This window comes from Grampus griseus (assembly GCF_964374135.1).
Source record: "Grampus griseus genome assembly, chromosome: 8".
In the NCBI taxonomy this organism is placed as follows: Eukaryota; Metazoa; Chordata; class Mammalia; order Artiodactyla; family Delphinidae; genus Grampus; species Grampus griseus.
The window spans coordinates 106,127,632-106,197,131 of record NC_139002.1 but is presented as its reverse complement, the minus strand read 5'-3'; the positions used below and the strand labels follow the sequence as shown (position 1 = coordinate 106,197,131).

At 60.2% G+C, this 69,500-nt stretch overlaps 1 protein-coding gene and 1 pseudogene across 4 annotated transcripts; one reads left to right on the top strand and one right to left on the bottom strand.

Moving 5' to 3' along the window:
* Positions 1–19,101: 19,101 nt before the first annotated feature.
* Positions 19,102–50,365, bottom strand: TPCN2 (two pore segment channel 2). Of its 3 annotated transcripts, XM_082660531.1 has the most exons (26): positions 50,235–50,365; positions 45,866–45,930; positions 45,066–45,142; positions 44,544–44,721; positions 43,148–43,264; positions 38,639–38,745; positions 38,099–38,171; positions 36,586–36,685; positions 36,167–36,361; positions 35,532–35,597; positions 35,048–35,112; positions 34,444–34,544; positions 33,756–33,837; positions 33,495–33,581; positions 29,752–29,871; positions 29,592–29,651; positions 27,550–27,678; positions 26,787–26,836; positions 25,356–25,455; positions 23,054–23,125; positions 21,774–21,847; positions 21,178–21,259; positions 21,012–21,094; positions 20,610–20,691; positions 20,140–20,234; positions 19,102–19,632 (listed from the first exon to the last, which is right to left on the bottom strand). In XM_082660531.1, the coding sequence occupies exons 1-26, from the start codon at positions 50,344–50,346 to the stop codon at positions 19,554–19,556; spliced, it is 2,451 nt and encodes an 816-aa protein (XP_082516657.1). In that variant the 5' UTR covers positions 50,347–50,365; the 3' UTR covers positions 19,102–19,553. The 3 variants fall into 3 exon arrangements, with proteins under 3 accessions (XP_082516657.1, XP_082516659.1, XP_082516658.1); XM_082660533.1 differs by lacking the exon at positions 36,167–36,361; XM_082660532.1 differs by lacking the exons at positions 45,866–45,930; positions 50,235–50,365 and adding an exon at positions 45,449–45,641.
* A 53-nt stretch (positions 50,366–50,418) lies between these two features.
* On the top strand, positions 50,419–57,963 carry LOC309826176 (serine/threonine-protein kinase TAO2-like; annotated as a pseudogene). The gene is made up of 5 exons: positions 50,419–50,466; positions 53,707–55,390; positions 55,484–55,636; positions 55,963–56,188; positions 56,899–57,963. The product of its transcript is annotated as a serine/threonine-protein kinase TAO2-like (transcript).
* Positions 57,964–69,500: the final 11,537 nt, after the last annotated feature.

Below are 69,500 nucleotides of genomic sequence, written 5' to 3'. Positions count from 1 at the left end.
TGGCGTGCAATGCCACTCAATCGCCTGGTACACAGGCGATTGAGTGATCGAGCTGAGACTCTGAAGGGACTGACGTTCTCCAGAGAAGCCCGGTCAGAGGTTCCTTTAAACATGGCAGAACCCTGTAAACAGAGCTGCCCTGGTCCCAGCACTACCTCTCGGCTCCTGGTCGGTGCGGAGCCTGACCCTGCCTTTAAGCAAACAAGGAAACGGCCACCCCTCCCAGCTTTGGTTTCAGTCGTTTCTGGTGCCTGGTTAAAGGGATTGTCCTGACATCTCAGAGACGTTCTGGAGCCCAGGGTCATGAGCGGCCCCTGTGGACACTCACCTCCAGACTGCCCAGCTCACAGGCAGCGGATGTCCCAGCCGTCAGGGAGGGCATTAAAAATGTGCATCGACCCCCATCCCTCCTCCGCTCGAACGCGGCAGGGGCTCCCTGTCTGCCTTTCCCACAAAGTCCCTGTGTCAGCCCGTGATCCCTCACACCCCAGAGTACCTCTGCCCCCCATGCAGCCTCCTTGGTGAGCCTGGACGCACCAGGCAAGACCCGCTCAGGGCCTTTGCCTATGCTGCTTCCTCCGGCTCTTCCCCCAGATCTCCACCCTGCCTTCCCACAGGCCTCTGCTGAGATGGCCCTGCCCTGACGCACTGAAAACGGCAGCACCCCTGGCCTGGCCTGAGCCCCCAACACTGTCGGACACACCAGACAGTTCCTCTGCTTCTCTCCGCCCACTCCCCCCCTACTAGAACACCCGCAGAGGCAGGTGCTCCTGTCTGTCCCGTTGCCAGCTGTCCCCGCAGCCCTGGTACCCAGTGGGCACTTGGTGGGTGGATGGATGGATAGACAGATGAGGCGTTATTCATTCACTCATTCACTGAATAATAATCGAACTAATAGGAGTGGTCAGTAAGCGACTTCACACGGATCCACCGGTGATAGGGAAGCGCCTGGTCGCGGGTTGGCGTGGGGCTCCTAGGTGGGCGCGCGGAGGGCAGCAGGGTGCCCCTCTCTCCGGAAGTGGGGCGAGGCTGAGACCCAAGAGGTGCACGAGAGGGTGCGTGTCAGCCAGAGGGAGTGTGTGCGTGTCCTGGGGCGGCAGTCACAAGCGACCGCAAAGCGGGGGCTCAGAGCAGCAGAAACCAATTGCCTCCCAGTCTGGAGGCCAGAGTCTGAGGTCAAGGTGTGGGCAGGGCCACGCTCCGCCCCCTAGGGGAGGGTCCTTCCTGCTTCTTCCAGCTTCTGCGGGCTTCTGGAGGCTCCAGGCATCCCTGGGCTGTGGCCGTGTCCCTCCAGCCTCTGCTGCTTCTCCACAGGGCTCCTTTCTCTCTGCATTCTCCCCTCTTCTGTCTCTTCTGAGGACACGTGTGATCCCTTAACTTGGTTACATCTGCAGAGACACTTTTCCAAATAAGGTCACATTCACAGGTTCCTGGGGGGCAGGGGGACTCAGGCACATCTTTCTGGGGTCACTACAAACATCCTGGACAAAAGCCCCAATGAGGGGCTTCCCTGGTGGCACAGTGGTTGAGAGTCCGCCTGCCGATGCAGGGGACACGGGTTCGTGCCCCGGCCCGGGAAGATCCCACATGCCACGGAGCGGCTGGGCCCGTGAGCCATGGCCGCTGAGCCTGCGCGTCCGGAGCCTGTGCTCCACAACGGGAGAGGCCACAACAGTGAGAGGCCCGCGTACCGCAAAAAAAAAAAAAAAAAAGCCCCAATGGGGAAGGTGAGCGTGATCAGGTGTGACCCTCCCACAGGGCTGAGGGGTGGGGACCGCAGGAACCCTGTTCCCTGGATGTGGCCTGATGTGGAAGAGGCCGAGGTGCCCAGAGCAGCATCCGGGCAGGGGCCGCACCTGCCATGTTCACCACAGCATCCCAGGAGGGTGCAGTGCTGTGCGGTGCTTAGCAAACACTTGCGTCAATGGCAGGGGCTTCCTTGAAGTTCCAGCACAAACACAGTGTCCCAGGCCCTGAGGCACCCACTGTGAGGGGCCTGAGGACCCTCCCAAATGAGCTCTTGGCACGGTGCCCGGGGGTCCTCCCCAAGTGCTGTGCCCTGGGCTCCTCCCTGCGTCCCCGGGGTCTTGGCTTCCCCGGTATCGGAGATCTGAGGCAGAGGTCCCCAAAGGCCCTTCCTACGTTAAAGTTCTCCTGTTCCGAGAACGTGCGGGGCTTGCCTGTCCGGAAACCCACTCACTTGAGGCACCACCCACCACCCATCAGCTTCACTGAGCAGACAGCTCATCCCCTGGGCATCAGCACCCAGGCCTCCCTGTACCCCCTCCCCAGCCACACGTCCCCTTCTTCCCCTCCGCCTGGACCCGCCCTTTGAACCATCCACGGGGTCCTCCTTCTGCCGCCCAGGGGCTGCGGTCCTTGAAAATCCCATCGCCGCTGGTTGCCGTCCCCCCGTCTTTCTGTGGCCGGGCCCCCCACGGCCAGATGTTGTCGCTGTCCCATTCGTGAGCAAGGGCTGGCCCGGTAGCTGTGGCCTCCGAGTGGCCCCAGGCAGGATGCTGGTGAGAAGGGGGCCTGTGTCCACGGGCGGGGCCGGCAGGAGGCTCAAACAGGCTCAGAGAACCGCCCAGGGGCACCTTCCCACAGAGGCCTCCCTTGGAGGCCAGGCCAGCAGGCCTCGGGGGAACTGGACAGTTTGGTTTGCTTTGTGGATCTAGACCGACTGGAAATGCACAGGTCCGCACTGGGTGTACCGAGCCGGGCGGCCTGGAAATGCTTCAAAGGGCCGGGAGCTGGGCCGGGCGGCCAGTTCACACGGCCACGGTCACTCATGCCACCTGCCAGCCGGTGGTGCCCCCAGACCCTGCACACAGAGCGGGGCCTCCGAGCGCCAGCTCCTCGGCCGCGGGGCGCTTCCGCCAGCCAAGCGCCGGCCTCTCTCAACGTCAGATATTAATCACACACTTCCTGATAATGACCAAGGGAGGCGGCTGGGCAGACCGGTGCTGGCAGGGCTCCAGGCCCACCTCCAGCCACAGGAAAGTTGAGGATGGCTAAAGGGACCCTTGGCACGGGACGGCACATTGTCCCCGGGCTGTGGGAAAGTGCTCCGTGCGCAAACGTTTCCTTGAAGCCAGCTTACGAGGAAACATTTGCGATGGCCCCTGGTTAACCACTGCCGGCCGGGCTGAACGGGACACAGATAAATAAAGGCCCCATCCGCGGCCCAGGCTCTGAGAGCCCTTAAGTGGCCCGACGGAGCCTCGCTGCCCCGGAGCAGGTGGTGGTACCTCTTTTGGTTTTCACACGCGTTTCCAGGTTGCCGCCGGGGAAGCCCAGCCCCCCCCACCCCAAGTGCACTGAGGCTCCAGAGGGCTGTGGCTGGCGTCGATGGGCAGTGGCTGCACACGGTGGGGGGCCTTGGGGCCGCCACGCAGGAATGTGGGGGCCTGGCGCAGGTTCTGAACCTGCCAGATGGCCCTGCATCCTGGGACCCAGGCTGGTAGCCAAGGAGGAGCCCTGGGGCTGGGTCCACAGCCCTCCAGGCCTCTGCACAAAGCCATTTGTCAAAGGTGTTTCCCAAACGTCTCTCGAAGGAGCTGCCCTTTGAGAGGCTGGCTTGGGCTCGAGCCAGGCAGAGCCGTCTGGGGCTCTTGGCAAGAGTACCAGCCGTCCTGAGATCCAAAGCCCCTCTCTCGCTTGTCCCTGCTTCTCTGGGCCAGGTGAGCGAGCCACAGGGCACCAGGGGCCAGCGAGGCCAGGGTTGTCTGACCCAGATGACCACACGGGGGTGAGGTCCCCCGGACCCACGCAACCCTCCGTCACACAAGTTCCACGGCGGGGCCCGCTCAAGCGGGAGCTTTCCCAGCACCCACCCCGTGTGGGATCATTAGTATTTGGCAGAGAGGCCTGGAGCGAGGGGGTGTGAAGCCAGAGGGAAGGGAGACCCTGCCGGCTGACGTGGTGTCGGCATCGAGAAGGAAAGACGGCCATACAAGCACAAGGGGCTCCCGTAAAACCAACAAAAAGGGAATTCCTCTCCACGGGGCCCCGTTTCTGAACAAGGAGACTAGGTGCAAACAGAGGCGTGCTTTTCGCCCTGCGGCAGGGGCGCTGGCAGCCTGGTGGTCACACGGCCCACATTTGCCTTCTGGTGGTGGACACCGCACGGCCCAGGGTCCTAGCAGCCCAGCATCCAGGGAAAGACTCTGGGATGTCACTGATTCCGAGAAAGCCTGCATTTCCCACTCCCAGCGTCACCTGTGCCTCCCTCCTAGGACAATTCATCTCTAAAGGCGTCTGATAATTATAATAGTTTCCCAGGTTCGTCCTGTTGGCACTCACCATTAATAATGCCAATAAAACCTATGTTGGACCAAAGTATTCGGGAGAGAGACAAGGTACGCAAGACTCTCCTTGACCATCTCTAGGGGCCAAGACCCAAGCCACACACTCAGTGAGGCTGCTCTGTGCTGAGCACTGGCCCTGGGCCAGGCACTGGGGGCCGTGGCGAGGAGGGGGCTTCCTGCTGGTCTCTGGTCCATCCTCACTGCAGGCCGGCCAGGTGGGCACGATCGTTATCCCATCCTGCAGATGAGACAACCGAGGTACGAGGGGTCTGTGCAGCCACCGGGCGGCAGGACGGGACCCGCGGCCATTCCCGAGGACGCTGCTCCTGTGACGATCCCACAGTAACCGTCTCTTCTCTGTCCTCTCCATTTCCTTCAGAGAATCAGGCACTGACGTCAGTGTGGTGGTGACGTCAGCAGACCCATTTTACAGACACAGACACTAAGGCCAAGCAGGGTCAGTAACTCACCAAGACCAAACAGCTACCGAACGGCAAGGCCGGCGTTGGAACCCAAATTGGGCACCAAACTCCAGCCCTGATTCCTGCAGCCCCTCCACGTTGAGTCCCCTTGTGCCCAGCATGCGGCCACTGGAAGTTCTGCTGGGTTCATTCACGTCCCCCCACCCCGGAACCTCAGCACGTGACCTTATTTGAAAACAGGGCCTTGGCGGATGTAACTAAGATGAGGTCACCTGGGTTAGGGTGGGCCCTAAAGCCAATGAGTAGCATCCTTATCAGAGGAGAGAACGCAGACAGAGGGACAGCCCCGTGAAGACAAGGCGGAGGTTGGAGGGATGCGGCCACAAGCCAAGGATTGCCGGTGGGGCCCCCGAAGCTAGAGAGGGCAGGAAGCACCCTCAGCACCTTCAGAGGGAGAGTGGCCACGGCAACGCCTTGATCTGGGACTCCTGGCCTCCAGGCTGTGAGAGGAGAGACCTCTGTTGTTTAAAGCCACCCAGTTGTGGTGCTTTGCTCCAGCCTCCCAGGAAGGTAGTACTTCACCCCAGCGCCCTGTGTTCTGGGAGGAGGAGTCATGCAGGTCAGCTTCCGCGCTGCCATGTGACCTTTCTCTTCCTGCCACGTTACCAGTTGACTGGGGATGTGGGTGAGCTTGGTTCTGGAAAAAGAGAAACAGGTGCCAGGACTCTCCCCCAAGGAGCACGGGTCCCAGGCCACGAAGGACGGCCGATCCTCCCGCCAGGACCCAGGAGGGGCCCTTCTCCAGCCTGGATGGCCTCACCCCCACCCGCAGCCCCCCTCCCCCACTGCGGTCCACCCGACAGGCAGGGGCAGAGCTCCGTCCTGCACACCTTCGCGGCCACGTGGTCAAGCAGTCACTGCCCTTTAGTTATGCGGCAGAATTACATACCCGGCGGAAAGCGAGACCATCCGGTCCCAAGCGCCCCCAAACACGTTCCTTGTGTCTCAAAACAGTGCTAAAGCCATCTGATCAGGGTGAGAGCGTTCCCAGAGCGGGGTCCCCCAGCCCTGCGAAACCCTCCTCGAGGCCCCAGTCCGGCCGGTCTCCTGCCCCTGCCAGCGCGGGTCGGGCTCTGGAAAGGACTCGGCCCGTTTCCCTCAAGCCCCTCACCCCACGACACCTCTGGACACCTCTGACAATAACAATATCCCCCTTCTTCTGAGCTAAAACCGGTCTCACTGGGGTGACCTCTAACCCTGGACAATCCCCAACATAAGCGGCCAACACTTCGGTTTCCGGAAGCAGCCAGACAGGCACGCACAGGGGCTGGGGTGTTGATGCTGGGGGGAGGTGTTCTGGAATGTTCTCAGCCCCAGTTCCCTCCTCTATAAGACAGAAATGAGAACGCATGAGCCTCTGGGGGCAAAGAGAGACGCCCTTGGCAGGCACTGTCTGCCCTGATGCGGGCCGAGCCCCCAGAGGTTTATTTAACCCTTTTTCCAAGAATGTGAGCGCGGGTCCCTTTCACTCCCCTCCTTGTTGATTCCCTGGAGCACAGATGGTGAGCCGGAACCTCTTCCAGCCTCTGGGGTGGGAGGTTGCTGGCCCTGGACAGAGAAGAGTTGGGATCTGTCCCCTTGTTTCCTCGTGGCCCATCGTCCTAGCTACATCCTGGTACCTCCCAGGCACCACTGAGCCACGCCTCCAGGGTCTGGGCCCACCTCGCGGAGCCCCATCTTTTGCTCCAGGGGGCAGGAACAGGAGTTGAGCCAGAGACAGTCAGCCCCCAGGGGTCTCTGGGCCCAGAGCAGACAGACTTGAGTCCCTCTGCCAACCAGGTGCGACTCGGTCCCGGTCCAGGTGACAACAAGTGAGAGGCAGCGCAGGTCCCACATCTGAGCACAGGACGCACAGCCCTGGCAGGTGACCAGGGACCTCTCCCCACCTGACCCCGCCTGACCCCACCCGGGCCAAGCGGCCACACCTCCCACAGTGGGGGACCCGGGCAGGACAACGGGGTGCAAGGAGGGGGCTTCGTCCTCTCACCTCACCTTGCCCCCCTGCACCCAGCCCCGCAGCTGCTCAGAAGTGGGATGGGGCGGCCCTGGGGGTGGGGCACGGGGTCAGGCCGCCATGCATTCATTCATTCAGTCAATAGATGCTTACAGAGCACCCACCACGTGCCTAGCAGTATTCTGGGCACCGGGGACTTAGCAGAGGATACAGTGAAGTCCTCGCCCTCGTGGAGTCTACATTCCGGTAAGAAAGGCAAACAACAGACAGATACCACACTCAAGGCATGTGGGGAGGGGTCACACCGAAGAGACCTGGGGAGGCGGGGGAGGGGGAACCCACCCGAGACCCAGGTTCCTGGGAAATATGGCCGCACGAAGCGAGCACCCACAGAAATGTGGGGTCTTTCCAGCCACGACGGAGGGGCCCTCACTGCCCGCCCCCAGCACCCAGACTCCCCCTGCGGGCAGCTGAGGCGGACACCTCCGGAGCCCCTGCGGGGGAGACGGGGCTCCACGGTGCCACCGCAGCGGCCGGCAGGCGGACCCGGCACCGGGGTCACTCCAGACCCACCCAGAGGGGTTCCTGCGGCCAGAGAGGCCTGGGCCACCACCCTGCCCGCCAGACGGCGCCGCCCGCCGAGTGTGGTCACGCCATCCCCCCACTTTCAGGCCAGGTTGCCCTCCGTCGCATAGCCTGCAATTCAGCAGGTGCTTACTGTCGGCCCAGACACATCACTGCCACCGCTCCGGTCCCCTGGCGTCCATCAGACCAGCTAAAGCAGTGACAAGTGAGCCCTAAAGGAGGCAGTGCCCGCCAGACGACGTTCCCGGCTGGGAGCCAGGAAGGCTGCGGGAGGAGGAGACCCTTTGCGGAGAAGGAAGGGGGGAAAGTTCCAGACTGGGGCACCTGGCCCTGGGCTGAGCGGGGCGGCGCTGGAGTTGGGGTGGGGCTGGGGGTGGTCTAGGCCAGGCCTCCGGGGACCCCCGTCGCTGGAGCTCTGCTGTCCTCTGCTGGCCAGCTCTGGTACTGCGTACATTCCGGGGAGCGTCTCCGGGCGTGTCCTACCTGGCCCTCTACTGGGCCCTGCCTCTGGATGCCCAGGGCCTCTGTCTCCAGCCCTCACCTGTATGCAAGTCACCTGTGGGACCCCCAGTCCAATGCCAGCAGGGGCAGAGGAAGAACCTGCATTTCCTGTCACCTGAGTGTCTGGTGGATTGACAAGGTGCGTGCTCCAGGCTTACAGGCAGCCCTTCCGTCCTATCTCGCACACCAGGCAACTAAGGCCAGAGGAGAGAAAGGGCCCCGTCACAGAGCAGGGTCCTACTGGGCTGGGGTCAAGCCCTGGCCTGTGTGACCTCCAAGCCAGATGGTCACCTGTGCTCTGCTGTGGGTCAGCAAATCTCCCAGTCAGTCAGTGGGCCTCCTGGGAGGTCCCCTAGACCCCTGTGGCTTATGGGGCCACACTAGGACAGCTGGTAGCCCACGGGTGGCTGGCACGCCCACCTCCATCGTGCAGCCGCAGGCCTGACACGTGCACCCACGCCAGGGCAGGCTCTTTGGATTGTTCCCGTGGTACCTGGACCCCGAAAGTCACAACGTCCATCTGCTTCCCGGCTCACCCAGGCTCACCCTTGGGGCCAGACCCAGGCTGCTTGGGCCTAGTGTGTCCCAGAAGTTGCTTTGGGTCACCTCCCTAAGAACAGCGGGAAACAGGACAGAGCATCACCTGTTTTGCTTTTTTTTTCCCTTGAGCACTGGCCCCACTGGACAGGTCTGGGCCACCTGGAGCCTGTGCTCTGAGGTCTCAAGGAGCTCAGCAAAACAGAGAAGCTGCAGCCGCTTCGCACATTGTCAGGGGCTGCGTGAGTGCCCTGGGGCGGCCGTGACGAGGTACCACGAACGGCGCTTTGGGCACTCCTCCCAAAGGCTCTAGGGGAGGGTCCTTCCTCCAGGGGCTCCAGGCTTCCCTGTGCTTGTGGTCACACCCCTCCAGCCTTGCTTCCGTGGCCACGTGGCCTCTCCTCCGTGTGTCTCTGCGTCCTCTCCTCTTCTTGTACAGACATCTCATCCTGTTCAGGGTCCACCTTCAATCCAGGGTGGCTTCATCTCAAGATCCTTAACACGATCACATCCGCAAAGGCTATTTCCGTATAAGCGCACAATCACATCTGCAAAGGCTATTTCCATATAAGCGCACCTTCCCAGGTACCAGGGGTAAGGACTCAGACATATATTTTGGGTGGGGTCACCACTGACTTCCCTACAGCGGTGCCAGGGAAGGGAACACCCCCAGTGGCTCCTAGAGTCCTGCCCCTAGCCAGCAGCAAGAGCATCCCCTAGGAACTGGTTAGAAATGCAAATTCCCAGGCCCATCTCCCCAGGCCTGCTGAATCAGAAACTCCAGGGTGGAGCCCAGCAAGCTGTGTTCCGTAAGCCCTCCAGGCGTCCTGAATGTGCTCCAGTTTGGAGACCACCTAAATGATTCCAGAAAACATCCCTTCCTGCCTCACTAACCCATACGCACAAGAGCCCTGCTTGGGGCTGCGCTGGGTGCCACGTTCACTGGGACATCTTACTTACTAGGATTGAGGAGACATGAGACATGTCGTTCCCAGGCCCACACCCACCTGTGACTTAGGGGTGGGGTCAGTGGTGGAACAGAGAAAAAGGGCAGTAGGAACTGGGGAGGGGGTTCATTCCTGCGGGGGGACCAGAGAGGCCTCCTGGCAGAGGGGGCTGGGCCAGCCCCCCACCAGCCACGGCCGACATCAGAACTGAGCTTTCACCATCCTAATTCAGCGGCCACGGGGAAGAATCCTGCCACAGTTCCACCTGTGAGCGTGCATGGGAAAAGTCAAACCTGAGGGCTTCCCTGGTGGCGCCGTGGTTAAGAATCCGCCTGCCAACGCAGGGGACACAGGTTCAAGCCCTGGTCCGGGAAGATCCCACATGCCGCGGAGCAGCTAAGCCCGTGCGCGACAACTACTGAGCCTGCGCTCTAGAGCTCGTGAGCCACAACTACTGAGCCCACGCGCCACATCTACTGAAGCCTGCGCGCCTAGAGCCTGTGCTCCGCGACAAGAGAAGCCACCGCAATGAGAAGCCCGCGCACCGCAATGAAGAGTAGCCCCCGCTCGCCACAACTGGAGAAAGCCCGCACGCAGCAACAAAGACAAATAAATAAATTTATTTTTTGAAAAAAATCAAACCCCATTGTGTCATTCCCTTCTATATGAACACAGGCCACAAGCCAGGGTGACGGTAGGACCACCGGCCTGTCATCAGCAGAAATCACAGGCACATTTCTCACTGTGGCCACTTGCGCCCATGTCTCGAAACAGGCTGCTCTGTCGCACATGTGGGTCTGTTGCTGTTTTGCTGACAACTTTTCAATATCGTTTCCTTGCACCCCGTGTTTTTTAGGTTATGTTTTTGGCAGGTGCCCGAGGGCCACTGGCATCACGAGGGCTATAGGCTTTAACCCTCTGTCCAATCTAGAACTTTCTAGTTCATTTTAAAGCAGTTTGCCCCTACTTTTTCCACAATCAGGACATAGTATGGAGGGAAGGGTGGGCATTCAGTCCTTTCTTTAAACATCTCTCACGTTCCCGCCATCCAGAGGAAAGACCCAGCAGCCCGAGAATTTCTGGGTTTGCCTCTGTGCAGACACACCAGCGGGGGATGCTACCCGTGATGTTTCCACCTGCACCCAAGAGGCGTGACATCCCAAGGTCAGAGCCCTTTGGACGTAAAAAGTACTGACAAAGGAGAGGGATAAAAACCAGCTCCCTGATTCTTAAGCCCCCTTGTCCACTTGAGACTAGGAAGCGCCCAGAGGGGGAGTAGGTAGGATTTGCACCGCTGTGCTGCACCCCTTCCCCACGCCTGACAACACCGCACCTGTACTGAGCTCAGGGTCCCCTGGAGGGCTGTACCCCACAACTGGGGACCATGCACTGAGGCCAAAGCAGCAGGGCAGCACCCGCAGACTCCAGTCAGCGGGGCCAGGACCACCTGAGGCTTCCCAGGGCCAGGTGTGGGTGATGCGGGAAGGGGAGAGGATGCTGGGATGGAGCCGTTTGAAGACCTGCCCAAAGGGACCCCTGGGAGAACAAGGGTCTCCAGCGGCGAGTGTCACCCCCGGGGACGGGCATGGCACCTGTCACAAGAGGCACTGGACGGGTAGGAGGGACCCAGCAGAGCCCCAAGGAGTCAGCTCTGAACTTGTGGCACCTTCATCCACCCGGGAACCCGTGCCCTTCACGTGGAGCCTCCTCTCCCCTGAGCCCACTGCAGGGCGGGGCCTCCGTCCGCAAATCAGGGAGGAAGAGCCTGGGCGGGAGAAAGCAGTGACCATGTACCGGAGCTCCGGCAGGGACCGTGGGATGTGTCCGGTGGAGCTGGGAGCACCCCAGTCTCCTCCCTCCCCCTTCCCCCTGCTGCACCCTTCTCCAGGCAATGTTGTGGGGCAGGAGAAAGGAGGGCACGCGAGCCTGTGCTCGTCCACATCCTTGGACACAAGGTCCTTCGTGCCTCCTTCCCTTGAATGGTGGGCCACCTGTATGGACTTCGGAAACTGACTATCAGAGCCAGAGTTTTACTTTCTTTTTGGTTGTTTTTCTGGTTGGTTGTTTGGTTGGTTGGTTTTGTCTTTTTCTTTTTTCTTTCTCTTTTCTTTTTTTTTTTTCTTTTGGCCGTACCATGCGGCACGCGGGATCTTCCCTGACCAGGGATCAAACCCATGCCCCCTGCAGTGGGAGCGCGGAGGCTGAACCACCGGACTGCCAGGGAAGTCCTATTTCTTTTTGTTTTACGTTAAGAACCTGTGAAATTTTGGAGAGGCTAAATTGACTGTGTGTCCTGGGTGTGCCTCACGACCCCGTCTGTGTCCAAGGCTGGACCCTTTCTTTCTCCTAAGTGAGAAAGGGAGCTCGTGAAAGCTCACAGGTGGGGCGGGTGAAACTCCCAGACAGAGGGAGCCTACTGGCCTCAGTGACCCAGCCCAGGGGCCTGGACACTGTCCCCAGGTGGAGGAGGTGGGGCTGACGGGGCCGCTGAGAATGCTCCTAAACGTCCAAGTACAGGTGATACACTAGGTATCGCCGGGTACCCGGCACTGGGATCCCCAACGGAAGGTTCAGCCCTGCCAGGTGGGGCCCACCCAGAGCCCCTCCCTGCCTCGGCCACTTCCAAGCTCAGGGTGACAAGGTGCTCGCCCAGTGGCCCGTTGACAGCTGAGGACATGAGTACAGAGAAGCCAGTGGTCCACTGAGACCCACTGTCATTGCGGTCGAGCCAAGGGCTGGAAACCCAGGAGCCAATGCATGAGAAATTCATGGCCACAGCCGTGAGGACAGCAGGCTGAGAGAGCACCTGGCCCCCGAGACAGCCCAGGGCTCATACTCGGCCTTGCCACCTGTGGGCTTGGGCCCCTGAATCTCTTGTGCCTCAGTTTCCCCACTTGCAAGACAAGGACAATGACCCCCACCTACAAAGAGCTCAGAAGTGCTATTTGCACGTGTCTGAAGTGCAAATACTGCACCTGAGCCAGCACAAGGGCTTCCTAGACGTCATTTCTCCAGCCGCCTACCCATCTCCTTTTCCAGTGAGGGAACCAGTGCCCAGGAAGGCCAGCCATGCATCCCGGCGTGCAGAAGGCGGGGTGCAGACCCAGGCCTAGATTCCGGGTGCCCTGGGCTACTTTGGATAGTGGCTAAGACAGGAGAAAGTCACAAGGAGCCCAGCCTGCATCCCGAAGGTCACCTCATCATGCGTGCCACCTCCCACCTCCTGTGGTGACACACGGAGCCCACCAGGGCCTCGGTGACCCTGCCAGTCCTGCAAGTTACACCTGGCGCTGCAGCACTTGCTCTGTGAATTCTCCCACTGATGCACAGGGGCATGGAAAGAGAGAGAAGCCTGGGCCAGGAGAGGAGGCAACGCCATCACCAGCTGTGTGGCCATGAGCAAGTTACCCAACCTCTCTGTTGCCTCAGTTTCCCCAGCTGTCAGGGGCGCCACAGCTGGGGACTTCTCAGGATTAAACTAGCCAGTGTAAAGTGCTCAGAAAAGCACCTGCAGAGAGCAAGCACTCAAACCGTGGTTTTTATTGTGACTAATTATCACTGTAACTGTTATTCTCCTGAGGGTTCCCTTAAGGGAAATAAAATGCTGACGCCTTCTGTGTGCGCTGCTTCACAGACTTGAAAGGAGGTGTTTTCACATCCTTACCTCGTGGGGCCCCCACGGTGAGCCCTGAAACACGCAGATGACAAAACCAAGGCTAGGGAGGCTGCTGTGGGTAGGGGCTCATTTCCCTTTTCCCAGAGGCCGCCAGGAAGCTTGGAGCTGGCCTGCAGCAGCAGAAGGTCCTCAGGTGTGTTTGCAGTCCCTTCTCTTCCTCCCGGCCCCGCCTCTTCTGTTTTCAGCCCTTTCGCTTCTCTCTCCCACTTCTCTCGTTGGCTGCCGGCTTGAGTGTGGCTGCCCACGTTTCCTGCTGCTCCGTTTGCGTTCTGGTATATAGTGGCCCCCAGGACATATTTGTAGAGCAAATGCTAGTGTTTGACACGGGACTCCTCGTGTTCTCTCCCGCATTAGATGGTGTGAATAGCTGCGGATTCTTTCACGCACAGATGTTGGCTACGAGCCAGCTACACGCTAAGCACCGCAGGCCCTGGGGACAGAGGAGGTAGTGGAAACACCCCACTGTGGGCAGGGGGAGTGCAGGGGGGCAGCGTGAGAACACAGGACTGTGGGCCTGGGAGCGGGTGGCTGGACCCCCATCTCTCCCCACTTCCAGCCCGGGGGCCCTTGGTGCCGTCCCAGCCCACTCCACCCAGCCCACCCGAGACTGGGAGGGGCCCTCAGGGTCCAGCCGGCTCTCCACGGCCAGTCATGCAGTTAGGGCACAGACCCGGAGCCAAGGATGGGCGGCACCGTCTGCCTGGACCCTGCTGACCAACACGTGTGTCCTGTTGAGCTGACATCTTTCCCTGAATCCTCTGCCCAGAGCGGACAGTTTGGGCAATTCTGACCCCCCAGAAAGGAGTCCTTTCATAGCTCCCTCCGAAAACATCGCTTTTTAAAAATTTACCAACAGCAGCTACATGTGCTCGTTCCATACGTGCTAAAAGAAAGCAAACAAGGGAAGGGGTGGGAAGTTCTCTACCTGTGGTCTCTGGACCGGCAGCAGCATCACCTGGGAACTCTTAGGGATGCAGGTTCCAGGCCCCCGGATGCTGTGTGGTTGGGGCCCAGGACTGGTGTTAACAAGCCCTCCTCCAGGGCGTTCGGAGGCTCCCGCAGGTCAGAGCCAATGGCAGAGGCTCCTGCCCGACGCTCAGCCCTCAGCCGGCAACAGGCTTCAACAGTGGGTGCGGCTGTGGCCTCAGCCGTGGATTCTGGCGCCAGCAGCTCCCGCATCCCCACACGTCTTCCTGCCCGTTAACTGCGATGAAACAGCAAAGGCCAGGCGGGTCTGGCTCACCTGGCGACAGGTGTGGCAGGGACCAGGCACGGATTAGCCAACTGCTGTTGGACCCGGGGCAGCAGCCGGGCCGCCCAGGTCCCGCAGGTGTGGGCCGGCCGCCCTGGGGCGGCTCCGATCGTATTTCCCAGGAGAATAGCTCGGCCGAACGTGTTCAGAGGGCGGGGGGACGCGGCATCTGCTGGCCGCTTTGATGTGAGGGGCGTCGTGAGCCCCACGCCCCCTTCTTTGGTTCTTAAGAGTGGTACAGCGCACCTGCCTTCCACCTTTTCGTTTTAAGCGAGGAATTGTTCTCACGTTTTAATCAGAACCACCAGTTATCAGCAAGGCACGAAACCAAACCCTGGCTGTTTTGGTGAAAGACAAGATTCGGAGGAGACCACGTGAAAGCCCCACACCCGCCTGTTGGGACTCCGCTCCAAGGTTCCACCAACAGATCGGGCCCCGGGCCTGGACCCTGCCCGGCTGCCAGGGCTGGGGGGCAGCACGTGGGAGGGGGCCCGGGAAGGGACCTCAGTGGCCTCTGTTGCTCCCACGAGGAACCTGGGCCTGCGAGGCCGGCGGAAACCCCACACACAGATGCTGCTGGCCGACTCTAGGGCGCACAGAACCCCCCAGCCTGCCCCACGCCCCCGCTGCTGCCCACTGCCCTCGTCCAGGGGGCCACGCCTGTCCCCCACTCAAAGCCAAGGCCACAGCCACTCCCTGTCGCACCCCTGCGTCCCTGGATCTTCCCCACAGTCCACACAATTCCTCCCACGTACATAACCAACGTCTTGACCCCCCTGCCTTCCAACCATCGCTCTCATGTCTCTGCTCCCTTGGCAACAAAATTCCCAGGGGGAGCTGCCCCTACCCTGTGTCTTCAACTCCCCTCCTCTTGTGCTCTTCCGTTATTACATTTTAATATATTACATTTTGGTATGTACAAAAGAATATACGGTAAGTCCCCTACATACGAGCGAGTTCCGTTACGAGAGCACGTTCGTAAGTCCAATTTGTTCATTAAGTCGCACGAAGTGAGCCCAGGTACCCAACTAACACAGTCGGCTGTACACCGCTGCTTGTACACTTGCTCTGGACATCCTGGCTTGAAATAAAAATACTGCACTACTGTACTCCATACACTAAAGGACACAAAAGCACAGCCACTTGTAGAGGATGCATGCACGCGACTACGTACACCAGACACATGCACTAACTTATGTGACCGGACATGTGAACACACATTCGCATCTCTGAAAGTTCGCCACTTGAAGGTTCATTAGTAGGGGACTTCCTGTATGTAATGTGTGTACATTATAAAGTTTAATTACACGCCCGTGTCACCCAGACGGTCCTTCTCACGCTGCCCCGTCTCCGCAGCGCTGACCCCTCTGCTGGATTACAGGCTGCCCCTGTGTTTCACTTTTAAGTAATCCTGCTGCCATTGTGTACATGCCCACACTGTAGGGTTTAACTGTGGTTTTGAATTTTATAAATAATATGGTGCCACACAGAGTCTTCCGGAACTTGCTTTGTTCACTCGACATTGTGTTTCTAAGACTTGGCCACGTAGTCGTTTGTGGCTGGAGATCGTCCATGTTCACTGCCGCACCACATCCCACTGCACGAATAAACCTCAGCGTCACGTGCATTCTGTGGGGGACATCTGGGCTGTGTCCATCTCTCTGCAGGGCTCGCTTTGCTCTTTTGGACATTTTGCCACCTGGCACACGCGGGCAGGGGCTTCTCTTGAGGGTGTACCTTGCAGGAGAATAAGGTACGTCATATTCAACTACAATAAATAAGCCAAATTGTTTTCCAGACAGACTGAGTCCATTTGAATTTCCTCCAAGTACATATAAAAGTGCTAATCACTCAGTTGGTTAGACTTCTTCAATTCCTACCTCGTAGTGACAGTGAAGTTATTGCCATGAGGTTTTACTCTGCGTGTCACTCATTACTGTGAGATCGAGCATCTTTTCACATACTTGCTGGACTTGGGAGTTTGCTTTTCTGTGGAAGCCAGTTCAAGCCCATTTTTTTTCACTGGTTTATCTTTTCCTTGCTAATTTGTAGGCGCTCTAACACGTGGTCTAGATACAAGTCCTTCACCAGTTATATCTGTTACCAGTATCTTCTCCCAGGTTGTGTCTTGCCTACCTTACGGCATCTTTTCTTTTTATTTATTTGCCTGCGTCAGGTCTTAGTTGCGGCACGCGGTTTTAGTTGCGGTATGCGGGATCTTAGCGGCTTCTCTCTGGTGTGGGCAGCCCCAGGCCCAAGGTCCAGGCCACGGGCACCCACACCACCCCGCCCCACCGGTGCCCCTGTGCTGCCCCACAGCCCTGCCCTCCCGCTCCAGCCATGCTCCCAGGTGGGTGCCAACCCCTTCCCTCTCCCCCCCGGGCCTGCCCCCCCAACCAGGCCGGCTGTCTCCAACCTACTTCCTGCCAACACCCAGCCCAGGACTCCGCAGTCCCTGAAGACACAGGCCCTGCCTCACCCCCTAACCCAGGCCCCAGGGCTCCTCCAGCCACAGCCGCCTCCCAGCCTGCTTCCTTCTGTCTTCATCAGGGCAGACACAGCAGCTCCCGGTGTCCTCGACTCCTGCCACTGTGCTGGGCAATCCCAGGGTCCTACAGGGCTGAGCCCCCTGCACCTGGCACTCAGCCAGAGTGCTGGGGGGTGACCAGAGACGCTGCAGCGCAGGAAGCAGCAGGAGACCTCACCAGGGCCGCAAGGGTGTAGCGACAAATGCGAGCACGTGTTCTCTGTCACACGCGTCTTTGGTGTGGCCGTGACATCCTCCTGAGCTCCACGGAGCGCCTGGCTGGGGACAGAGGACACCGGCAGCACTGCAAAGCGGGTGACCCCACCAGCCCTGCCCCCCTTAACGAGCAGCCAGGCCCCAGCTCGGCCTTGAACTCGGCCCTACTTCTCATTCAGACAAAGGCTCCGAGGCGGACATCACTTGACACGGGGAACCGACGCAGGGACGGGTGCCCCAGCTTGTGTCCAGAAGGCACCGGCATGGCAGGCACCAGCAGCGGCTTCAGTCGTGCCCCCCACCCCCCGAGGGCAGAGCCCGCGTCTCCCAGGGCCCAGCGTGGGCTGTCCGGAAGGGCCTCTTTGCACACAAGACACGGAACGTGGACCCTCTGAGGTGGACCCTCAGCTGGGGCCGGCACAAGGGCAGGGCAGAGGGCACACCGCCCACAAGAACCAGGCTCACTCTGGGTGGACAAGCTTGCAGCCCAGTGAGGCCGGGCTCCCAGCCTCGGATCACAGGCGGGTCACAGAGGAAGCAGGCCTGCAGGGGGACTGGGAAAAGCAAGGAGCTGTCCCCTGGGGATCACGAGTCAGGTCAACTGAACTGAATCCACCACTAGATGGCGCTCAGACCTGGGTGGGGGGGTGGACATACAGCCAGAAGGAACAGCAGCTGACCAGACAGGCCTCACCCTCGTCCCCAGAAGAGCAGGGCCTTGCTGAGGCAAGCTGGGTATCGACTTCTAAACCATGTTCCACGAGAGCCTCCCCACCCAAAATCAGCCTTCCAGGAAGGCAGCCTGCACAGGGGGGCAGGTCTGGGAGAGTCCTGTCTACCTCCACAAAGGTCCCCAAAACCTGAGGAATGCCCACAATTTCAGAAAAACTCCGGGATCAGCAACCCAATGTGCTTGGACACACAAAACGTTACCAGCCGTTAGAAAACCTCAAGCAGTTGGATTTCGTGACATTTTAGAAGTGCCGTTTTTCAGTTAAGCTTTCCTCTCATCCCATTTCCCAGATAAGCTGGGGAAGATTGGGATGACTTCCTGCAGTGGAGTCGGCATCTGTAGCCTGATTTCCCCTTCGGTGCCCACAGCAGACGTCACTAATAGATCCCAGCACCACTTCCCATGAAGATTCCAATCCTTCTCAACAGAACCGCCAGGAGCTACCACCAACCACTCGAGCTGGCCCTTGAAATGAGAAACCCACTTATCAACCTGGATCGATGGCAGACCAAGTGGCAATGTGGCCTGCCACGCACTGCTCACTTCCCCCTCCTCCCCACCCCAGCCCCCTCTGTCACACACCCTGAGGACACACAAAGTAGGGCCACCGCTGACTTATACATGTCTTTATGCAAATTAGAAAAAGGTGTCCCCCTCCTGGGGTAGACAGTCAATGCCAGGACACACCCTTGCAGCCAGGTACCCTTGTGCAGTGCACAACCTACACAACCATACCCGGGGTAGTGTTACGCCCCGACAGTTGTTTTCTTCTTTTCTGTAATGCAAGTACCTGTCTTAAGCTTTGATTGCAGAGGCGTCCACTTCAAACACGGCTATCTCAAATAAATACACTGGCAGCCGCTCGATGAGATAAAGAGCCAGGCCACCTTCCTCCACTGAGGCTCATTTATTTTAGAAATCTTGGTTGAGTTTGATAACTGATCATTTGGACCACTTTATTTTTTTCTTCCTTGGCTTTAAATTCCTGCTCTTATGTTTTAAATTCACCAATAAAGAGTGAGGCCCTGAAACCCTCGACCCCAACAAAAGCATAACCCCAGGCCCACACTCTCTCTCTCTCTCTATCCGAGACCTCGCTGTGTGGCCCCAGGTGTACTATGTAATTTCCAGGTCTCGTAAGTAATAAACCTTTATTTTTTCAAAGTTTCCTGACGGTGGTTGCTAACACAGTATGAACCACAAGGGCTGGTCCAACCACAGCACTGGCTTCTGACAGGCTGAGACCGGGTGGCCCCGTTCCAGAGAAGCACAGTCGTGTCGGAATAAGGATGACCACCTCCTTCTTTGCAAGACTTATTGATGAAGATGATTGGCATTCTCACTCATAAAGAAACGCACCCAATCACACTCACACGAGCCATAAAATAGTAAAACACAGTCCAGATTCTTATCATGTAAAACCAGGATCCCAAGCTTAACGCCCTGGAAAGCTGCCGGTTGGCCTGTGCGGGCCCCACGTGGGCCTCTGGTCCCTGAAGGCCACCAGCAGTGAAGGCACCACGGAAATCCCAGGGCCCAGGGGGAGGGCCACTGCATCTCCCTCCCAGTCACCCTCTTTCAATATTTAGAAAAATAAGTCTCAGGGAAGCAGCTTATAAAAAGAAGGTGGCACGGACAGCGCCTGAGGGGCCGCGGAGGAGGTCCAGCTCGGCTGCAAACCAGGGCCTGTGTGTGTCCCAGCGTCGGCACACACGGTGGCTCTGCCCAAGGGAGCAGCCTCTCCAGTGGGCCGCGGCCGCCTCCTCCCCCGGCCAGCGCCCATCCCGAGGCCGCATCACCTGCCGCCGCCCCAGCCAGGAAGGCGTCTGGATGTCACCTGCACAGCTGCAGGTGCGGGTGGTGGCTCAGCTTCTCTGCCAGCTCTTCCTCCGTGGGCTCCTGCAGGACATCCCTGCGGAATCGGGGACAGGATGGCTGGGGAGCCCTGGGCACCTCCAGAGGAGCAGGGGAGCAGAGCTGATGCAGCAGCCCCGTCAGTGCTCGGGACGAGGGGCCCCTCGGGACCACCCCCCGGGGACTCAGGTCCACCTCTGGGATGTTTACGTGGTGTCCCTCAAAGCCCGGGAGGACACCTCTCCGCGTGGCCGTAACAACACAGCAAACGCTCAGAGACGCCAGTGTGACCACCCGGGGCTGACTCTGGGACGGCTGTCACTTCTCTGCACCAGCAGAGCGACAATCTCCAGGTTACCATGGAGAAGAGAAGGGCGAGGCTTCCTCGGGCCACCTGTCTACACCCACCAACAGAATCACCTGGAGACCACCGGAACCTGAGGGTGCTTCCCGAAAGATGCTCACCGGAGAGCAGGACAGAGGCCCGGCCCCGCAGCAGGAGCAGAGGCAGACCCCGGGCTCGTGGGGACCAACCGCCCGCCCACTGCCTCCGCCCTCCACGCACCTGAACAGGAGCTCCACGGTCACCTCAGAGGTGGCCCCTAGGTCCCCTGTGAGGGACTGCAGGTGACTGCGGCGGTCCCACTTGTGAAGGAAGTTCTGGCAAGAGGGAGGGAGGGACGGGTGGCCAGTAGGCGTGGGCCCTGCGCAGAACCAGCCTTGTCCCCCTACCCCAATCCCACAGTGTCGGCCTGGCTGAGAAGTCCACCCTGGACACCAGGATCCAAGGCCACCAGCTCCTACAGGAGCAGATGCCTGAGAGCCCTCTTCCAGCCCCCCTCCCACAGGTCAAAGGTCAGGAGCATTCCAAGAGGCCCCCAGCAGCCAAGGCGAGCAGCCCCAAGGGAGGACGGAGCCTGAACCCACCAGGGCTGCCCGAACCCAGCACGGCCTCTTTGGACCAAGTTCCGGGTGGGCCCCCATCAGCAAGTTAGCAACTCCGACTGAGAAGAGCCCGGGCAGGGTCGCTGATACCTCCAGAATCAGAGCCAGGAACAGGTTGACCCAGATGACGGACGACACCAGCCACCACAACACAAAATAGATCTTGGACCACCTGCGGAGAACAAGGAGGCCACCGGGGCCGCGCGTGAGCCGAGCGCGGCTGCTCCCCCGACCCTGCTGCCCCGCCTGTGCCATCGCCGTTCCCGCCCTCGAGCTGGCCCAGCCTGGCCTTCAGGGGCGCTCGGCCAGCGGCCGGGAGCCGGTCTGAGCTCTGCAAGCTCCAGGCTGAGCCCTGTCACCCCACGAGCCCCGCTGTCACGGCCCCCAGAAGCCACCTGCTCCTGCACGCGCCCTGCCACCCCCGGGAGGCGCAGACCCAGACGCGCACCCCGCGCGGAGCCGCGGCCGGGGCCGCCAGGACGGGTCACTCACGGGCCTGCGTAGCGCCGGAAGGCGTCCAGGAACACCTGCCAGTTGTTCACGACCATCACGTCCCACAGAGTGACCAGCGCGGCCTGTGGGGCAGCAGATGCAGGGTCCAGGAGGCCGTGGGAGGTGGAGGCGGGGGTCCCGAGGGGTGGGGGGGCGCAGGACTCACGGCAAAGTCGTCAAAGTTGTTGGTCCAGTACTCCAGCTGCTCGAAGCTCCCGCAGGGCGCGGAGCCGTTGTCAGGGGCCAGGCTGGGGGGGCACAAGCCAGGTCGGTGGGAGGCGGGGGCAGGACACACACCCGGGCGCCCTGGCACCGCCGCGGCCCCTGCTCGGCGTGGACCCAGCTGGGCCCCTGAGGAAGCGGGGGAAAGGGGAGACGGCCCCCGACCTCGGAGGTGTTGAGGGCGGCGAGGAGGCCAACGCTGTGGACACACACGGCCAGCGGCCGGCCCGGGGGGGCCCTCGGCCCTATAGTTCAGGCCTGGCCCTGGACGCGCCCCCTGCCGGCGCGCGGCCTGGCCTGTAGGCCCAGAAAGGGGCACGGCTGGGGGCTCTGAGCCGGCACGGGAAACACCCTCAGAGCAGGCTCGAGGGAGGGCTTCGGTGAGGAGCGGGCGGGTGGAGAGGCCAAGGAAGAAAGGGGCCTCCTGGCTCCCTCCTGGGGAGCTGCGTCTCACCCCTCCACCCCCCCGCCCGGCGCCGTCACCCGCGGCTCCAGCGCCCCCAGAGGCGGGGCGCTCTCTGCACCTCGGACCCCCCTCACCTGCTGTTTCCAGGAGCCACGATGACACCTCGGAACAGGATGATGCCGATGATGGCAAAGACGTAGTAGACCACCTAGGGAGGCAGGTGGGGCCTGTCAGCACCCCCGGAGGGACCCCCGCAAAGCCAGGCTGGGCCTGCGAGGGCGGCATGCCAGCAGGGATTCCCAACTGCGGGCACTGCTGGCCTTCCTGGGAACACTGGGGCTCCCAGGCACCCGCGCCAGAGGGAAGCGGGGAGGAGCCACGGTGGGCAGCCCCAAGATAAACCGGGGGCCCAGGCGTAAGAACGGAGGCTGTCCACCCCTCCTCCAGGGCTGGTGTGGCAGGAAGAGGGTTCCACTGAGAACAGGGCAGCGAGGGCCAGGGGACGGTGTGCCATGGAAGGGTGACCGGGGGCTGGCCAGGTCCCTCCAGAGAAGTCCCACCACTCTCCCCACATCCATCAGGAGACGTCTGAGCACACCACTGGGCGGCCTTGTGCCACAGTCAGAGAAGGGGCTGCTGGCCGCCCCTGACCTGTCCCCAGCATGCCCGGTGGGGGGGAGGGGTGCAGGGAAGAGGCGCACACCCCAGGCTAACCCAGCCCCCTCTGGGCCTCAGTTTCCTCCACTGTGCAAACAGGGGTCTGGGGGGCAGTGCCCGAAGCAAGGTGCCACGTCTAGCACCCCACGACAGCCAGAGCCCCCCAGGAGCCCCTCACTGTCCAAAACAAGCAGCAGCAGGGCTCTGTCACCTGCCCTCCTGCCCTCCAGGCCTCGCGCCTGTAGCAGCACCCAGGGCCCCTGCTCACCAGGCCCTGCCCCGCCTGGGCCACAGGGTAGTCAACAGCGGCGGCGGGGGAAGGGCTGACCCCGGGGGTGGCGGGGGGACATCACGGCTCTCTCAGCAAAAGTGACTGTGAGTTCCCCAGATCCCTCTGAGCAAGGATGGTTGACCAAACCCCACTGGGGGCTCTGTGGGCCCTGAGGGGTCCCTGGTGCCTCTTACATCTTTCATCTTCTCAGTGTGGCCCCTGGCCCAGGACACAGGAGGGATTCAGAAGTGACCAAGAGGATCTCCGGCTCGGGAAGGGGTGTGGTCAGGAAGCACCTCCAGCCAGACCAGCCCTGAGCTCCTCTCTCTGGCTTCCTGCCCCGCCCTGTGCTTCCTGGGCCCTGGTCACCCGCTCCCCTAACACAAGGACCCTCCTTCCGAAGGCCGCCAGCCTCCTGTTGAGCCCTGGCTCCCCAACAGTCCAGCTCCGCTCCCCCGAGGGGCCAGCGCAGGCAGCTAGACTCACCGCCAGGATCCCGCCGAAAGCCCGCATGTTTCTGATCAGGTCCAGGATGGTACTAGCCACCACAGCCATCAGCTGAGACGGGGAGAAAGCACAGACCCGGTTCCTCCTGGTCCCACTGAGGTGACACCAACCCGCCCACCACCCAACGCTGACCTGGAAAGGCAGGAGGAGACTGGTGACTTCCCAACCCACACACCTGTACACAAACCCCTCAGGCATCCAGACACACCTCACCTGTACACGCACCTGAACACACCCACAGCCCCCATACACACCTGTACACACACACCCAAGGCCTCACACATACACCTGTACAAACACCCACGGCCACCCATACATGCCTCACCTGTACACGCACCTGAACACACCCACAGCCCCCATATACACCTGTACACACACACCCAAGACCTCACACACACACCTGTACAAACACCCACGGCCACCCATACATGCTTCACCTGTACACATACCTGTACACACACCCACAGGCCCCATACACACCTGTACACACACACCCAAGGCCGCACACACACACCTGTACAAACACCCACAGCCACCCATACATGCCTCACCTGTACACATACCTGTACACACACCCACAGGCCCCCATACACACCTGTATACCCACACCTGTACACACACCCCACAGCTACCCATACACACCTCACCTGTACACACACCTGTACACACACCCATACACACCTCACCTGTACACGCACCTGTACACACCCACAGGCCCCCATACACACCTGTATACCTGTACCTGTGCACACGCACACTCACACCTCTGTGCCCACCCATACACACTCACACTTGGATACACCCACCCACGCAGATGCATACACCCCCTTCCCTGCAGATACCTCCACCCACCCAGCCTCAGATGGGTCTAAGTCCAAGACCCTTGGTGAAGCCATGGTGTGCAGGGCCTCGGCCCACACTGCCCACCAACCCACTGAGGCGGGGTCAGCTCGTCCCTGGTCAGGAGATGGCCAGTCAGCCCCGGGTGACAGGGTTGAGATGGGGCCTCACAGACCCCATCGGGAACCCCGGCTACAGGCTACCCTGAGCTCCGGAGAAGGCCTTTCCAAGCAGCCTGGTTACCCCACCCGGTAAGCTAGGAGAACACAGCGCTGGATGGTAGCAGGCGGGGACCGTGCTGTACGTGTGTGCACATGTGATTTATGTGCACGCATGTACACGCATGTGCGCATGTGTGTGCAGGTGATCACGCATGTGTGTATGAGTGCACACGTGTGATTATTTGTGTGTGTATGTACAGTTGTGCTTGTATACGCATGTATTGTGTGTGCTCTAGTGTATGATTATGTGTATGTGTGTGATTCCATGCACGTGTGTGTACAATTGTGTGTGCTTACACATATACACGTGTCGGTGTATGCACGTGTATAGTCATGTGTATCTGTGAGATGACGCATGTGATTGTGTGGATGTGTGATTACGTGTATGTGTATAATTGTATGTGTGCTTGTGGGGCTGTGTGTGTGATTACATGCCTGCGTACACTATGTGTGTGCGTGTGTATAATCGCACAGGGGTGTGTGTGTGTGTGTGTGTGTGTGTGTGAAGGCCTCAGGGCAGCAGCCCCCCTCTGCACCCAGGACCCCCGAGCCACCTTCAGATGGGAAATACCCCTGGGTGACAGGTCACTCCCCTGACAGGCCAGGAGCACAGCTTGGTAGGAAGGACAGACACGGACAGGGGAAGGACCTGGACACTTAGAAAGGGGTCAGATGTCCTTGGTTCCTTTCCTCCTGAAAAGTGCTTAGGAAAGCAGACGGGAGGCTCCGTGCCAGGTGGGAGCCGGGCCTGAGCACCCGCCTCCCCTCCCCTCCCCTCAAGGTGGGTGTTACTCCGGGTGGGAACATTAAGAGAAACCGAGGCTCAGAGACGGTCACAGGCCGCCCCACTCCTGCTCTGGGGGTCCTGGAAACGAGCACCAGTAGCCACCAGCAGCCCGTGCCGAAGGCCTTTCAGAAACGCGGGACGCTTGGGAGCATACCAGTTCCTTGCAAAGGTCAGGGACCCCAAGGAGCACGAGGCCACCCCTGCAACTGCCCGACACGGGTCCCGCCTGCACCCCCACAAAACAGGGCTGGACACTCATACTTCCAACCGCCGCCAGCATGGCCCAGCCGCAGTGCAGGGCGGGGCCGCAGCCCGAAGGGCCCCAGGTGGCGGGGGCAGGCGGGCAGGGTGGACAGTGCTCGGCCCGGTCCCTGCTCGCCTGGCACACCCACTCCCAGGGCAAGGCCACGGCGCGCGCAGGCGGGGGCGGTACCTCCACGCTGCGAATGATGCGCAAGAAACGGAAGGCTACGAGCATGTTCACCAGCCGGGTCACGTCCCACAGCGACAGCAGGCCCAGCGCCTCCGGCTTCCTGCGGAGACACATGGAGACGGGCTGGGGGAGGCCGGGAGGCCAGCGAGGGGCAGACGGGAGACACGTGGTCCAGAGACAGAGACGCAGGGACTCAGAGAGAGCCACAGAAGTGCCGGGAACGCGCCCCGTAGCCAACGCCAACCGGAAAAGCTCCATCGTGACAGGAGGGCAGAGCCTGAGCCGCCCACGCCTGCAGCCCCAGGGCGGTCACGGCAACACCTTCCAGGGCACAGCCCGCCGCAGTGCCGCAGGGCTACCCAACCCCCCTCCTACACGGGAGAACACTGAGGTTCCGGATGCCCAGCTCAGGTCCCAGCAGAGCTGGGCGAGGTGGGGCCCTGACCCATCCCCTATCCTCTGACCCCATTCCCTAACCTCTGAGCCATCCCGAGCCCTGACCCCGTCCCCTTGGTGTCTCTCGTGGCCTTACTGGCCTCTCATTTCTATTTAAATTTAAACCCATTCTCACCCAAGATGTTACCCCCCGACCCCAGCTCACCCCGCCTCCCCAATGCGGGTTTTAGCGCACTTGAGAAACAAGGGGAGCCGGCCCCAAGGTGCCGGGTGGTGCAGCAGCCCCACTGCTCCCAGGGCGCAGGTCCCCGCTGAGGACCGCACGGCCCCCGTCTTCCCGACACAGACCCTTCCCGGGGCCCCACCCCCATCTCGGGCAACTCCCAGCTGCTCCACTGAGACGGAAGCAGCCCAGCAGAGGGACCAAGACACCAGGGCTGCCCGAGGGCCCAAGGTCGGCACGCGTGCTTGTTGGCGGCTGTACTCTGGGCAGAGAGACCCCAAGGCTGCCACACCACGAGGCGCCCTGGGACCCCTGGCCAGATGTCCATCGCTCTGCGCGGCTAGAACTGGTGGCAGCGTGAGTTCAGCGAGCCCCGGGCCATCCCTGCCATCTACAGGGAGGTGAACTGACACCCAGAGTGGGAGGTGACAACCCCGGGTCACAGGGCCTCCAACCAGAGGAGGGCCCCAGCCCGATTCCAGTGCCCCCAGGTCCTCCCTGCTTCTGGCCCCCAGCACACCTGGGCCCCGTGTCCCATCCTGGGGTGGGGGTCAGGGGGCGCGGAGCCAGGGCACTGCAAGCGGCAGCTCCACAGCTTCCCATCCCGGCTCTGGGAACGCTACCCTTCTGAAGGCGGCTACGATGAGAAGGGGCCTGTCCCCATAGGCCTCAGCAGGGCAGGAGCCGCGGCCGCTCCCCCCGACAGTCGGGCGTTTGGCTCTAGAGCTGCCCGGGCCAGCGGCCGGAAGCCGGGCGCACACCCTTCCCCGGGGCGCTAGCCAGGCCTCCCTGGGTCCTCCACAGTCACATACCAGCCCGGGTGTGGGAAGCGGTACACAGCCAGAGTTGAGATCTCCAAAACCTTTAATCACAAAAGAAAAGAAGCTCGCTACGGCAAAGGCCCACTGGCAGCTCTAACACGCTGTCCCCAAAGGGGGTTCCAGGGAGAAATCAGGACCAGGGGGTCCTATCCCCACGGCGGGTGCCACGTGGGGACATCCTGCAGCTGAGAAAGACACCTGGCCCCAGGCGTCGGGCTGCACACACGAAGGGCAGGGCTCGGGAAGGGCCGGCTGAGTCCCGGGCACGGGAGAAGCTACTCGGTCAGCTGTCTCCCTCCTGCTCCCAGGGGCCCACGGCTCGAATCCATCAAATACGAATACGTGTCACGCCAATGTCACTGCAGTGACACGCACACCAGGCGTGGCCCCTCACTCCCCCAGGCCCTGGGGAAGGTGTCCCGAGACCCGCGGTGCCCGAGAACCCCTGCCCCTCCCTCACCAACATCGAGGCCCCACTGGCCAGCGGGGACTGCGGGTTCCCTCCGGGCCTCCCTCAAGGGTCAGGAGAGGCAGCCTGCCACCGCTGCACACCTCCACCCACGATGCGCAGATGCAGCAGAAACCAGCCTCCTGCAGCCGCCCGCCAAGCTGTTCATCGGGGGAGGCCAGCCCCTGTGTCACCGGAGGCGGGAGCCCCAGTGCCCGCGGCCCCCAGGCCCGGCCAGACGCCGAGCGCTCACCGCCCGCCCGAGAGCGCGCCTCGGCCCGTCTCAGACTTTACCGCAGGACTTACCAGCAGGACGGCGGTGAGCAGCCCGTCGAACACATTGCTGGAGGAGACCATGTACCCCCGCAGGCCCAGGGCAAACACCTTGAGCAGCATCTCCAGCAGGTAGTACAGGATGAAGACGCAGCTGAGAATCTGAAAAGGGAGAAGCGGGACCCGGCGTTCAGTTCCGGTGCCGCCCCTGCGCCCTGCCCTGCCCCCCACTGCAATGGGGCCCAGGAGAGATCCACGCGGCTTGGACGCCACAGGGCCCCTTGGACCCCGCCCTGCTGCACACGGGGGCTGGCCGGGAAGCAGACAGCCCCGCCCCTGCCGGAGCCACGTGACCCTCTCCTCGGGCCCCCCTGGGCTGCTCTTCCCGACACCCCCGCAGCCCCAGACACGGGCATCTTCAGAGCCCCCTTCTTGACCCATAGCCTCTCCTGGAGTGACCTGCACCCCGTGCACGGCTTCAACAACAATTCACACGTCTGCATCCCCCGCCCCAGACTCCCCCCACCATCCGACGGGCCCTCAACCCCCCAGGCCCGGTGTCTCCCAACCCCACATCATTTCTAGGCTGGCAGGGCCTGGGTCACCCACACCTCCTCGGGGGTCTCCGCCTCCAACCTGGCCCCTCTGGTCCAATCTCCTGGGGACACCGGGCAGTGTCCTTCCCTGACGGAACCTCCTGGCTCCCAGCAGCATCCTCGCAGTCGCTGGGGGTGTGTTTAGGAGGCCTCATCAGCAAAGCTGGTCTCAGGCTACGGGGTCACTGTCTTTTTTGAAGCCAGTAAATAAAGTATCAAGTAGCTCTTCCCTTAAAGGGGGCTACGTCGCGGTGGGGTGACGGGGCCACGGGTCATCTGAGCCCTGCGGTCACCTTGCCCAGTGTCCAGCCTGAATTCTATATTCTTAGCCAATGCTGTCTCATTCACACCCACACGGAGGTCACCGTTAAAGACAGAAGAATAAACATTATGAGCAGCTATCAAGGGGCATAAAAGGACGGATTCTGCAGTCGCCTCAAGAGCCCTGCGCGGCACTGATCTGACCAGAAGTCGCTCATAAGCAACCAAGCTGACTCAAGTGCTTAAAAAAACTATTGTCCGGGGGCTTCCCTGGTGGCGCAGCGGTTGAGAGTCCGCCTGCCGACGCAGGGGACACGGGTTCGTGCCCCGGTCCGGGAAGATCCCACGTGCCGCGGAGCGGCTGGGCCCGTGAGCCGTGGCCGCTGAGCCTGCGCGTCCGGAGCCTGTGCTCCGCAACGGGAGAGGCCACAGCAGCAGTGAGAGGCCCGCGTACCGCAAAAAAAAAAAAAAAGAAAAACTATTGTTAAAAAAGATGAAATACAGGTCAGCTGTATCCAACTTGACATTTGTCAGGAATAAAAACCAGCCACCTCTGCAATATGTTATTCACACAGAGGAGACTGAACAATTCCTGTCGAATCCAGCAAAAAAAAAAAAAAATTAGGAAAGTAGAAAATTTGATTTTAAGTGTAAAATAGAGGAATTTCAAACGGCAGGCCAAGAAGCCATTTCCTCAGTTTTGATGCTGTAAGTTTAACTCTGTGTTTAACATACATGACCTGATGTGTCACTTTTTAATTGGACAAATCAAGCTTTTCTTATATAATTAGAGAACGTTCAATGGTTTTCATCAACTTAATATCATTCATAATATTTTTCATTAAAATAAGCTTTAAAATACATGCTTTGTGAAGGTCTGGCATTATGGGGGCGGGGACGGCGTGTACAGGTTTTTGCTTAAAATCCAAAACGGAAAAATTGTTTTTAAGTTCCTAAGGTGTTTGACAAGACCTCAGAATGTTAGGAAAGGAATTCTCTCTACACGACTCTCCCTCCGCCGTCCGGCCCGCACGCCGGTTCACCCGGGGCTCTGCACGGGCTCCCGGCTGCCCTCCCATGGCCGGCACCCCGACCCCTGGGCCGTCCCTGTGATGCACTAGGACAGCCCAGCTTCCCAGGGACCTGGGGCCCCAGGTGGGGAGGCTGTGCCCTCTACTCCACTAACTCCCCAGCACCCCGCACGGCTGGAAAGCTCACCCCCAGCACGAAGTCGTCACGGTCCTTGGGCAGCACATGTGCATCCAACACCAGGAACACCTGTGGAGCCAGAGCGGACGGCAACTCAGCCCCGAAGCCAGGAGGAAGGGCAAGCGAGAGATCTAGGGGGTGGGAGACGCCAGGGCAAATCCTCACTCACACAGATGGTCACGAGGTTTCCAAGGGCCATGAGGTTGCCCAGGTAGTCAAAGTAGTGGTGGCCGAAGAGGAACTGGGCGCTCTGCAGAAACGGAGACCGGTACTCGGGCCGCGGTGGGTGCTGGCGGGACACACACGCACAGAAACATGCCGGAGGTGGCCACGGCCACAGGGGCCCAACAATGCCTGTACCCCCTTATCCTGGGATTTGACCTCTTCCTACCTTACTTCCTACCCCAGGCTCTCCAGCCTAAGGAAATCGTCTCAAACACAGTAACGGTTTTATGCGCAAAGATGTTCATCACAGTCTTTCTAACACCAAGAGAGGTGGAAATAACCCAGACGGCCACTGATGCTGTAAGTAACCCGTGACGGACTATCACACAGTCGTCTTAAATGTATGCAAAGCGCCATGTGAAAATACACGTATAAATTACAAGCTAATAACTATGAAAACTCAGCACAGAACGAAGGGACCTCACACACTGTGACCAGGCTGGAGTGGAACTCAAAGGAAGGCACTTAAGCAACAAATACTAACGTGAAGACACCCGTCAGAACCAGCACCCCCATGCTCGGCACCCCCCAGAGCCAGGACAGAGGCGCAGGGCGGTCACCGCAGCGTGAGATGGACCGCACCTGCGCTGTCCCACGCAGGGGCCGCTCACTGCACGTGGCCACTTGATTTAAATTTAAATCCGCTCAAATTAAACACTCAGCTTCTCTGTCACGATAGCCACATCTCAAGTGGCATGAGGACACCCATGGAGCTCTGACCCAGCCCCACACTCAGACGCATGGTCCCTTGGTGACAACAGCCACAGCCTGACCCAGTAAGAACGCTCCCAATCTTCCCACAGTCCTCCACGTGGGAACTGGTGCCCAGAGGCACCTGCCCACACTAGTACGGTGTGGGTGCAGAGAGAATTAGGTACCAATTCCCTCTGCACCCGCACCCAACCCTGCTGCACCCCAGAGGGTGGCTTCCTGCTTGCCCAGTGACTGCAGACCACCTCCAGGCCGGGCAAACCAGCAAACGCCTCTGTCACCCTGTGGGCTGGACCACAACTTCTCCAAGGGAGTGTGAACCCTGGCCTTGGGGAAGACGCCCCCTCCCAACTCTACTCTTCCTCAGGCATCTCCCTCACCCCTCAGGTACCGCAGAGTTTCCTCGTATCTTACACTTACTCTTTCATCACAGTTGACACTTCTTAATGTTAAACTTCCCTTGCTAAACCCACTGTGTGGTTTCTGTCTCCTGCTTTGACCCAGACTGATATATTGGCCAAGAGAGATATCAGCATTATCCATGATGTTTAAATGGTTACAAGAAGTATGGACTCATAGATTACCTTGTTATCAAGAAATCACAAACCTTGAAATGATTTCAGTGTTTGTCTCTGGGAAGGGGGACAGCTGGGTGGGGTTTTCTATTTTCCTCTACTACCTATAATGAATGACTGCTACGCTTTTAACCCAAAAAGCTTCTTATTAAAAGAAAAACAGACTTTCGGAAGCTGGCACAGTGCCTTCTCTACAACCAGTTAGCAAGAACCGACCAGTACTAGAGGCTAGGCTGATGGACAGGGGTTGGCCACACATGGGAGGGCTCTCGTGGAAGGCTCACGTTTTCCTGGTAGCAGCCTGCCTGCAGCACGCCTCTCTTCAGCAGCGATTCTAAATTCACAGGCTGCCAGGGCACCTGGGACAAGGCCCCACATGCTAACAATCCGTGAAGCACCTGCCTGCCCCCGTGCAATCAGCATTTCGGGGTAAGAGGCTGTCATAAAACCCAGGCAAGAACACCACAGCTCCCCAAACCTCTAGGACCCAAACTCCCACCTCAAATCACAATTCTGGACTTTAGACCCAGGGAGTTGTGAGAAGAGAGAACATCCCATGGACCACACTAGGAAAGGCGTGGCCAGAGCAGGGGCGTGGTCAGGGCAGGGGCGTGGCCTGCGTGTTAGACCATCCCTGCGTCTGCGCCCAGCATGTGCCCTGCTCTGCCAGTCACAACCACAGCACCTCCTTTTTGATATCAACAGATCCTGATGCCAGAAGAGGAAGGGAGAGTCGGTTTTGGAAGACCCGGACCCAGCAGCATCCTACAGGCCAGCAGGCAAGTGCCCAGGGAGAGCCTGGCTGGCCCAGCGGACCCCACCGAGCGAACCCTGAGAAAGGAGCCCGCCTTCCCAGATGTCTTCCTGCCCAGGTCAGCCTGAACCCGGAAAAGGGCTGGATCGCATGACAGCTGCCGGGAGCTGCGTCCTGGGCCCAGCAAACCTCCTGCCCCAGGGTGAGGGCCACCAGCTAGAAAGGTGCTTCCTGATCTTCTACCGTCTGAGGACCCAGTGTCACAGTTTCTGCAAAATCTGCACCTGATGGTACATACTTACTATTTCCTTCGAGTCACCTGGAAGCAGACACTGTTGCCTAGCCTCTTCCCAAGAGAGGTGCGATGTGCACTAACATACAAAGTGTCTGCCTGTGTGTCCCTACTACCAGCTCCCATGTCCCGAGGGTGCCACAGTGAGGATGCTGCTGAGAACAGACATGCCACGGACGCACCGCCCAGAGCTCCAGGCCTAGCAGGGCCTGCCTCCAGGTGACCTGGAAAGACCTCAGGAAACCATGTTCTTAGGAAAACCACCTCTGACCGGGGCCTGAGGCCACAGAGGCTGACCACAAGACCTGGAGAAGCTGACCTTTGCTGTGGGCTAAGATGTATCCCCCAAAATTGTATTTTGACATCCTGACCCCCAGAACCTCAGATGTGACTGTATTTGGAGTCAGGGGGAAATGAGGTCACTGGGGTGGGGCCCTAGTCCAACGTGACTGGGGTGCTTATAAGAGGAGGAGACTGGGACAGAGACACACACAGAGGGACGACCCTGTGAGGACACAGGGAGAAGACGGCTGTCTACACGCCAGGGACAGAGGCCTCAGGAGGACCCAGCCCTGCCCACACCGGGATCTCAGACTTCCAGCCTCCGGGACTGGGAGATAATAAGCCCTGTTACTTAAGCACCTCCAGGCTGTGGTATTTGTCACAGAAGCTGAGCTGACTGACTCAACGGTGACACAGAGCTGCTAGGAGTCCGATCAGCAGGAGACGTCTGATTCCACCTCTTCACTCCGATCCCCGTTCGAGTCCGGCTTGGCCCTCTCAAGGCCAAGTGGCTGCAGTGGCAGCCCCCTCCGCTGCTCCCACGGTCTGCCTGTGAACAGCCTGGCTGTCTCTCAGCACCTCTGCCACCCCCCTCACCTACCCCACCCCGCGCCCCCGCCTCCCAGAAACCTGCTACGTAAAATGCAGGCGGTCCAGGGTCTTATGGACACAGCACTGAGCTGGATGCTGAGGCCCATTCGGTAACTTTAAAACTCAGGGTCGAGGACAACAAACAAAGGTTTTAGACAAACTCAGGAACCTCGCAGGTTAGGACACATGGGAAGAGGATAAAAGTCTATCACGGAGACGGAGAAAACTGTTTGGAAAGTTCCTCTGGGTCAAGACAACAGTCCCTGTGGTCTGTGAATTTCATGAGGTCAACAAAATCTCCCCAAGAGCCACACCATCTCTGTTCCCACGTATCATCCTGAGGACCAGAATCCCTGGGAAGGCAAGTCCTGGCAATGGTCACTAAGCGTGACCCAGATGATCAATGCCAACAGACACCGAGGACTTCCCCTAACCCCGGGTGGCCCTGGCACTGGGCAGGTGACTCCAGTCTGGCCCGTTACCTCTTTAATCACCCTTTTGTCAAACTCATCGAAGAGTTTCTGAAACTCGTCAGCTGACAGCAGGTCCCCACTGCGGGAATGCAGCTTCTGCAAAGCAGGAAAGCACAGGTCAACAGAGCAGCTGGGCTGAGGGCAGGAGCGGGGAGCTGCCCCCAGCCCCACCCGGACTGGGCCAGCCCGGCTGATCCGAAATGACACCCACTTGACGCCCGGAGCCCAGAGGCACTGGCAGGGGAAGGCGGGGGGCAGGGGGACCGGTACCTCCGTGATGGCCTGTTTGTGGTCACTGTCCAGCTGGACTTTCTGAAGCACCTGCAGGAAGTCCTGGGGCTTCACCCCGACTCTGTGGGGAAAACGCCCCACCGTGAGCCCAGCCAGCTCAGCACCCTTGGGCGCCCCAACCTCTGGCCTGAGCAGCCCTAGGCGATGACAGGGCCTCCAAGAAGGAGCGCCTCATGGTCCTCCTGTGTCCAAAACCCCGAGACCTCATCTTCCACCTTAGAGAGGAGCAGCTGAAGCTGGGAAAGGGGTGCAATCCGACAGGCCCCGTGGCTAACGAGCAGGGAGCACTGAAGCTTCCCCCGTGACACGGCCTCCAAGCCAGGCGGCAGAGTCGACGTGTGTCCCAGGGCCCCTCTGGTCCCAACACACGAGTCACAGCACCAGGGTGTGGGAAGGGTGCCCCTGGAGGGGGACAGGTCAGAGCACACGGCCCCTCACGAGCCAGGGATCTCCAGTGGGTCACGAGGACACACGAGTTAACTCAGACGCAAGGACCATGGAAAGAAACCCTGGAGCCCAGGGACGTCTTCGTGATCCCAAAGGAGCCTTGCAACCTGCTGCCAGCAGGGAGCTCGGCACAGAGTGGGTGCTCAGGAAACACGCTCCCCCCGTGAACACCTCCCCCCAGGGCAGCCCCAGGGGAAGACGGCTGGAACCCCACACTCACCCCTCGGGGTGGGCTTCTCCCTCCGCCGTCATGGACGAGAGGACCTTGTAGGCAGCCCGGATGCCCAGGCGCCTCCGCAACAGTGAGGTCTGCAGAGACTTCTGCAAAGGGTATGGCTCTGAGGGGCTCGGCTCAGCCCTCTCCCCAGCCGCCCAGCCCCTTGTCCCCGGGCAGCCCCTGCCCACCGGCAGCCTGGGGAGCACCTCCTTGCCCCGTGGGCATCAGGGGGACAGTCCCCGACAACAAGGGCTGGTCCTGCCGATAGCCAGTCGCTGTGTAATTCCCTAAGGTATGTGTTTCTTCTCGGCAGATTTGGGGTCCCTGGCCCCCCTGCAAGGTGGGTTTGGGGGTCACTGCAAGAAGACTGCAGCTCCCTCTAGAGGAGGCGGGGCAGGGGAGGGACCCCAGGGTGGTGCTGGGGACAGCACCTCCTGGGGGGCAGGGAGGGAGGATGGGCCCAGTCCCCCTCACCCACAAGAGGGAGCCGGGGCAGTGCTGAGGCCACTGCGGACCCTGTCCCCCCGGCCCCCCGCTGGTCAGCTTCCCGCCAGGCCTCCAGGGACAGCTCCCCTCACAGCCGGGCAGGGTGGGCAGCTCAGCTCACCATCAGGTAGCCCCGGAACTGATTGTAGATGATGGCCGTCAGCAGGTTCATCAGAAACAAGCTCCCTTGGAGAGGAAAAGGCCATGGTGAGTGGGGAGCACACGGGCAGGGGCAGAGTCTGGAAGGATCACCAGCGCTGGGGGCCCAGAGGGCCGACACGGGCATAGCAAGAAGGTGAGCAGCGAGAAAGGCCCAGATGGGCGGAGACAGGGCCTGGGGCCTGGGGGCCTCGTCTGCGGACAGGGGTGCCACCTGGCCTGCCCAGCAGGGGCACTGAGGACAAGTCATCAGTGGTCACAGAATGAAAACCACGGCCGGGCCACAGAGAGATGAAGTTATAGGACTGGGGAGGTCCCGCCGAGGTGCGGTCGCAGGGTCAGGGGGTCCACTGAGGTGAAGTTGCGGGGTCTGGGGAGTACACCCGGCCCCGAGGTTTCGGGATCTCGTCTGCCCCACGTGACCCTGCAGTCCTGCCCAGACTCACCTATCAGGGTGAAGGCTATGAAAAAGATGGCGTAGAGCCGGTTCTTGGAATAGGCAGGAATCATCACTGAAAGAAATTAAAGGAAGTAAAACACACCCACAGATCCAGCATCCAGTCTGATTCCCTTCGTTGTCTCACACCACTGCCTTCTCAACAGAAAGGAGGGCCCTGTGTTAGGAGTGCTGGGAGGTCTTCTTGTCCAACTCTGCTCCTCACGCCTCTGCTTGCACACCCACGGGGACAGGGAACTCACTACCTTTCAAGGATGCTCATCCTCTAGGCTTCCCCATGACCACACCTCCCAGACTGAAAGTTCAGCTCTCCCTTGGGTGACTCGACTCACAGGACACGTGGGGACGGTGCTCAGGGTCCCGAGCACAGCTCTCCCCAGGTATGAAAGCCAGTGGCTACCCTCCTGGGAGGGCCTCTATGGTCAGTGACCATCCGAGCCCACGATGAAAGGCCTCAGCCAGGGCGGTCAGGCCCCAGCTGGGCCCCAGAGGACCGTGACCACCCCATCCTGGCCACATCCCCGGCCCGAGCGAACAGAGGCCCCCACAGCATCCCTGACACGGTGAGCGTCACAGCCACCGGAGACCCCAGGGCCTCTGACACGCGGTGCGGCCAAGCCTCACCCCACGGCTGCGCCGCCAAGAGGAGACCACCAAGGGCCCCGCTGGGCACAGCTTGATCCATCACCACACAAAGAACACCGTCCACCTCTAGCTTCTCAGGACACAGACAACAAGGGGAAGAGGAGAATGGAACAGAGAAAGAAAACTGGGAAGAAAAGGGAAGAAAACGGGAAAAAGTCGGAGAGGGAAGGGAAACTAGAAAAAGAGAAAAAGAAAATCAAGAAGGAAAGGAAGGTAGGAGGGAGGCCCCAGCATCACACCCGGGTCCCCAGCTCTCCACAAAAGGCCTTAGGGGCTCCCACCCCCGAGCTGGGCTCTCGGGCTCAGCGCTGACCCCGCCCCCCGCCCCGCCCCCACCCAACAGGCCCGTAGCCCGGCCCCACCCCCCCACCCCCACCCCACCCCCCCGGGTCACGCACCATCAGGGTTGTTGGCGGTGGTGAGCAACACCAGGAGGGAGGTCAGAGCCTCGGGCAGGTTGCGGAAGTAGGTCAGCCGCTGCCTGTCCCGCCTGTCGTCCTGTGGAACAGACGTGGCAGTGCTGAGGTGCCGCCCGGGCCTCAGGCCACCAAAGCCCAGGCCCGGGACCCAGCAAGCCAGGACCACCCACCGAGGCTCAGCTGCCCCGGACCTGCACCTCCCCATCACCTCCCAGCGGGCTCCGAGCTTGAGGCCGGACAGGACCTAATGCGGGACCTCCGGGCCCGAGGGCCAGCGTCCGGGGATGCCACACACCCACACGGACACCAGCCACTGCAGCGGGTGAACAGCTCTCGGCCAGCCTGGCAGAGAGCATCACAGCCTAGACACAGAGAGGGCCCACGCGGGGGCCACCCAGCCCGCACTCAGCCAGACTCCACGCACCGTGCCGTGTGCCTTCCACCCCGTGTGCGTGGAAGGCGTGGCGCCCAGACGCACAAAACCACCTGATCACTTGAGGAGCCTGCAAAGCCGCTTTCCCGGCTGCCGCCCAAGGGCCAGCCCCCTAGCAGACACCCTGGAACCCTCAGCGTTCCCAGGTCAGAGGCCCACCCCAGCCCCCCGCGCCCAGTGCACCCATCTGCCCTGTCCTGGGCTCCGCGAACAGCAGGGTCACTGGACAGACACGCGGGGCCTGAGAGTCTGTTAGCCAGTCCCACACCTCACAGCCTAGGTGACCCCGACACCCAGACACGCACACACACACACACAGCACCCACAGAGATATACAGAGACACACACACGCACACACACACACGTGCACGCGCGAAGCGGAACTCCTCCCCGGGGGTCTGAGGGATGGTCTTCGTCTTCCCTCATGGGCAGCACGGCCACAACCCCCAAGTGTTGCCACGAACTCACTGCAGACCAGCCCTGGCCAAGCACCGGGAAGGATCCCAGGACAGAGGCACACGACAGCCCCGCCCTGAGGAGAACGGTGACCCCGGCCGGGACACGAGGAAAGAACACGGGACGGCAGATGCAAGGCAGGCCCCACGGGTGACACCTCCGCACAGCAACAAGCTGCCGGGGGCCGGGCAGCAGTGAGGGGCTGGGAGGGAAGGGGGCCCACGCGGGGAGGGGAGGAAGCGGTGGGAGATGCCCTCTGGAGAGGTGGGCAGGGGCGGTGAGAGGGGCCATCCTGATGGCTAGTCTGAGGGGTTCTCCATCTAAGTGAGGTACAGCCCTGGCCAAGCAACCGGCCCAGGAGAGGGGGGGCTTGGGAAGGGGACGAAGAGGCGGCCAGGCAGAGCCGAGGAGCCAGACGCCCTGGAGACGCGGCTGCTTGAAGAAAGACGCCTGGGCTCCAGGGGGGGCCCCTGCTGACCTCCTGGTGGCGAGGTGGGCGGGCAGCCTAACCTGGTCCCCATCTCTGCCGGCCCGAGAACGACCTGGCGGATTAGCTAGGGGCGGCGCTGTCCATCACCCCGCAGGGAGCAGAGAGCACGGTACCTTCTCGCCAGGGAAGAGCAGCATTCCCAACATGGTGAAGAGGCACAGGTGGGCGGCCAGCAGCAGCCCAACACTGCGGCGAGAGCGGCACTCAGCGCCGGGCGGGCGGGCTCCGGGACAGCCGACCTGGCCGCACAGGGGCCTCCCCGCAGCCGAGGCCCTGGGCCAGGTCCCTGCTCCGCCCCAGACCTGCCGCCCTCCCGCCCAGGGAGCGTCCCAGGGGCCCAGGAGAGGCAGTGTCCCAGGACCCCCGGACTCTCAGAGGGGAAAGGCCACTTCCATTAACCCGGGCCGGACGGGGAAGGGTCGTCCACGTGAGTCATGGGGGTGGGGTGGGGGATGGCGGGGAGGGGAGGGGTCAGAGCCAAGGTGGGACGTGCCCGCAGGATGGAGCAGGGGGTGGGGCTCAAAGCAAGGTCATTTAGGGGGTCGCCCTGAGTGTGAGACAGAGACCCCCAAACGCCCACCCACCGGCCTCCCCAGATCAGGGGAGGGGAGCCCCCGCCCCGCTCTGCCAGCCCACCTGCCCCCAGGGCCCACCTGGCCATCTCTGGCAGCGACCACCTGATGCACTTGAGTGTCTTCTTCATCATGGAGGAGTTCTGCATCAGGAAGAAGGGGCGCAGAAGCCGGCGCACCCGCACGGGCTGGAAGAGACCAGGACCCGGGACTCTGAGCACAGCCACTGCGGGCTGGCAGACGGCACGCGGGCCCAGAGGCCCGATGCTCTGCACGAGGATGGCCCCGGCCCCGGCTGTCTGCGGGCTCCCAGCGTGCCCGGCCTTGACCCCACAGGCTCAACACCCTCCCCGCTCCCTCCCGGGGCCCAGCTCGGAACCCCAGCCCCCAGACCCGCCAGCACCGGGGAAGGGGGGTGACCAGCGTGCCTCTCCGGCACCCAGCTCCTACTCTGGCCACGGCCGGGCGCCCTGCACGTGTCTGTGAAGCCGGCTGTCCTGCCCTCTGGGGGCTCCTCAGGCCTCCTCTCCGCAGCCCCCAGCCCCTCTGCTCGGCTCCGGGCCTCAGCCTCCAGCACAGGTGCACAGAAACCGAGCAGGAACCCCACACCTCCACTCACACACACACATGAACACACACACACACACACACACACACACACACACACACACACTCCTTCCTCTCCTCCCTCCTGTCACAGCCAAACAGCCCTCCTCCCGTGCTCAGGACCTCGGCCCCTCAGAGGCTCCCCTCAGGGGCCCTTCCTCCCTCCCGCATGTGGACACAAACACCTCGTGTTTCCACAACCTGCCACTCGCAACCAAAACGACACTCGCCCCTTTGTTCACCCGTTTCCCGCTCCCACCCCAGCCAATCTGTCCTCCTGTCCAAGGGCAGGGGACCCACCGCGGTGACCGCCAGGCCTCTGAGCCCAAGGTCACCTCCCATCCTCCTGCCAGGAGGCAGCTGCCCTGCCCTGCGCCCGGCTGCCTCCTCTGTGCCCGACCGTGCGCTGGACCCCTGCGCCCCCTCCTCCCCGCCCTCTGGCCTCGCGCCTCAGGGAACATGTCCTTGGGATTTTAAGGGTCACAACGCGTTCAATCTCCAACCCAAGCTCTCAACTCCAGACGCGTCCTAATGGAGGTCTTGTCTCAGAAACGAGAGGCTGATAGAGTCGCCTCCCGGCCCAGCCCTCCGGGGCTGCCTGGAGGCCCAGGGCACCCACCCCTCCCTGTCCCACTGGCTGCCGCACTCGGCACCGCCATCCCCACCCCCACCCCCACCCGCTCAGCGGGCTGCTCGCACCGGGCCCTTCCGTCCGGCCGTCAGTGCCACCTCCAGCGCTGCATGGGCGACCTTCCTTCTCGCCACTCGCCTCGATATTCCCCCCCCCCCGCCCCGCACACATCTGGTGCTTCCTGGTACCATCAGCCCCTCTCACAACAGAACGAGGCCCCGCCAGCAGCAGCACACAGTAGGCCCTCAGAATGTCTGCAGCGTGAGCGTCCCAAGGACTCACTCGGCCTCCCCAGGCTGCACTCGCCCTCAGAAGGGGCCCCGGCTGCCGACAGGACTGAGAAGGGAGAAGGAAACAGCGGTGAACGGGCGAGGCTCAGGGGTCTGCCCCACTCCCAGGCTGAGGGACCAGGGCCCCAGCTCACCCACGACCCGCTCGCTGCCCCTGGGCGAAAGCGCCAGTCTCGGGGCCCATATCCGGAGTCTTTTAGCCCGTCCCCCAGGCCGAGCAGGAGCTAGAGGTCCAGCCGCATCCACTCCCCGGGTGCTGGGCCCTCGCCTGCAGTCAGACACAGACCAGAGCACCGCTTCTTCCAGATGCAATCACCCCGCCCAACCCACCCCACCGAGGGCCTCCCCGACAGCTGGGGCCACATCACTGCCACGGATGCAGGGAGCACATGTGAAGGGTGGGAAGACGTTCCCATGTGACCTGCCTGCAAGGAGAGCCAGCCCAGGGCCAGCTAAGCCCCTGACGAGGCTTAAATCAACTGAGAATCACAGCCTAGGCCTCTGAGCCTTTAGAAAGAAGCTACCAACGAATCCGCAGAGAACTAGTCTCTTATGAGAAACAGGCACGGCAGTCATGAGTACAGCCTGTCAGCTGACCAGCAGACCATGTGACCTGACCCTCCAGCCACAAGGCTGGGGAAGCAAGACTCCATCGGGTGCAAAAGGACAGGGAAGACCAGACTGGAGCAGGTCAGAGGCCCCGGTCCTCCTGTAGGCCCCAAGGCCGGGGGAGCTCTTGAAGACCAGCAGCTGGTCACGGAGAAGCACCTTGGGCTTGGTGTGCAGACGGCTCTGGGTGATGGGCCAGTCCCAGCCAGAAGTGGACGGCGTGTGGTGTTACAACCTCCACGGGAAAGTCCCCTAGCGACGGTCCCACAGGGGGAGCTTTACAGAGGGCAGGGTCCACCCTGTACGGACCAGAAAGGTAATGACTCCCAGGGGGTCAGGGCCATGGAGAGAACAGCCTGGGCGTCTGGGGACGAGACCGTCCGAGAGGACACGTGTGGGTGGGCAGAGTGCCCCCACCACGAGGCAGCAGGAGGAGGCTCTCTGGACAGATGACACGTCTGTGGACGTCCTCAGCCTCTCCCCTGGCCACCCCGCACCGATCTCCACAGGCCACAGGCAAAGTGGCCACAGAGCAGGGACGGGGGTGACGCCCGGGGCCAACCACATGGACCCCCCCACCCAGGCCACTACTGGGGGCCCACCCTGCCAGAAGCAGAGCCCAGAGCCGGCCCCCAGGCGCCCCCGCGGGGACCCACCAGCCCCTCCCCAAGCAAGGCCCTCAGCTGTCCTCAGCGGACATGCAGGCGGGGGTTATGGGCTCTGCCTGCCCTGCCCTCCAGGCCTCTCCCTGGACCACCGTCTGAGCCTCAGGACCAATGCTGCATCCAACCCGGGCACGGCCCACAGCTCCCACCTTACCATGGACCTACCCCGAAGCAGCTGGCCTGTGGGAGGGCCTGGTGGCCCTGAGGCGGGACGGGGTGGGGGGGTGAGGGGGACAGCCCTTCGTGGGGTGGGAAAACCCCTCTGAGCACTAGGACAAATGGGAGCAGCGACACCACTCCCCACCCCACGATCCCGGGCCCTGCTGGTCCAGAAGCATCCGCTCCCAAGATGCTTCTACCAGGGACGCACGCTGGGCCCACTGGGCTGGACCACAGCTGTTCATGAAAAGAGGGCTGGGGGCCAGTGCGGGCAAAAAAGCTCCAATCACCAAGGACAGATTGGGATGCTGCTGCCCAGAGGGGCAGGGAGGTCTGCGTCCAACATGAAAAATTATCGCCAAACTCCAGTAATAAAAAGCCAGTCTGGGTCCCCGTACAAGGGGACCCAAGGCATGTGGGGCTGGGGCAGGGGTCAGCTGGGCTCCTGGGCCACTAACCACACAAGGCCTGCGGGCCAGTTACACAGACACAGGTTTGTATCCAGCAGTGGCCCCCTTTCCCCTCCCCCCTTCCTAATCTCACGCAAGGCCCCTTGGTGGTGCTGAGGTTCACAGTCCAGCCTTAAGGTGACAAATGCTCAGGTGACATGAGACGGTCACTCAGAAGTAGGGCCGGCGGTGGTCAGGCTGGTGTCTGTCCGCCTTCTGGGGCGGGTGAGGGCCTCCTCCTTGGTACAAAGATGGCAGCACCTTCTCAGGGAGAAGCATGTGCTGTCGCGCTCCTACAGGGCCACGGCGGAGGCACAGGGGCTGCAGGGGGCACTGCGCCCTCCACCGCCCTGCGGCCCTGCTGTGAGCTGGGCCAGGACCCGCCACTGACACCTCTCCTTCATCGGCCGCCCCTGCCTAGCGGGAAGGAGGCGGGAGGCACGGGCTGGGGGCCCGCTGTCTCCCGTCATCTTGCTGCTCCCGCCGGCAGCACCCAGGGCATCCAGCGTCCCCCTCCTCCGGCACCCCCAGAACCAGCATCGTGGTCGCGCCTCCTGGAGGAGCCAGCACCCCGTCCCCAGTGGGCAGGGTCCCAGCTCTCGGAGCCCCTCCCCTGAGCTTCCAGGTTCCATAACCCCAATCTCCTTCCTTTCCTCCCCTAGCCCCAGGTTAGGGGGGCAGGGGGGTTGCCGCCTGCAGGTCTGTGTTCGTCGGGCCCCCTTCTCGATTTCTTGCTCGCTCATCCCCTGTCTGAGGCCCGATGTTAAATTCTCTCGACTAAAGCACCTGACGGGTGCTTCCCCGACCAGCCCTGATGGCTCAGGATGTCCCCAAACCAACTGCTCCCAGCTCTGCTCTATCAAATCACAGGGCGATGCTTCTGGGCGTTCGGGGGGAACAAAGATGCTGTCGTCAGCGAGGCTGAGGCAGGGCAGGAACCCCGGAACTCGCCCCCAGGGCCCTGCGCCTCCCCCAGGCCTCAGTGTCTTCATCTGCAAGATGGGGACAAAGCTCCCTGGCCCGTGGGTGACTGACGTGCTCTGGAGGGCGGGCAGAGCCGGGCAGGTGGGCCGGACGGATGCAGGGCCTCGGGACTCCCGCCCACCGTTCCCCTGGGCAGCTGCGTCCCCCCAACCCCCAGAGCTCCCCGCCGCCCCCCTCAGAGTCGCCTCGCCACCTACCTCCTGACAAATGAGGCTCAGCGACACGGTCCAGTCCACGAGAGACACGAGCAGCACCACGAGGTAGGCCAGCAGCCAGGGGTTCTTCCGAAACTGGGCCCACCCAACCAGGTAGCTCTGCAAGAGGGACGCGGCTGAGCCGGGGGTGGCCACACAGACCCCGGCCGGGCAGCTGGTCTGAGGCCTGTGATGCACGCGGGCGCTAGGCAGCCTCAGCGAGCAGCACGGTCCCCGCGGGACTCACAGCAGGAAGCTGAGCCATGGTCAGAAGGCCCACGGTCCTCGCCCAGCCTGCGGGTGACCCTGGGCAGCCCGTGACCCTGGGCTCCGCACTGACCGGCTGCGCCCATGTCCTCATGGGTAACGGGGTCCCTGCCTGTCCTGCCTACCCAACCACCACTGTAGCTTGTGCCTAGGAATCGTTCCGGAAGAGCCTAGGAATCTGACCAGATGCGCAGGGGACGCGCCTTGGGAAGGCGGGAGTTCGTCACCTGTTCGGCGCACCTAACTGGCCCTTTCCCATCACTGACCCCCGCCGGAGGTCACAGCTTGCAGATAAAACACGTGCTCTCTCTCACCTTTCGAGACTTCCCAAATGGACCAACCATTCCAAACAGGCTAATGAGAACTTCTACCCAGTTTCAGTTCCAGTTTAAAAACCCCCAGACCTCCTAACCACATGATAGGCTAAAAAAGAAGAAATAAGAAACCGCCCGGGCCCTCAGTCACACACACATGCATCAACGCTCACCCACGCCCCTCCGAGTCAGGCCACAGAGGCCAAACCACCCCGCAAGGGGGCGCCCTGCAGGCAGGGTATGGACGTGCACGTGGGCCGGGGCTGGAGCAACGGAATCAGAATCACTGTTGTTTGTCAGAAGCGACAGAAGGCGTGGCCAGTGGTACACCCTGCGTCTCAATGGGAAGTCACTACAGCTCTGAAGCCCTGACACAGCTCAGCTCAGGCAAGCAAGGCAGGGCCCACCTCCAGCTTCTAGAAGGACCTGCGTCAGGAAGCCAGAGCTGCACACGGCTGGGGGCGGGACAGCAGCCCCTCCCCTCCGGGCTTCTCCTCTGTCGGGGCGGGAGCGTAGGCCATGGAGAGACGCCCGGTCCCCTCTTGTTCAGCGGGGGTCCCTCCCCACAGAGGCACTGCCGGACCCTCGGCCACTCTCTCCCAGGGTCCCGCAAGGCTGTGCGCCCCCGATGGCTCGGCCGGCCCCCATCGGTGGTCTGGGATGGGGGAGAGCTGTCCAGGAGGCAGCCTAGGCCTCTGCTCCGTGGCGCACAGTGGGACAGGCAGCTTGCTCCAGGAGCGCGAAAAGTAAACCCAGGAAGCAGCAGCCGGGCCGGGAGGGCGCGGGTCCCAACCTCAGCACCTGTGCAGCCCCCTCACCTTCACGGAGACGTCGGCCACGAAGACCAGCAGGCAGAGTGCCTCGACGCCCTCGGTCAGGCCGCAGGGCGGCTCCCAGGGGGCCGGGCGGTAGCGCACGTCAGAGGTGCTGGTGAGTGACGAGGGGGTCTCGATAAAAGCCAAAGCCAGGATCAAGAAAATGGTGACGCTCAGAGTCCTGGAAAAGGGACCGAAACTGGTCAAAAGGCAAAAGAACCAGCCACACGCCGGGGCCAAAGAAGCAGAGGAGCAGGCGGGACGCCAGGAAGGGTCCAAAGGCGGAGCCCACACCTCCTGCTCCGTGGCCACTCGTGTGTGTGGTCAGATAACACGTACCGGCGCTCAACTCAATTGCCGTGGCTGGCCGGAAGGTGCTGGAAAGGGACCCTCACCACAGAGGGGCCGGGCTCTGTTCCGATGGGGAGGGGAGACGGCGGGGAGGGGAGCCTGCCTGGCCCCCGAGACCAGCCCCCTCCCCAGGCCCGGCTGCGGGAGGCCCGCGGCGCGCGCATGCGCTCTCACCACTGGCTCGTGCTGGAGTAGTACCGTCGGTACAGCCACAGAGATCTGGCGTCCACGCGGTGGTTGATGGAGCGATACTGGAAGTGAAGGTCACACGGGGCACGTTGAGGGTCCCCTCCGTGCCACACAGCACAGCCAGCCCCATGCAGGGCACCCCTCTCACCCACGACAGGCCCGAGGTGGGGACACAGGCTGGGGATCGCAGGGTCCACCTCCACTCAGTACAGGGACCAGGGGCTCGTCGGGACCCAGCAGGGTCAGACCCTCCCAAGCTGCAAGGTTTCCCCAGGGCCGGTAGGTGGACGGACACTTGCTGGCTGGATGCCAGCTGTGCCCTGTCTGTGAGGGTCTCCCCTCCTCTGTGCAAGGCTGACCCCACCCACCTCAGCTCTGTCTCCATGCAGGACGCCCCCAGCCTCATCCGCCAGGTGGGGCACTGGTGGCTCTAGTCTCTTTCCCTGATTAAGCCTGTGTGCTGTCTGCAGGCAGGGGAAGGTCTTGCCACCTTTGGGCATCTTTCATGCGACCGAGATCAGGGCAGCACACGACAGGCCCTCGGCAGGCGGTGAATCAGTGAAATGAGGGACGAGGGACCCAGAAGAGCACCCAGCACGTGTCTCCTTAAGGGGGACTCGAGGAGACCATGCCCCAAAGCCCAGTCATCGCAGCCACAATGACCACACGGTCCAGCAACCGCAACCCTGGCCCCAGGATGGCAGGAGAGAAGGGGCCAGTGGGGCAGCCATCGTGCATTCCCCACGAGCCCCAGGGACAAGCCGCCGGGAGCAGGCGCCGCCCACCTGGATGGCGTCTTCGATGAACACCACAGCCTGGTCCAAGCACAGATCCCGCCTGGCCACGGCACCTGCGGGCAGAGGGGACACGTAGGGTGGGGAGGGGCCTCGGGAGGCGCTCGTCCGCTACAGGGCCACCGAGAGCAAGGCAAGATCCCGGCTGCATCCTCTCCAAGGCTCTGGGACGAGACGCCTCTTGCCCCGCAGCGTGTGTGCACGCCCACAGGGCAGGACCCCCGAGGGCTGGGCCCCAGGTGGGGCAGAGTCTAAGCACGGGCTCCGGGCCCAGAGGAACAGCAGCTCCCACGGTTCCCACCCCCTGGGGTGGAGTGGCAGAGGGCGCAAAGCAGCCAGTGGGACGGAACCAGGCTCAGGGGGCTCAGACCCCGGCTCCGCACCTACTGGCTCAAAGGCTGAGGGCCGTGGGCTTAAGCTCACTGTGCCTGTCTCCCCCTGTCAAATGGGGGTGTTAACAGCCACACAGCTTGGCCCTCAATGCAAGTGCAGGACCCCCCAGGGCCGGCCCGGCACACAGAACGTGCTCACAGCCACCCTTCTGCCCCGTCCCACCACCAGCCTCCTGGTGACCTTCGTCAGGACGCTGCACCCCCGCTTACGTGACTGTAAGATGGGGCAGCGCTACCGGCCTACCCGCTCACCAAACAAGATCACAGATTTAACACTCACACAGGAAGATGATATCTAGAAGCTTGAGGCGCTGCGTGACCCTCCGTCAAATACTCAGCACTAAGAAGGACCCTCTGAGGCCATCGTGGCTCCCTGCTTGTGTCACAGGCCCACAGGGCCAGGCGATCGCAACCGAGTCACCCCGAGGATGGGAGGCGAGGGAACCTTCACCAACCAGGGACTGGGGTCCTCGGGGCCAGGGAGGCTGGGGTGGTGCAGGTTCCTGACTAGGAGGGGCCTTCAGGACAAGTCACATGGCTCAAACCCCTGGTCTGTCACCTTGGCCTAGGGTTCTGCCCACCGCGTGCGTGGTGGGCAGCTTTGCACAGAAGCCTGATGTAAAGGGCCAAGAAAGGCACGAGGAGCCGCAGCTCACAGGAAAAAGGACCCCCCAGAGAGGCCCCGGAGACGGCGCAGCCCAGGCCCCGGCGGGGGGGCAGAGCCGGCACACAGCCCCCAGCAGCTCCCAGATCCAGGCTTGGAAACGTGGTGAACAGGCCTGTCACCATTTCTGTTGAAGGTTCTACTTTCACATCTGCCCTTGAGCCCAGGAGCTGCCCAAACCGCCCTTAACCGGTCCCGAGAGATGCAGAGATGTCGAGGCCAGAGGCGGGGGAGGCCGGGCACCTGGGCAGAGCTCCGGGCCCTGCCCACTCGCCTGCCGACCCCAGGGACGCAGCTGCCGCTGTCCTCAGGGACTGTGCCCACCGGGGACGTGGGGGACCCTGGACAGAGACAGGAGGCTGGACTCTGTCCTGTCTCCGCCATCACCTTGCTGTGTCACCCAGGAACAGCACCCTCCTCCATCTGGGCCTCAGGTTCCTCCGTGGACGACCTCCATGCTCACGTGAGGGGCCAAAAAGTTCTCCTACAGAGGCTCTGAGGGTGGCGACCGCCTGCTTCCCCTGGAAGCGCCCGGGAACACTGTGATGTGAAGGCACCCTGTTTTGTTCCCTGCTGTACCCACAGAGCCCAGGACAGCATGGGGCTCGGCACACAGCAGCCCACAAGTCCCACTGATCGACTGAGTGAACAGCCGAGGGCAGCCTGGGAGGGCAGGGTGGTCTGAGGGGCCGGAAGAGGCCCCATGTCACCAAATCCCCGGGTGAGAACTCAGGGGACTCAGCCTGGAGAGGTCCAAGGAGACAAGCTTCCTGGATAAGCAGAGACAGGCAGCCAGGGCCCCCAGAGCTCGCTCCAGGACCAGGACTGGGTGCAGCGGAAGGGGCTCCCTCTGGCCACCCGGCCCTCAAGGCACCAAACCTCAGGAAAGCCATCCCCCACCACTCTGCGGCCCCGACACCAGCCTCCCTTTCCCACCCTGCGGTGGCCGGAGGGATCCTGTCACAAACCCTCAGATGGTAACCACAGCTTTCCGTGGGTCCCCACTGCTCCGGGAGAAAGTCCACACCCCGCCCCCAGCCCGGCAGCTCGGGGGCACACCCCGCCCGCCTGCCCGCCTCCTCCCCTGCTGCTTCCTCCACCCTGTGCCCTCCGCGCCACTCACCCTGAACTTGGCTCCGCCAAGGCCAAGCTCTCCAAAGCCTCCCAGGCTGTCGGCCCTACCAGGAGCGCTGTGCCCCAGCTTGGCGTCCAGGGACTCATTGCCTCAGGTGGCCATCAGCTGTCAGCGCCCCCCCCCAACCACTGTAGAATGTCGGAGCACAGAGGACATGGGGGCTCGAACACCTCAGCCCTGCACAGGTCCCCCCGCCCCAAGTCTGCCCTCCCCAACATCCCAGAATAAACCCCCCTCCCGCTCTGGCTCCAGCCCCTGCCCACTCCCCACTACCTGGGTGGGGTCCTGACTAGCTGCCTCTGTGACCCTGGACAAGCCCCTGACCCTCTCTGTGCCTCACTTCCCGCGGGCCCTACACAACAGGACTGATGGGCAGGCGGAATGGGTTACTGTAGCTGAAGTGCTGTGCACGGTAAGCTCTTCATAAACATTTGCTACTATTGTTATTCTCAAAGCCCCTTCTATGGCGCAGTGACCCCTTGTCCTCTGACTTTTCCATAACCAGTAAGAGGGTAATTCCCTGACCAGGAACAGGAAGAGAAAATGACTATCCCCACCCTGTGGTCACGGCCCAGAGGTGGGGCTGGGTCTGGACCTGACCACCGGGCCCACTGGGGTCCACGGAGCACCCAGCAGCAGCCCTCCCCCACCCTTGTCGGTAGGAGAGTCCAGCTAGCTGCGGACAGGCGGACCCTGAGCTCAGGACCCCATCCAGGAGCCCCGCACAGGAGCTGGGCAGAAACTGAATGAGGGTCTGCAGAGCCTGGCTGGACAGCCTGACCAGGGAAATCCAGAACACAGAGTGTCCTGTCCATGTTCTCCGAAGCCCCCACCAAGGCCACGGCGTCGGGACAAAAAGCCATCCCCAGGGTCCCCCTTCACCAGCCACACTGCCTGCCCCGGCTCCTGTCCCTAGGGTGGGTCTCACCTGTCCTCCATGCACTCTCCCGGGGCTGGACCTGCAGTGATCAGGGTTCTCTGCCCAGAATGGCCATCAGCACTGACGTGCACCAGCTCTGCCACCTGGCCGGGCACCTGGACTCTCTCTGAATCCTCACAACGCCCCGACCACCCCCCTTTTATTGAGACTCAGAAAGGTTACGCAACCTGCCAAGGTCACACAGCCGGGAAGTGGCCTCCTGGCGCAAAGGCTGCATCCCCTGAATGCCACCACGTCCAGGGCCCCGGGAGGTCTTGCACGGACTGGACGGAGAACTTTCCCAGGACAGCCTGAGATGGGCAGGTGGGCATGTTTTCCATCTCCTGCCAGGGACCCGCCCCAATAATCCCAGGACAGGCACACACCGCGGACCCCTCCCCAACAGAGGAGGAAAGTGAGCCCAGAGACAGAAGGTGGCCTGGAAGGAGCACCCAGTGTGGGTGCCTGCAGCGGCTGAGACAGATCCCAGGTCTATGTTCTTGGACAGGTCCTGGACACTCTCTGGGCCTCAGTTTCCCCCTCTGCAAAACGAGGCTGAGGCCCTTCCATCCCTAACCCAGCACCCAGTGCCCTTGCGGTCTGCCAGGGACAGAAGGATTTCACCCTCCCCGCCCTCCTTGGGTTTCAGCAATCTCTCTGCGGGTAAACAGGAAGAGCAGGATGGAGCTGCAGAGAAGGAAGGAAGGAAGCCGCCCCGGTCTGGGGAGGCCTGCCCCAAGCCGACGCTGAAGGAGAAGCCTCACAATTCACTCCCAGCTGGGTTCGAATCCCACCTCGGCCACTTCCTGGCTGTGAGCCCTTGAGTAGGGGAACGCCCCTCTCTGTGCCTCACTTTCCCCGTAAGAACTGGGGAAAACGGAAGTGCTTCCTCCTAGGAATCACCAAGGCGATCCACGGAAAGCACGAGGCCCCGGGCGAACCGTGGGGGCTGCAGGGGGCTGGCTGCCCCTGGGCTGAGCGAGGCTTCTCAGCCCGATCGGTCGGGGGCAGGGCGCGACCCCGCAGAATCTGGCTGAAGCCCGCGCCCTGGCCGGGGCCGGGGTCCGCACGGCGCAGCCGCCCCGCCCTCGGGAAGGCGGCTCCCTGGCGCGCCGCGCCGCCCGGGCCCGCTCGGACCCCGGCCGGGGGAGCGGGGCGCGCCCGCAGGGACAGCAGTGACGCGGCGCGGGCCGGCGGGACCCCACGCGCCACCCCTGCGCGGCCCGGCCCCTCCCCAGGCCGCGGCTCACCAGGACCGACTTGGATGCTGTGACAGGAGGGTACGCCCGCCGGGGAATGGCGGGCACTGCCGCCGCGGGTCCGGCTCAGAAGGGGCTCCAATTCCTCCCGGGGGTCCGCCATGGGGTCACAGCCGGCCACCAAGACCTCACACAAGCACAAGACGCGAGCGCCGAGCTCCACTGCGCAGGCGCAATGCCCCCGCCCCCGGGGTTCGGGAGGAGGCGGGGACAGCCCTGTGATGTACGGGACGCTCCTTCCTACCAGCCAATGAAGACGGAGATCTTGCTCTTGGAGGCGGGGGCTTAGCCGGCCACGCCTCCTGGTGGGTGGGGCTCAGCCTCCTTCCATCGGGGCGGGGCTCTAAGGCCTTCTAAGGAAGGCCTTCTCTGTCAAAGGGTGGTCCCCGGCCAGCTCCGTCAGCATCACGTGGGCGCGGGTTAGAAATGCACATTCTTGGGCCCCCTCAGACCCGCTGAATCGGAAACTCGGGGCAGGGCCCAGGAATCTGTGTTTTGCATGTGACTTTTGGGTACATGGGAGTGACGCCAAAGGTCATCCCCCAAAATGGAATTTGAATTTACCCTCTGATAATGAAATTAGGGAGGTTAAGTATAATTGAGGGTAAAGTTTATAATGACAAGTGATACATTTGAAAAAAATATTTACACTATATATAAAAAGTATTTCCAACATTAATAGGTAAAGAGCTTTTTTTCTATTGCTGCAGTGACACAATACCACAAATTTAGCTTAAAACAACTCCCACATATTATCTCTAAGTCCTGGAGGTCAGAAGTCCAGTGGCTGGGCAGGGTTCTCATCTCAAGGCCTCAGGAGGCCAAAGTCAAGGTTTCAGCCCACCTGGGCTAGGCTCATCCAGGTGGGTGGCAGATTCACTGCCATGGGGCTAGGACTGAGGTACCCATTTCTTCTCTTTTTTATAAATTTATTTATTTTATTTATTTATTTTTGGCTGCGTTGGGTCTTCGTTGCTGCGCACGGGCTTTCTCTAGTTGCCGTGAGCAGGGGCTACTCTTCCTTGTGGCGCACAGGCTTCTCCTTGCGGTGGCTTCTCTTGTTGTGGAGCACGGGCTCTAGGCGCGTGAACTTCAGTAGTTCTGGAGCGTGGGCTCAGTAGTTGTGGTGCACAGGCTTAGTTGCTCCATGGCATGTAGGATCTTCCTGGACCAGGGCTCAAACCCGTGTCCCCGGAAGTGGCAGGCGGATTCTTAACCACTGTGGCACCCTGAGGTACCCATTTCTTGCTGGATGTTGGCTGGGGGTCATTCTCGGCTCCTAGAGGCTACTGCATTTCTTTATTTATGGCCCCCTCCATCATCGGAGCCAGGAAGAGAGCACTGAATCCTCCCATGCTTTGAATGAGATGCTTCAAGATGCAGCAAGGTGCTTCCAATCCTTCTGACCTCCCCCTCTGCAGCATCTCTTTGCTTATAAGGGCTCATGTGATTACACTGGACACATGGGATAATCCAGGATAATCTCCTTAGTTTAAAATCAGCTGATTAGGGCTTCCCTGGTGGCGCAGTGGTTGAGAGTCCGCCTGCCGATGCAGGGGACACGGGTTCGTGCCCCAGTCCCGGAAGATCCCACACGCCACGGAGCGGCTGAGCCCGTGAGCTATGATTAGTACCCTTAATTACATCTGTAGAATCTCTTTTGCCATCTAACTGACCATAACCACAAGCATGATGGGGAGGGGGAGGTCATGGGGCCCATAATTCTGCCTCCCATAGAGCTCTTAAAAATCAGTAAGAGAGAGATTATAAAGCAGAAACTAACACACCATTGTAAAGCAATTATACTCCAATAAAGATTTTTTAAAAAAAGAAAAAAATCAGTAAGAGGGACCTCCCTGGTGGCGCAGTGGTTAAGAATCCACCTGCCAATGCAGGGGACGCAGGTTCGAGCCCTGGTCCGGGAACTAAGATGCTGCGGGGCAACTAAGCCCGCCTGCCACAACTGCGGAGCCCACGTGCTCTGGAGCCCGTGCACCACAACTAGAGAAGCCTGCATGCCGCAACGAAGTTCCTGCGTGCCACAACGAAAAGACCTGAGGCAGCCAAATAAATTAATTATTTTTTTTAAAAAATCAGTAAAAGGGGCTTCCCTGGTGGCGCAGTGGTTGAGAATCTGCCTGCTAATGCAGGGGACACAGGTTCGAGCCCTGGTCTGGGAGGATCCCACATGCCTCGGAGCAACTAGGCCCGTGAGCCACAACTACTGAGCCTGCGTGTCTGGAGCCTGTGCTCCTCAACAAGAGAGGCCGTGATAGTGAGAGGCCCGCGCACCACGATGAAGAGTGGCCCCCGCTCGCCACAACTAGAGAAAGCCCTCGCACAGAAACGAAGACCCAACACAGCAAAAATTAATTAATTAATTAATAAACTCCTACCCCCAACATCTTCTTTAAGAAACAAAATCAGTAAGAAAAAGACTAAATTCCCCCTAGGTGGGAAAGCGGCAAAGGGTAAGAACCAGAAGTACACAAAAGAAGAAATATGAATAATGAATGCTCGACGCAAAGCTCCACCTCCTTAGAATACAGGCATGCAAATTAAAATAACAATGAAATCTTTGAGCCCATCACTTGGCAAGTATTTAAAAGATGATACAGCTCTGGAGGGCACAGTGTGGTTACCCCAGGAGGGTAGAGAGAAATCACAGGATGCGTTCATGGGTTTGGTTTGTTTTTTTCTTAAACAATCTGCGTGCATTTTAAAACCTAGAAAAGGCTCCCGCCCTGTGTCCATCTTGGAATTGGGAGGAAAAGGGAGAGGGACACTGGGACGAGACGGGGGGGGCTGTGGTGAGGAGAGAGGCGGAGACTGAGAAGAGGAGAGGGGCAGAGGGCATCGGGACCGCCCTCAGCTACGTACAATCTTTCAGCTGTCCTGGGGAGAGAGAAAGGGAAAGGGAGGGGGCCGGGGTGGGAGTGGCGGCTCTCACCCCCGGACTCCGGTGTGAGAGGGGCTGTGCCGTCGGAATCCTCCGGGTAGGCCCCCATCAGTGGCCAAAAACCTGGGGCTCTGTCCCCTCTGTCCCGAATTTCCGGGCCTGACCCCACGCTTCTGAAATATCCGGGTCTCAGCTCCTGAGATTCCAGATATCTGGGACTCCTCTCTAAACCTGGGGCTCTGTTTCTGGGGTTCAGGACCCTGCGTGCACCAGCATCCGGGGTTCATTCCCCATGAGTTCAAATATCAGATTCGGCCTCCCCCCCGCGTTCAAATATCTGGGGTTCAGACCCCACAATCAGAAATCCGGGATCCAGCAACCAGCGCCCTAGAGGAGGGACCCCCCAGGAAGGGGTGGGAGGACGGGGGAAGAGGTGGCAAGGGGAAAGGTCTCCTTGGCCCTCTCCCTGCTTGGCAGAGCCGTTGGCGGACCCCAGGAGGAGGTGGAGACCCTGGGCACCAGAGTGACCCCTAGCAGGTCAAGCCCCACTCTCAGGACCCCCAGGGGCCACCATGCCGGGCCGGGAGCCTGAAGGACCCCGACGTGGCTGAGCTCTTCTTCAAGAACGACCCGGAAAAGCTCTTCCGTGACCTCCGGGAAATTGGCCACGGCAGCTTTGGAGCCGTGTACTTTGCCGGGAGTGTCCGGAATAGTGGGGTTGTGGCCCTCAAGAAGGTGTCCTACAGTGGGAAGCAGTCAAATGAGAAACGGCAGGACATCATCAAAGAGGTGCGGTTCCTGCAGAAGTTCCGGCATCCCGATGCCATTCAGTACCGGGGCTGTTACCTGAGGAGGCACACGGCTTGGGTGGTGGTGGAGTATCGCCTGGGCTCAGCTTCTGACCTCCTAGAAGTGCACAAGAAGCCCCTTCAGGAGGTGGAGATTGCAGCTGGGAACCACGGGGCCCTTCACGGCCTGGCTTATGTGCACTCCCACAACGTGATCCGTAGGGATGTGAGGCTGGAAACATCCTGCTGTCAGAGCCAGGCCTGGTGAAACTGGGGGACTTCGGCTCTGCACTCGTCATGGCACCTGCCAACTCCTTCGTGGGCGCCCCGTACTGGATGCCTCCAGAGGTGATCCTGGCAATGGATGAGGGGGCAGGACGATGGCAAGGTGGATGTCTCGGTCCTTAGGTATCACCTGCACCGAGCTGGCGGAATGGAAACCACCGCTGTTTCGCATGAATGCGATGAGTGCCTTATACCACATTGCAGAGAGCGAGTCCCCGGTGCTCCGGTCAGGACACTGGTCTGAGTACCTCCGGAATTGTGTCGACTCCTGCCTTCAGAAAATCCCTCGAGACAGACCAACCTCAGAGGTTCTTCTGAAGCACCGCTTTGTGCTCCGGAAGCAGCCACCCGCAGTCATCATGGACTTAATCCAGAGAACCAAGGATGCTGTCCGGGAGCCGGACAACGTGCAGTACCGCCAGATGAAGAAGATACTGTTGCAAGAGGCGCCCAGTGGCCCTGGCGCTGAGGCCCCAGAGGAGGAGGCCAAGCCCTCCATGCAGCGGGCCGAGACACGGGCCGGTCTAGAGAGCCCTCCAGCCAGAGCAGCTCAGTCAACAGCCTGGCAGACACCTCTGACAAGGAGGCACAGGCCCTGAAGCCCGGAACACGGCCGCGATGCGGGAGGGCGAGCACGCCGTCATCTCCCACAGCTCCATCGTCCACCGGCTGCCGGGCTCTGACAGCCTCCGTGACGACCCCTACCCGCCAGAGATGAGCCCGGGCCCTCTCCAGCCACCTGCAGCCCCGGCTCCCACATCCACCACCCCTTCTGCCTGCTGACAGGCCTACTGCCGCAGCCGGGACCACTCTGCCACCATCCGTACTGCCTGCCTGGTCAGCCGTCAGACCCGGGAGCGCGCGCAGGACTCAGCCCTGCGGCAGCAGCCGCAGGCAGAGGCGACAAAGCACCGGACGCCGCTGCTGGCGTCGGGGCTGAGGCTGAGGGCTGAGCCTCAGGAGCGGGAGCTCGAGGCCGGCGGGCTGGCTTTGGGGCTGCGGCCGAAACGCTGTCAAGGCAGCACCAGGCTACCGGCGAGAAGGCGGCGCGAGCTGCCCAGGCTGAGGCGGGTAACTGCCAGCAGCACGTCCTCGGGCAGCAGAAGAAGGAGCCGGCCGCCCTGCCCGAGGCGCAGAAGCGAGCCTCCAAGCTTCGGAAGGCGCAGCTGAAGGAGGTGGGATGGGGCTGCAGCGGTGGGTGGGGTTGATGGAGGGTGAGGCGGCCCTGACCTCCTTGCTGTCCCGCTGCGCTCGCCGGGGAGCGCCAGAAGCCCAGCACTCCCAAGCGGGAGAAGCCCGGGTGGCTTTTGCGGCCGAAGGAGCAGCTACAGCAGCGCCAGGCCTTGGAGCTGCAGTGTCGCCAGTACCAGCGCGAGATGCTGCTGGCTCGTCACAGCCTGGACCAGGACCTGCTTCGAGAGGTAGGCCACCCCCTCCCCTGTTCCCCTCCCAGATCCCAGACACCTACATCCTTTTCCATTTGCCTCACTTGTGGTTGCCATTCCCCTCTGCCCTCATTCGTGTTACAGCCCGGCTTCTTTTCCACACCTCTTTCGCTTCTCATGCCCGCCAGACCCTGCTAGAGTTCCCAGGCCCGCCAGGAGCTTGGCTCCCTTCCACCTCTCACCTGCACCCCCTGTCTCCCCACCCTCGGCTCCCTCTGCCGAGGAGTCCTGGGGCTCTCCCTTCCTTGACACCAACAAGGCTTTCGGACCAGTTTCTGGGCTCTGCCTCCCTTTTGCCTCAGGACTTGAACAAGAAACAGACACAGAAGGACTTGGAGCGTGCATTGCTGCTACGGCAGCATGAGACCACACGGGAGCCGGAGCTGCGGCAGCCCCAGGCCGTACAGCGCACACGGGCCGAGCTCACCCGCCGGCTGCAGCAGATAGAGCTGGGCAACCAGCTGGAGTACAGTAAGCAGCGTGCACAAGACCGCGGCCCAGGTTCGCCAGCAGCCCAAGAGCCTCAACGTACGTGCAGGCCGGTGTTCCCCGGGCCTCCCACTCCCCGCTCCTGGGGCTCTGGGACCACCTAACACAGGCACCCTTAAAGAAGAGCAGCCCTGCTAATCTGGCCAGGAGGCAGACCAAAGAATCCTGGGAGGGCTTCCCTGGTGGCGCAGTGGTTGAGAATCTGCCTGCCAATGCAGGGCACACGGGTTCGAGCCCTGGTCCGGGAAGATCCCACATGACGCGGAACAACTAAGCCCATGCGCCACAACTACTGAGCCTGCGCCCTGGAGCCCGCGAGCCATAACTACTGAGCCCACAAGCCTCAACTACTGAAGCCCGTGCACCTAGAGCCCGTGCTCCGCAACAAGAGAAGCCACTGCAATGAGAAGCCCGCGCACCGCAACGAAGATTAGCCCCCGCTCACCGCGACTAGAGAAAGCCCGCGCACAGCAACGAAGACCCAACACAGCCAAAAATAAAATAAAATAAGTAAATCTTTTTAAAAAAGGAGAAGAATCCTGGGAGAGGAGGAGGAAGCAGTTCCAGAGAGGAGGATTCTGGGGAAGGAAGGGGCTGCCTTGGAGCCAGGAGAGCAGAGGATATTGGGGAAAGAGTCAGGAACCCCTAGCCCCAGCCCACAAAAGCAGAGGAGTTTGGCTGATGAGGAAGTTTGGGGGCTACCTGGGGAGGAGATGGAGGAGCATAGAGTTCCATCCCCGGCACCCCAGGAGAGGAGCCCCTGGGGCCAGGAGGCATCCGGAAAATGGAGGTTGTGGGGGAAGGAGGATGGTAGCCTCCTGCATGAGGAGTTGGAGAGCTTGGCTGGGTCCAGGGTCCAGCAGTGACCCCAGTGCCTGAGGAGGAGGGGGCTCCGTCTAGGACCCCGAGGGATCCTGGAGATGGCTGTCCCTCACCAGACATGCCCCCCGAACCCCCTCCCACACCCCTGAGGCCCGGCCCGACTAGCCAGCTCCCTGGACTCCTGTCCCATGGCCTCTTGGCTGGACTCTCCTTTGCAGCGGGGTCCTCCTCTGGCCTCCTGCCCCTGCTACTTCTGCTGCCGCTCCCACTGCTGGCGGCCAGGCGGGTGGTGGCCCGCAGGCAGCCCTGCTGGCCCTCGAGGTCGGAGGCTCCTACCTACTTCTTTGTACAGCTCTGCACCTGACCCCCGTCTATTCCTACTCCTGGCTCAGGGCACCGCACTGGGGGCGCCGAGGCCTCATGGGTGTCCCTCTGGGCCTTGGGGCTGCCTGGCTCCCAGCCTGGTCAGGCCTGGCTCTACCTCAGGCAGCTCTGGCCGCTGGGGACAAATGGGTGCGGCAGCAGGGCCCCCGGATGCACCAGGGCATCTCTCGACCCTGGTTGCATGCTCTGCTGTGTCTGTCGCCCATGACCTTCAGGGCCCTATAGGGCTGTGGGGGACCTGGGCCTATTCGCACTCTACCCCAAGACCAACGAGGATGGATGGTTTCCGCAGCCGTCTGCCTGTCCCTGGGCCCCGGCGGGGTAATCCTCTCACTGCCCGACACCCACTAGCCCTGTTGGCAAGGTTTGGGGGCCCGTGCAAGGGCTGGAACTGGCACCTGGCACAGGTCAGCCGGGGTTTAGCCAACCGCCTGCCCCCCTGGGCCATCCACACACTGGCCAGTTGGCCGTGAGCGGCCCAGCCGTATCCCCCCGCTGCTACCACGCAGCCAGCGCCGGCTAGGCCACCACCAGGGACTCTAGCTGCGCGGAGATCCCGAACCCGCCAGCCCTGGGGCCCCGCCCCCTGGAGGTGTGGCCAACTCTAGCTCCTCCCCAGCGCATATCTAGAGCATTGAAAACGCACTTCATCTGCCACTACTCAGTGAAGTTTCTCCAGTCCCAGATCTCTCCTCCCTTTCACCGCTCCTTCCTCGGTACGCTTGCCCACCTCACCCCTAGCCGTATGGGCCTCTAGACAGGCAGCGTCGTCTGCTGTGGAGTCCGGAGATTATATCTGGGGTTCTCCTGATGCCCCCCCCCCACCCTAAGTTATTGCTGTTCTGCCCCGTGTGTGCTCATCTCGCCCTCATCGACTCAGGCCCGGGACCGGGGGTGGCAGTGGGTGGGAAGAGTCATGTGGATTTTTTTTCTCCCTTTGGTTTTGTTTTTCTGTCTCGCTTCCAACCTTTCCCCCACCAAAAAAAGAAAAAAGACAAACACACCTAAAATACCTGAGCAGAACGGTAAAAACAAAAGAAATTAAATAAATAAATAAAACCTAGGAAAAAGTAAGACATGTTTGTTCTGAAAAAGGAGATAATAGATGCACACAGCCCTTTGCAAAAATGGCCCATCCCCCAAGGACTTGTCTCTACTGCAGTTAAAGAATTCCTTTGATGTTTGTACAAACTCATGAGGCCCGATTGGAAAGCAGTGCTGTGTAAGCGTTTGCATGGACTTTCTGGAGTCAGTCAAGGCTGGTTTGGATGCAGGTGGGGTTAACAGAAGGAGTGCTCATAAAAGGGGAGAGAGAAACAAGGTTTCTCAGATGCCAGTGCATGCCCCTGTACAACCAAACTGACCCTGGGGTGCAGACACATGGCCTCTGCGCCATGTCCACTACTAGCTTTCAGTAAGTAAGTCAGCCTCGCGCTTGGAGGTGCCCGTGGGGAGAGAAAGGGCTGGCGGGGCCCTCTGGGTAGCCGGGTCCTCACGACAGCCTGGTGGTCCCATGTGTGGGTCTCTTGGAGCCCAGGGCACTGCCTGAGGGGGACAGGACCAAGGGAGCAGAGCTGGCCTGGGAGTGAAACCAGAGGGGCACCAGCCTGGCCTCGATGTGACCTCAGGCAAGTCACAGCCCCTCTGCGTGCCTCAGTTTCCTCTTCTGTGAAGTGGGATCATAACAAACCCAAGACCGCTGTGAGGCATGAAGGAGATGGCACTGGCCCTCAGGACTCTCTGGGCATACACAGCCCCCCTAGCGGCAATGTAACCTCCGCTGAGGTCCAGTCCCCGGGTGAGCTGCCCCTCAAGGTCCAGCCGCTCTGTGAGGTTGACCAAGAGCCACCACTCAGCCAGTCCTGCCCAGCAAGTGTCTACCGAGCACCTACTGCCTGCCAGACACCAGGCTGGGCGCTGGGATAACCAGTCTGGGCGCTGGGATACAGCAGCGAACAAAACAGGTGCTTTGGGATGCCAGCATCCTGACTCTGCTACTTCTGCTCCTAGGCTGGCCCAGCTCTGAGGATGTAGGCGTGTCATGCCCCTCTCTGAGCCTGTTTCCCCATCTGTAAAGTGGGGGTGGGGGGAGAATTACACCAGCCTCACACGGCTGTTGAGAGGATACAAGCAAGGTGACACGTGTCAGGCGCTGGGCAGAGGGAGGCACTCAGTGTCAGGGGCCAGCTGGCCCTCGGAGCTCCTCGTCTGTCTGGTCCAGTGGAGGACACAGACGGAATTGGGAAAGAGGATGCTGTGACAGGCTTGGAGGAAGGGACGCAGACTCAGTGGGCTCTGGCCACACCCCCCAAAAGGCCATGGGATGGGGAAACTGAGACCAGAGGTGACAAAGGCTCTGCCAACATCTCCCCTTGTCTGTGGCTGACGTTGGATGAGGTCACCAGGCCTCCTCCTAGCTCTGCCCATTGGTCTTTCTGGTGCCGCAGACCAGGAAGCAGGCCTGCAGGAAACCCGGGGTGTGACAGTGACGTCATCTGACACCCCTACCCCCATCTTCCTCTCTCCTTCCCCTTCCTCCCATGGACCTACTGTCCCTCCTCAGCCCACAGGCAGGTGACGGCCACAGCCAGAAGTTGCCCTAGGGACTTCCCTGGCAGTCCAGCGGTTAGGACTCTGTGCTCTCACGGCCGAAGGCGTGGGCTCAATCCCTGGTCGGGGAACTAAGATCCCACAAGCCGCGTGGTGTGGCCAAAAAAAAATTTAATAAAATAAAATTTAAAAAAGAAGCTGTCCTAGAACCAGGGTTCCCAGATCCTTGGTCCCCTCAACCCACTGGACACTGGGCAACAGCAAAGAGGCCACAGAGCCACTCCTCCCCCCTTGGGGATGCTGCACCCTGCGTAGGCTGTGGAAGGGGGCAGTAACCGGGGTGATCTCCTGTGCAGCGTCCCCTCAGCAGAGCAGAACTCAGCCTGGGAAGAGGCAGTCCTTGTGGCACCCTGTAGACAGCTGCACCCAGACACAACCCAGAATTACCTCTGAACACACCTGCTGTGGCATCAGTGACCCTCCCGCCAATATCTCAGTGCTCTCGGAACTTCAGTCAGTCATCTCCTTCCTCCTCCCGATTTCTGCCGTCCCACACCCATCTGTACGTTTATTTACCTTATCGTTCTCTTCAAACTGATTTAAATGGATTGCTTTTCCCTGCTTAGTGTCGTTGCGAGCAATAAATGTCCCAAACCCAATTTCACGTGCTACTTATGTTTTTCCTAAGACACATTCAATGAAATCTTTGTATTGGTTATCTATGGCTGCATAACAAGTAACCCCAAAACATTATGGTTTGAAATGATGTTTGCTGTCTCCCAGTTTCTCCCAGACTGGAATCCGAATACAGCTTAGCTGGATGGCTGCCTGCGTCTCTCCAGGCTGCAGTCAAGGTGTGGCAGGGGCTGCAGACCTCTCCAGGGACCGGGCTCACTGAGCCCCAGCGGCTGTGGGCTGGGTGCAGTTCCTCACGGGCTGATAGACCAAGGGTCTCAGTTCCCTGCCCCATGGCCTCTCCATAAGGCAGCTCACAACAGGGCAGCCGGCTTCGTCAGAACAAGAAAGTGAGAAAAGTCGGAGAGGACTAACGCGATGGAGATCACCGTCCTCTAGAACCTAATCTTGGAAGCAACATCCATCACTCCTGCAACGGGGCAGTCGCAGAGCCGCTGGTTTACAAAGCAGATGAGAAAGGGCATCCTTGGCACAAACTCTGTTCCCTGCCCTGCGCCCAGGCAAGGAAACAGACCTGAGATTCATAAGGGGCCAGCGTCCTCCTGTCTCCTGCCACCCCCTACCCCACATACACCGTAAACGGACGAGGAATCCACCCTCCACCCCCCGCAGCTGCCTTTGCAGCGTTGCTCTTGTGGTCCTTGTCCCCAGAACCTGCAGTGGAGGAAGATGTCCTCTTGGTGGGGACACTGGCTTTGAGTCAGCCTGGGCATCCTTCATGCCATACCAGGGCCACTGTTGGCGGCTCGCAGCATCAACAGAGAGCTTTCTCTCCCGAGATACCCGCCCGCAGGACGCACCAAACGTGGTTCGAACGACAGAGATGCCCCCACAGCTCCCGAACGCTGGCCCCCAGCAGTGTTATTTTGGGCAACGTGCCAACCGTGTTGGCACATTTCTGCATTGTTTTATAAGGTTATAGGGTTAGAGGCTGCCAGGGCATGGAGGAGACCCCATAGGGGCCCAAACGTCTTCCCAGCCTGGGCCCATGACCGTCAGAGGTCGGGCACCCTGGGCCTGCTCGTGACGCTGCTTGATCTCATCCATTTCCTTCCTGGTCAGTTCAGGCCAACGCCCACCATGGGGCTAGGTCTCCCCTGTCACCTGCAGGAGCAGAAAACATGTGCCCACGGTTTATGTGCCCATAAAGCCAACGTAGCTTTATGGTTTAATTCATTCACTCACTCATTCATCCATGCATCTACTGAGGGCCTCCTGCATGCCAGGAACTGGCCTGGGTACTACTGAATAAGACAAAAGTTGCTCCTCGTAACAGTTTCAAATGATTTCTAAAAGCACATGGAAAAAAAATTTAAATCACCCGTCCTCACGGCTACAAGGGAAAATCATGGGCCTGGAATCATGCAGATCTGAATTCATATCCTGCCCACGACCAACTTCCTGAGCTCGGACAGCCCCACCCCCTTGCTGAGCCTCGGTCTCTGCCTGCATAAAACGCGGATAATGATGGCAGCAACTCCCATCTGCAGCGACAAGGGACACGCAACAGGGCCTCAGACCCTGTCCCTGCTCTCCTGGTCCCTCCCTTCTATACCATCTCTGGGAGAAACATGACGCAGTGTTTTAAGATCACCAAGAACTCTCAAGTCCCTCGTCATACTTCAGTCTTGAAATGACCACCAAGATTAGCGCAGCGACGATCCTCCTGTTGCACTTGGGGAAACTGAGGCTGAGAGAGGCCACGTGCTTTGTCCACAGTCACACGGCGAGTGAGGGACACAGTGGACATCAAGCCTGCCCAAGCGTGGGAAGAGAGCACATCGGCTGAGCACGGGGCCAAAAGCAGGGGCGTTGGTGACCAAGACCTCGTCTGTGCCCTGGGGACCAACCCCTGGGAAAACCAGATCCTTCCCAGGCAGGGCACAGGCCGCACTGGCTATTTTGAGTTCTCCCACACATGACACAAGCAACAGGAATCTGGGGAGACCCGGATCACTGGTCGCATCGGGAACCGAGCTGCTCGGGTGGCGGCCAAGGGATGGGCTGAGGGTGACAAGGGTCTGCGGGGCAGGGGCTGGAGAGCAGAGCCCAGGTGCCTTCAGGGTTGGGGTACCTGCTGGAGAGAAGGCCCGTGGGGAGCTGGAGTGAGAGCCTGGGAGAGGCGGGGGCCGTGTCAGCCTGGGGAGGAATCTGGGGCCTTTCCAGGTCAGGCAGGCACACTCGTGTCCTCCTGGGCTGGGATCCTGAGACAGAGTTTGAGCAGTGTGTTTGGATGGCAATCCCAGAAGCAGGTCAGGGAAGGGAAGGAAGCCATAGAAGGTGCCCCATCAGCCCGTAGCAGCCAGGCTCAGTCCCCGTGGGGACCTCAGAGAAAAAACCTCAGGGTGTCCCCGCCTCCTCGGGGCGAGGAAGCCTAGATGCTCCCCCAACTCCCCTGTGACAAGGCCATTGGCTGGAGCCACTCCTAGGGTGTGAGTCTCCCAGTGCAGAAAGGCACAGGTGCTGGCGGGAGGGTATCGCTGGCCTGGCCTGGATCCGTGGGTCCACAGCGCTACCAGCCGGCATCCACTGAGACAAGGCAGGGCGGAACTCAGACCATCCCACTCGGGGCGCCCTATTCACCGAGCACCCCGGTGCACCCAGCCCTGGCCACGCACCGAGGCACAGCCAGGAGCACGCAGTCAGGGCCTCTCTCTCGGAGACCGTGTCTCATCAAAGAAACCAAAAGTGAGAAGAGCACCGTGGGGAAATGAAAAGCATAGGCTGGATTCGCGCACAAAGGGAGTGAGGGACGGAGGAACAAAACGGGGCAGATCCACACGAGGGCATGTTATTCAGCCGTAAAAAGGAATGAGGCGCTGAATGACGGTAAATACGCTAAGTGGAAGAATCAGATACAAAAGGCCATGTAATGTAGGATTCCACTAATACGACGTGTCCAGAAGAGGTAAGTCCACGGAGACAGAAGGCGGTTGGTGGTGGCAGGGCCTGGGGGAGGGGAGGGTCGGAGAGACTGCCAAGGGGCACGAGGTTTCTTCTCCGGGTGATTAGAGTGCTCTGAAGTTAGACAGTGGTGATGGTGGCACAACCTGGTGAACGTACTGAAAATCATTGCATTTTATACTTTAAAGGGGTGAAGTTTATGGTAAGAGAATTCATTAAATCTCGATCCTAAAAAGCACACCCGGGGACTTCCCTGGCAGCTCAGTGGTTAAGGCTCCACGCTTCCACTGCAGGGGGCCCGAGTTCGATCCCTGGTTGGGGAAGTAAGATCCCACATGCCGTGCAGCGTGGCCAAAAAAAACAGGAATAAATAAAATTTTTTAAAATGAAAAACACACACAGAGGGGTCCTCTTTACATGAGATGGTCAGGGAGGGCCTCTGGGAGGAGGTGACATTTTAGCTGAGGTCTGAAGGATGAGGAGGAAGTGGCCATGGGGCAGGGCAGGAGGGGGTGTGGCACGTAGGGGGAGTGACGGAGGGCTGAGGACAGTGAGCTTGAGGGGAGGGGCCCGAGGTGCAGGGAGGGGGCGGCATCCGTGCTGAGGGGTAGCTTGTTCTGACAGCAGCTGGAGGGGCTCAAGCTTGGGAGAGAAACATGTGGGATTTACGCTTTTAAAGTGTGGTGGCTGGGGCTTCCCTGGTGGCGCAGTGGTTGAGAGTCCGCCTGCCGATGCAGAGGACGCGGGTTCGTGCCGCGGTCCAGGAAGATCCCACATGCCGCGGAGCGGCTGGGCCCATGAGCCATGGCCGCTGAGCCTGCGCGTCCGGAGCCTGTGCTCCACAACGGGAGAGGCCCACATACTGCAAAAAAATTAAAAAGTGTGATGGCTGGACGGGGTGGACTACAGGGGACAGGAGACAGAACCCCCCAGGAGACCACATGCCTCCTGGGAACCCCTTGGGACTGGGGCTTACCCAGTACAAACCTGTTCTCACCCCCATGCCCTAAGAGGGACTGTGGGTGGGGACACCTTGCTCCGTTGTGGCCATTTGTATCCTGCAGTATCTTAAAGGCACCCTTGCCCTGAGATGATAAACCCCAGGGTGAGGGAGAAAAGGCCGCAGCACAGAAAAGGGGCTGAGCGGGCGCCGCGTCCGGCCGCAGGGAGGGTGAGAGCGAGGCAGCAGGGCAGGGGCAGAAGCAGACCCCGGGGCCGCCTGGGAAGCACCGCGGACTTTGAGCTTGCTGCCCGGCCAGCTGCCCAGGCTCCTCGGGGCGGGGAAGGGGGGTTGGGGGGAGCACGGGCCCAAGGGGCAGAGTCCACCAGGACCAGGAAACCTGACGGGGAGGGACTGGTGGTCTTCCGGGCTGGAGGCGGCCGTCCTGCCAAGGATCTAAGCCAGGCCAGCGGATCTGGCAGGTCACACTCAAGGTTTGTTCTGAGGGTGGAGGGGAAGTCCCCACACGACTCAGCAACATGTGAGCTCCTCAGAGAGCCAGCGACGTCCCAGCAGCTGGAACAGGGAAGCATCTGGGAGAAGGATGTCAAGGGAACTTTGCTGCCCTTCAGAGCTGGCTGAGAGAGCCACACTGGACCCATTCATCCCTCATCAAGTGCCTTCGGTGTGCCAAGTCCTGGCAGGGCTTCATGGGAAGGCTTCCTGGAGGAGGTGACATTGGAACCGGGCCCTGAAGGTTAGTGGGAGTTTTCCAAAGAACAGCAGGTAGAGAGAACACACAAGCACAGACCGAGAGGTTGGAAAAGGCCTGCACCAACCAGGGAACCGAGCAGCCCTTGCCTGGGCAGGGGTTGGAAAGTTGGGGGTACTCCTCCAGGAGGGGGGTAAGCCTGGGGTCTCTCTGCCAGGAGCCCCCTCGAGCTGGGCCAAGCTAGGATGGGCCAGCGACTCCCTACTTGGTTGATTCCTTTGACTTTCCCGGCTTTGCTTGCCCACCTGCCCCCAATCCCTGAGACCCTTCCCCAGGTGAGGATGCAGGTGGCAAGGTGACCACAGATGTGAGGGAACCCCACATTTCTGCTGGGAGGGATTTGGTACAGTTCAGAGCCAAGAGGGCGTGCATTCACCTTGGCAACGGCTCCCACCATCTCAGGGAGAGGCCACTTTGCTGACCCCCTTGTAGGGAATCCCACCGCGGAAAGAGGCCTTGAAGACAGGCAGTCACGCCCTCCCTATGGTCAGGGAAACCCCCAGCACACAGGGTGCATTCTCAGGGTGGAGGCTGCAGCCCCGGGATGGGACCCAGGGCTCGTGCATGAGCTGGGATTCAGTCCCACTTGCCCTGTCAGCCAAGTGCGCGGAGGACATGTGACCCAGAGACAGTGCCCGGTGGCCCCGCTCGCAGCTCTCTCCGCCAGGCCTCAGGGTCTGGTGACAGGGGCCCAGGCGTCATGCTCTGCTCTTTGGTGCTCTTGTTTCTCTTGAGAAAGAACCCGCCTCGAGCTGCCGTGAAGCCTGGGACTTTCAGAGCAGACACTTCTGCTGCTATCTCAAGAGAGCTTGAAGGCCGTCTGGGGAAGACGGAAGGGTGATGCATCTCTTTTGATCTCTCCAAATTCCCCTAGAGAAATGGACAGAGCACCTAGGATAGCAAAACCCAAAACTCATGGGTTGCAGCCAGGATGGAACTAGACGGCCAGGAGGCCACGGCAGGCAAGGAGGTGGAGATGAATCCCCAACGGGTGCTGGAGCCACGTGGTGTCAGCCTCTGCAAGGGAGGACGGGGAGGCAAGTCAACGGGGCTCTGATGGTCCTGAGAACTGAGGACCCCTCACCCCAGCTGCCAACAGTTCTCACTGCAGAGCGCGGTGGTCCCATCCGAGAGCAGACGTCAGTACCTCACGGGCAGGCTTCTATCTGTGGTGACCGCAGGAGGACGGCAATGGGGTCACACGGTGCTGGGGCAGTCTGGACCCTGAACCCACGACCAAGTTATTAAAGTACCAGAAAACTTCCATGACTGCCCTTCAAAAGTCCACATCTCTTGTAATCACAGGGTGAAGGTTTTCGAAAACCAGACCCAAACTCTGACCCCGTGGGGTCAGCACGGCCGTTTGAAATCGTAGCTACACGGGTTCCCTGGGGTGAATCAGGGTACCTATGGGAAAGAGGGGAACCCCAAACATTGGAACGGATCCCATTTGGAAAGACTGCGGTGCTGCTGGACCTCCAAATCCCTCAGACACTCTGTTGCCTGCAGAAGCCGTCCCGAGTCCCCCCCCATCACTCCCAAGGGAGACGCTTCCTCTAGGTCCTGCCACCACCTCTTGCTTCTGGATCTGGACTCGAATCGCAGGAGCAGGGGTATAAAATCTGACGCAGGGCGACTTCCCTGGCAGTCCAGTGGTTAGGACTCCTCGCTTTCACTGCCGAGGGCACGGGTTCAGTCCCTGGTTGGGAACTAAGATCCCGCCAGCCTCACGGCGCAGCCAAAACACAAAAACTCTGACCCAGGAAGATGTACTGCGTACAACAAAAGAACTGACAGGCATTACCAGTTTCCATTGGCAGAAACCTCGGGAATAAGCACGGCAATGGCCCTGCGGGTGTCAGGCCAGCATGGAAGAAACGTGATGTTTTCTGATATGGATGCAATCGCCCATCCCAGACTCGAATAACCCAGAGCTGGGCGTGGCTCTAATAGAATGCTCGTGACTTCATGTCATCGACTGGAGTCTGGACCCAGCAGTGACTCCTCTTTTTTGTTTTTCCAAAATCAAAATTTAACTATTTTTTTCAATTAAAAGAAAGATTCTTTCAATTCTACAGCGCTTTACAATGTTCAAAGATTTCACACACATACTCAGCCATAAAAAAGAACGAAGTGATGCCATTTGCAGCAACATGGATGCAACTAGAGATTATCATAGTGAGTGAAGTCAGTCAGAAAGAGAAAGAAAAATACCATATGATATCACTTATATGTGGAATCTAAAATATGGCACAAATGAAATTATCTACAAAACAGAAACAGACTCACAGACATAGAGAACAGACTTGTGGCTGCCAAGGGGGAAAGGGGGAGGGAGAGGGATGGACTGGGAGTTTGGGGTTAGCAGATGCAAACTGTTACATTTAGAATGGATAAACAACAGGGTCCTAATGTAGAGCACAGGGAACTATATCCAGTCTCCTGGGATACACCATAATGGAAAAGAATATTTAAAAAGAATGTATATGTGTGTATAACTGAGTCACTTTGCTGTACGGCAGAGATTGGAACAACATTGTAAATCAACTATACTTCAATTCAAAAAACTGAAAAAAAAATTTCACACACATGGTTTCATATAATCTCATAATAACCCTTTCCCTCCCCATCCCCTATGCTGCCCCTCCCCCAGCCCTCTCCCCACTGGTAACCACTAGTTTGTTCTCTATCTCTGTGAATCTGCTTCTTTTTTGTTTCATTCACTAGTTTGTTGTATTTTTTTAGATTCCACATATAAGTGATATCGTACAGCATTTGTCTTTCTCTGTCTGGCTTATTTCACTTAGTATAATGCCTTGCAAGTCCATCCATGTTTCTGCAAATGGCAAAATTCTGGTGGTTTTTTTTTTTTTTTTTAATGGCTGAGTAGTATACATTGTATGTATGTACCACACCTTCTTTATCCATTCATCTGTTGATGGACGCTTAGGTTGCTTCCATACCTTGGCTATTGTAAATAACGCTGCTGTGAACATCGGGGTGCGTGTAGCTTTTTGAATTCGTGTTTTTCTTTTTTTCAGATATATTCCCAGGAGTGGAATTGCTGGGTCATATGGTAGTTCTATTTTTGGTTTTCCACAGTGGCTGCACCAATTTACATTCCGTGGTGGCCCATTTGAGATGGAGATGAGATTATGGGATTCCCTTGGTAAACTGTAAAGGACAGTTTTTTAACTTTGGCACTTTTGATATTTGGGACAAGATAATTCTTTTTGTTGGGGGAGGCTCTTAGCGGGGGTTCTTAGTGGCATCCCTGGTCCACTAGATGCTAGTAACACACCCCTCCCAGTTGTAACAACCAAAAATGACTCTAGACATGGCTAAATGTCCCCAGGTTGGCGGGCGGTGTGTGGTAGCAAAATCCTCCCTGACTGAGAACCCCTGCTGTAGAGAAAGTTCTCCAAACACTTGGGGAAATAGGAATATTGGAGTGGATTCATTATACACAACCCACTCGCCCACGCCCTTCACGCCCCACGCCCCACGCCCCAACCATGCCCCAGGAGGGCCCTTCACCAAAACTTTGAGTAATACAGTTGGGAGGGGAACACGGTGTGTGGAAAGTCTTCGTGGCTGTGCTCTGCAGGCTAGGAATGACCTTGGGAGACGCTGCCATTGAAACAGGCTTCCTGAATTCCATGAGGATGAAGGAATCCCAACACAGCAGGGGCCAAGGAGACAAGAAGGGTGTAGTTACCATCACGGAAACATGAATGACCAGAGGAGCTCTTTGGTAGCGGCTAATTGCTCAGGAAGTACCTGGGACTGAACCGTTTGGTTTAGCCCCATAAAATTGGTGATAGGCAACCATTTTTGACCTGAACTACCATTTAACATGGTTCAGACTCATAAAGGAGCAGCTAACTGAGATTTACTTGATTGGAATAAGCAAAGAAAACCCTCTAGATCCGATTCGCAGGACAACAAACTGACCCACCATATCGATGACATCGGGCAGATTGGACCCAATGAGCCAGAGACATAAACCCTCCAGAAATCTTGGTCAGACACATGCATGTCAGGGGGTGGGAAGTGATCCCCACAAAATGCAATGAAACTTCTAGAAGGACAATGGTCTGGGACGTGTTGAGGTAGACTCGCCAAAAGAAAATACAAGTTGCTAGACCAGCCAGCTCCTACTGCTAGGAAAGTCCCACAATGCCTGGCGAGCCTCTTTAGATCTTGGACACAACATACATCTTAGAAAGTGTGCTCGTCCAACTGGTCTACCCGTAAGGCTGCCTGTGACACGTAAGGCAGGT

Excerpts from the sequence above, each read along its gene's own strand:
- TPCN2 (XM_082660531.1), bottom strand. The coding sequence starts at position 50,346 with ATGGCGGACCCCCGGGAGGAATTGGAGCCCCTTCTGAGCCGGACCCGC. Across the intron at positions 33,838-34,443 it reads GGAGAAGCCCACCCCGAGGG|AGTCGGGGTGAAGCCCCAGG; the intron begins GTGAGTGTGGGG and ends TTTTCCCCACAG. Across the intron at positions 23,126-25,355 it reads GCATCATTCGCAGCGTGGAG|CTGATGGCTGTGGTGGCTAG; the intron begins GTACCGCCCCCG and ends TCCCCGTCTCAG.